The sequence below is a fragment of the Erigeron canadensis genome, chromosome 3 (assembly GCF_010389155.1).
Source record: "Erigeron canadensis isolate Cc75 chromosome 3, C_canadensis_v1, whole genome shotgun sequence".
NCBI classification, from domain to species: domain Eukaryota; kingdom Viridiplantae; phylum Streptophyta; class Magnoliopsida; order Asterales; family Asteraceae; genus Erigeron; species Erigeron canadensis.
The window spans coordinates 38,922,031-38,987,048 of NC_057763.1; the positions used below are offsets into that span (position 1 = coordinate 38,922,031).

Below are 65,018 nucleotides of genomic sequence, written 5' to 3' on the forward strand. Positions count from 1 at the left end.
GGTAATCATTAATTAGTTATAGAATGAGAAACATAATCGTTAAATTATGAAATGACCTCGATCCATATTCATATTTAACAAAGGTATCTGAACAAAGGGATAATTAATGACTTAACCGTTTAAAACTATACTTAAATGTTTTCGGGAGCATTGGCGTGTTGCTAGACGCTAACCAATGTTATTACCTTCATTCATTACGAGCTCAAGTGGGAGCTGTTGGAATATGATCACGTAAAAGAAACGTATGTCCGAAAAGTATTTAAGCCTAAGGGGTCACACCTCAACGTGAATGTAACTATAATTAATTAATATATTAAATGTAATTTATTAATTAATTTGATCACGAAAAACTAACGGTCGTCTGTTAAATGTTAATAGTTAACGGTACTTAACTGACGGACTTAACGGAGGAGACAATTGTGATTAAATGAAAAATTAAGAAACCCTCTAGAATATTCCTAGAGGGGGGGACGGCCACTTTGAGGGTTTTTTTGAAAACCCTAAACTTGTTTTTCAAGCTAAAGTTTGGCTATAAATACAAACCCTTTTCTTAAGTTTTTCACACACAATTATTAAGGTTTTCTAAAACCCTAAAATTCTCTCCTCCTCCCTCTCTCTTGGTTTCGGCCAATCCTCACAAAAACAAAGGGTTTCGGGTTTTGTTTGGTTCGTGTGAAAGGGTATTAACAAAGGGTTGTTTGTTCGTGATCAAGTACTAGCATACGTACGTTCCAACGTTGTGTGTGCAATCGTAGAGAGGTTATTTTAAACCTTGTTCTTGTTTTAATCTCTCCAATATAAGGTACATATTCTATACTTTGGTTAATTAAATAAACTGCATAGATCTTGTCTTCCGCTGCGTGCTTTGTGATTTGATTTGATAAATAGTTATATAACCCAACAACTTCCATCAAAGATTATGCTATATTTACGAAGGTAAATATGTTTTTATTTTACAACGTGGTTCTTTGTAAATGTGATTGACCATCTAGTCCATATCAGGCATATAATAAAGGAAGATTATCATTACTATCGACGTATCGTTGTTTGAGTTGATAAAATAATAATAATTCTGTGCATCAACAGTTAATTAATCGATTGTGTTTCTGAAATATATACTTATATATGCAGAATCATAATGATGATGTGATCACAAATTCATTTGAACTTCTTGATGCTACTATCGAAGATGTTATAAACAAAAAGGTACATTAATTATATACTGTGCTCATATATAGCCTTGATACGTACTACTATCGAAGATTGGGCAATACCAAGCCGGCAATTAATTAGTCTTTGAAGCACAAAATTCGTGCAATTGGTTTTGAATATTTGGAGTTTTTATGATGCGCGCAGGAAAGCTTGGCTTCAACAATGGATACGGTGTACACCTTAATGAGGGAAGTGGAGTGTAGAGAGAAAGTTGCGGAACACGCAAAACAGGAAGCTGCTAACACTAGCTTAGATATTCTTGCACAAGTCGACCAACTTAAACAGGCACGACAGCAGGCAAAGGAAACAAATGACATGGTCTTCGATCTTCAATTCCTTCTAACTGCTTTTATTTTATTTTTTGTCAATTGTTTGTTAAGCATATTTTTATGTGGAAACTTTAGAGGGATAATGTATGTGTGGCTTCTCTTTCTATTTCTTAAAAAAAGAAAATGTACGTAATGTAACACAACGTAGCATCAATTTGGTATGATACTTTTGATTTTACTTGTACTTTGGCCTCGGCAGTATGCTAGAGAAACGTATGGACAAAAGGTGGCTTTAGCTAATGATTTGAAGGACCTTGAAAGTCGTGTGTCAGGTGTGTTGAATGAAGGGGGTAAATCTATTGCAGTTCTTGATCAGGTACTACTTCTGTTATAATAAAGGAAGCTATCGATTAGTACTTCATTACAAGTTGAGTTGTGCTTTCGGGCACTATATATTGAGCTTTTCTCCTTTTCACTAGATTTGCAAAGACTTGAAGGAAAGGTTGACCATAGCTTTAATAGAAACAGAGTTTGCAGATAGAGAAAAGTTTGAGAAAAAGTCATATGCCGGAGAAGCACTTGCATATGAAGTAAGCCAAATGGGTAAAGTGGTAGAAGAGTCAGGGAGACTAACAAATGAAGCAACAAAAATTTCCAAGGTACTTAGCAGCATGATCAAATATATATTTGTGTAACGTACGGCTCTAAGTTTAATCTGCTTTTGTTGGTTTTTATTAATTTCTTTTTCCAGATGCAGGAGTCTCTCATAGACAATTGGCAAATGGTTGATAAGTTGCGGTAAGATTACCTACCAAATGTGCCATATTTTGAAATTTCAAAGTCTTTTTTGAAAAACTTTGACCATAAATATCTTGATTTGTTTTATATAATATTTGATGAAAGTTATAAGAAATGATGGAGTTTTAAATGTATTTTTTATTGGTACAGCTTTCGTTAACTATTATATAACACAAATCAAAATATATAAGGTCAAAGTTTATAAAGAATGACTTTGAAAATTCAAGATAGGACACTTTTAATGGGACGGAGTAAATATTAACTAAAGCTAGCTACACTATTCGATCTAGATTCAAAAATGATATATCTTGTTTGCACAACATTAATTACTTGATTGTGCAGTGGAGTTATATCTGATCAGTGTGAGTATGTGAAATTGATGAAGGAGTTGCTTGATCATTCAGAGGTATTATTGACACCTAGCCAAACACTATGAATCTTAACTTGTTAAAGTTACTTTATTATTAAAAACTTGAGCTAAATCTGGCATGACGAAATAGATGAAAGGTGGCCATTTCGAAGCACTCGGATATGTTTCTGAATTAAGATGCGGAACTGAAGGCTGATATCAAAAAGGCACACGGGATTGCAGACGACCAGACGTCAGAGAAGTGGGCGGCAAAAAATGTTGTGTGGGGAGGGATCAGTTGGTTTTGTTTAAGCTTCTACTTGTTGTGTTTTGTAATCTTATCCTCATTTTTAGTCTCCTATTGTGGCGATCCATATATATTAGGGAATGTAAGCTGAACAAACTGAACTAGTATACTGTCTGCATGCAACAAGCTAGGAATATCATTAGCGAGGCAGGACACGATAGAGATTGTTTAAAGCTTAACAACACGGGGACACCCCCCACCCCTCAACACACACTTTTTTTTTTTCAAATCTTGAACTGATTTCCTTAATAAGCCTTTATACGAGCAACAATTCAAATTTAACAACTAACAAACATGGTTTATCAAAAATACTCTTAATAAATTATATTATGACATCGATCCCTTCATGCATCAATAATCTACACTATTCTATATATGTCTCCGCTTTCACAATCGCCACCGCGTGGATATCCATATAGTATGTCATGAACTTTTCATTTTTCTTGTGATTTGAACTTAAATTGATATATCTACAAATCAAGAAATGATAAATAGTCAAATTAAAGAATTGTTTAAATCCTATTGATTTGAAAAAGTAAGTAACCGGGAACCTCTTAATCCCGTGCAGGAATTTTTCCTTCTAGTCTAAGAATCCTGCAATCTTCACCGCATGTGACTTTGTGAGTATATGTTGTCCTAGAACCCACTGGATAATAAGGTGCGGATTATTTGCTCGGAACAGTGGATCTAGCTTACGTTGTCTTAACCGGGTCTGCGCTAGAAGGCCCCCTCACCCTCAATACCTAGTAGGAAAGGAGAAATCTCCAACTAAACCGTCGGAAGGCACGACATTTAACTAGGATAAAACCTTGCCCCCTCTGTAGGACTCAAACATGCTTCACTGGAGGACTTTATTTGTGAAATACCTTGGAATGTCCTTCCCAATGTCTCGAACTCGAAACTTCTAACATGAAAAGTTGGTGATCAACCATTGAGCTATAAAGGGAAGTACAAGTTGACTTTTATTTGATGTTTTTTATTTACACGTTGACTTTAATTTATAGTAATTTATATCAAGTAATTGTTTTAATTAACTTCTCTTTTTGTTTTTACCATTTTAGTTTACGTTAAATTTGATTAAAATAATTTACGTAAACATTTAAATCTAAACACTTTTTAAATGTTTTATAATCTATACTACATTATAAAGTATTTATTCTCTCAATTTTCTTTTTCAACATTTAACTAAGTTTTTGAAAACCCTATAATGCCTCTATCTTTATTCACTAATTTAAATATTTTCATCTAAAATAATTATAATATCCTTTATGAAATTATTTACAACATACATTTCTCATCCCTTATAACATTACCCCATTTTACATTAATTACTTTTACATCAATAATCACATTGCCACCGCCGACGTTACGTACGACCACCACCACCTGTCGCCTCCACCGTCACCACCATCTCACCGCCGCATCGCGCGAACATTTGACTATGTAATATAAAGGTCGAAAATGGGGATGAGGATCCCTTAGGTTGTTTTCAACTTTTTACTAGTAAAGATAATTATTTTAACCATCGGATTAAAATTAAGAGTCAGGATTCAAAAATCTTTTTTAAATATTAACTTTTAATTTTAATTCGATTGTTAAAATCATCAATGTTACTAGTAAACTTGATATTAAGTTTTAAAAAAATCTCAATCCAGAAAATGATGTTTACCAACAAGTAAATAACCCTGCTTTTTCTCTCTCAATCAACCAATGATATTTCTTGAATAACCCAAAAATTATAACAAAATTAAAAAATTCCTACTTGAACGGAGAAATTTTTTGTTATATTTCTAGTGATTAGATATTTCTTGAATAACCAAGAAATTTTTTGGTTAAAATATAAATAGACTTTTAACTCGAGATTACTTTAGGTTCCATCTAAATGATCCTTTGTTTTTTTAAGAAAAGTATCTAAACGGTCCTTTACATGGTACAAATTTTTTTTCTTAAAACTAAATAAGGAAATTTGAAATGCAGACGGTTTTATATCTTTAAAATACTGCTACAGAGTCTTTTATATCATCGTCATTTCATAAAACACTTGGCGCCAAACTTGACGTTCAGAAAACTGATCGACCGGCGATCCGTACGCAATTAGGTATTCATCCGGTCCAATCCAATCTCATTTGATTGCTGCTTCTTTATTATTTGCTTGATTAATTAATTATCACTATTTATATACTTATAAATATATAAACTATATATATATACGCTGTTACTATAATTTCAAGTGATTAGATATATACTCTGTAACGGAGAAATTTATATATATATATACACACACATATATGTCTATATTCAGGTACAGATGGGAACTGCCATGACTTGTGATGAAAACTGTTTTGCTTTTGAAATGGTTCATTATCCGGATGACGATCCTTCATTGAACAATAAGATCGACGGTTTGTGTGAAATTTTCAATGTTAACGATGATAAGGTAAATAATCCTGCTTATGATTGTGAAACTTGTTGCTTTTGTTTGATTCGGAAGACTACTGATAATGATAGCTATATCTTAGTTTGATGTGCTTTTTTTTATTGTAATAGATCGATTAGGGCTTGCTTTAGGTGATTTTTCTGATAAAATTATGTAAAAAAAATTCGGCTTTAAAAACGGTATTTAGTCATTCGCTTAATGAAAGAAGTGGAAGGCAAAGAGAGAGTTACAAAGGAAACAAGTGAAACTGATGTATATCATTTTCTTCGTAAATTTTGTGTATGTTCATGTTTGACGGTTTGCACAAGTAGCCCCAAATGATACATAAGGATTGTCATTTTGACATACACTGACAAACTTTAGACCTTTAGACCATGACCTGTACAGCGTTTGATAACATTTAGGTATTTCCTTGAAAATCAATGATGTTTGGTGTACGTCAGTATGTGTGTCGAATTTCCTGAGCTGTATTATCTGTTGAGTTTAGAAGGATATACCAGATCCATGATCTTTTAAGTTTGCATGGTATGTATGTGAATTTTTTATACATATTTTTGGTCTCTGCAGCATACTGGAGAAGAGTATGCAAAGAACGCTCCAGTTTTAGCTACTGAACACAAGGAACTAGAATTTCCCGTGATGGATGTGCTGAAAGATGGAAGTAAAGCTCATGATAAGGTACTACTTTTGCTAGCAACTTATAATGATATTATCAATTCCTCCAATAAGGTGAACAGTTGTGCACTGTCAATTCAAACTTTTACTGAATACGCATATTGAGCAATTCTGTTTATGTGTTCAGATAGAAGCTGCTGAAATGACTTGTGATAATAATGATTTTGAGGTTGAAAGGGTTACTCATCCTGATGATAATTCGGCATTGAACGATACAATTATTAGGAGGTGTGAAGTCGCTGATACTACTACTGAAGATGCTACTAATAACAAGGTAAACTATGTTGTAACATTTAAATATTTTCTTGATGATTGGTGTATGTGTATGGATTTTCCTCAGTTGTGTTATCTGTTGAGTTTAGAGTAATAGACAAGATTCTTGATCTTCTTAAGTATGCGTCTGTATGTATATGATTTTATTTACATACTTTTGGTATCCACAGCTTACTGGAGAAGAGTATGCCCAGAATGCAGCTTTAGCTACTGAATATAAGGAACTTGAATTTCCTATGACAGGGGCATTGAAAAAAGGAAGTAAAGTTCTTGATAAGGTACTACTTTTGCCAGCATCTTATAATCAATACCTGCAATATGGTGAACGGTTCTGCACTGTCATATCAAACTTCTATTGAATACACAGATTATTGAGCAATTCTGTTTATGAATTCAGATAGAAACTGCTGACATGACTTGTGATAAAATTGATTTTTGAGGTTGAAACCATTACTCATTCTAAGGACAACTCGGCATTGAACGATACGATCATTAAGGGGTGTGAACTTGTTGATACTACTATTAAAGATGCTACAAATAACAAGGTAAACTATGTTGTAAACTTTTTGTGGTGTTCTGTTTATGTATCATCATAGCTTTTGTTCGATATATTATTAGAGATTAGGGATTACTTATGGTGATTACTTTATACTATTCGAGATTGTGCATGGCTGTTATTTTACGGTTTGTTAAACTGTGTCCAATGTCAGTAAGTCAGTTTAATTTGTATTGCTTAGAGTCTTTATTGATGAATGTTATGTTTCTGGATATATATTGGATGGATTTGTGCAGGCCGTGATTTTGGATCAGAATGATTTTGATTTTGAAATGGTTAATCATACTGAGGCTGAGGATGATTCTACATTTAACAATACAATCACCAGTTCATATAAACTTCTTGATACTACCATTGAAGATGCTATAGATAATAAGGTAACCTTATGCACATTTGGTTGTTTTTTTTTTTTTTTTTGATAGAATATTTTATACTAATACAGTAATACTATTGTAGCTTTTGGTCATGAGTTAGGAGCAGCATTAGGTGCTTGTTTTATAATAATCTGATTTTATGCAGAAATCCTTGGCATCTACAATAGATTTAGTTATCAGCTTAATGAGGGAAGTGGAAAGTAAAGAAAAAACTGCAGAACAAGCGAAAGAAGATTCAGCTAGGAGTGGCTTAGATATTCTTGCAAAGGTGGATGAACTTCAACAGGCGCATCAGCATGCAAAGGAAACAAATGACACGGTTGTCGATCAATCTTTCTATAATTATAGTTTTTAATCCACACTATGCTTCACATGTTGTTTAACAACCTAATAAGATACATACAAATCTCCTCGTTCTCATTGACTAAGTTTAAAAATTTAGTCTAGTGTACATGAATGCGTGATCTCTATGGAGTCCGATCACAGATAGATTTTGTCTTTCTACTTTTCCTAAAGATCCTTCAACCGGTTAATGAAAGTCCCCCGTTTCAAGTGCATTTCCAAACTGGATCCAATAATAGAGCAGGACCGTTACATCTGAAACCTGATATATCCCTGTGATTAGCAATCCAGTTAGACCACTAGAAATTTTTGGAGAACAGTGTTCAATTATTATCTATCTGTCCTCTGTATTTGGACAATGGATTTTTAGAATTGTTCGTGGGGAGGGGTTTCACAATGAAAGGGTAAATGTTTTGACTTTGTATTTGGGTATGGATATTTTCCAGTATATCGGTTTCTTTTTAAATGGGTTTTATGTAGAAGTTTAGTAGGATATAACACTATCTTTTCTTGTGGGCTGGTAACACTTATCTTTAGCTTATGCAGCTTGCTAGAAGAGTGTCTGCAAAAAAGGCTATTTTAATTACTGATGTCAAGGATCTTCAATCTTGTGTCTCGGGTCTGTTGAATGAAGGAGGTAAACTTCTTGGAGTTCTTGACGAGGTATACTTTTGTTAACAAAGTTTTATGGCTACTTGCATTGAAGCGTTTGGGGCTAATAATCACATTCAACCTTTCTTTCATTAGATTCGTAAAGCCTTGGAAATGAGATTGGCTTCAGCTATAAAAGAAAAGGAGTTAGCAGATAAGGCCAAGCTTGAAAAAGAATCATTGGCTCAGAAATCACTTTCGTATGAAGAAAGCCAAATGATAAAGGTAGTAGAAGAGTCTGAGAGACTAACTCAAGAAGCAGAGAAGATTTCTAAGGTAGTTTTATTAGTACGTTTGTTTAATGTCATTAATCTATGTTCCACCTCCATTTTGTCTTTTTCTTGTTACAGTTACAGGAATTTCTCATAGACCGTCGCCAAGTAGTTGATATGTTACGGTAAGTTGTAAAATTGGTTTGAGCTTCACCAGTTTAGACTTTAGACTCAAACATCTTACCTTATCCAACTTTACTCTATTTGTGTAGAAAAGATATATCTGATAAATGTCTGCATGTGAATTCGTTGAAAGAGTTGCTTAACCAAGAGGTCATGCAAAGTGGAGTGGATTATTTTCCTCTAGCCAACTATCATCCATCTTAGCTTCTATAATGCCAAGTTATGAGCAACAACTCAAGAAGGATGAATTAACTGAGACCCAAAAGGACTGGGTCGAGCCACCTAATTCCTCTGTGTTTTCAGATTGCGTGGATGAACATGTTCCACTTACCAATCAAAAACAAATAAAAAATGGAAAACGAGTATCTGTAGATTTTCCGGGAAATGAGATGTTACCAGAGATCCCAGTCTTGGATACGGAGAAGATGGAAGGAAATAAGAATGGCTCATCTGAGACTGACATAACTAATGAACCTGCGGCTGCAGACATCACGGTTTTCGGATGTTCTATGGCAACTAAGGATTTGGTTGTTACTGCAGAAACCAATGCCGAAAGGGTAGTTCTGAGATCCATTATGCCGAAAGATCATGGAAAGAAATCAAGAGGAAAAAAGAGGAAGTTTAGAAAAATGAGTGGCTGGGGTACTGTACCAAGAAGGATTGGATGTGCAGGAGATCCCAGAGGATACTTTTGATGACATTGACAGCTATTGGTAACATCTTTTAATCTTCTAGTACGTATGGTCATCAAACTTATCATTTTCAGATTTTGTTTATATTTTAGGTGAATGGTATTTAGTTGGTTGCTCAAGAATAGTCAAGTAGAGTGAATAAGCCAACCATACTAAATACAAATCAATGAATCTACATAAGTTTGGTTCACCGGCATGGCAAAGCTTTTGAATGCATAGTCATGCCCTTAAACATATTTGTCATCATCAATTACTTGTTAAGATGATCACTGCATACATAAGGGCATAACCGCAAAATCGCTGGTATGATTCCTTGGTATGACCATCCGCAAAATCTCTGGTTTGAGAAAAATCTGGATAAGATAATTTGTGGGTGGCATGTGTGTTTGTAAATAAGGGGCAACTCAAAACCATCTGAACTGACTTAGTATGGTCAAGGTTGACTTAGTATGGTCAAGGTTGTTGTCAGCATTATACTCGCTACTCACAAGAGGACATCCAAATGGCAACATCTAATAATCTTATTTAGTATCACTATCATTGCTGTTAATGTTTTGAGTTTTGTTTTCTTTTTCCTGATATTATATTCACTACTCTAACCCGAAACAAACAGCGACCACAAACCAAAAAGACCAAAGTGAATTGAGCCAACAAACTGAAATACAAATTGAAAGAGTGCATATCCAGAAGTCTAGATCTGCCGGTAACCCAGAGTCCAAGACTGAAGTATTCTTGATGCTTAGTTATAGACTTATACACCTTACAAAACATTTCTTTATATATAAACACTAACAACATCATCATCATCATCCAAAATATGTGTTTACAATGTCATTGAGATAATGAGATTTGTGAGGGTAATCCCAATATTTATTCTTTAAATAGTGATGCCAATAACATCATGAACGTCACAATATTACTCAAAACTTTACAACCAATATTAAAGTAGCCGAATCAAGTGTATCAAAAACAAAAGTAAGACCTTCAATTCAATTAGAGTTATAAACACTAGTATGGAATTTAAACATGAAGTCACTAAAATCACCCCACAAACTTAAGAAGAATTTTATTTCATTCACCATGGGTTTAGATTTATTTTTTCATTTATGATTTCGTTGCCTTGCAACAACTTTAATCCAAAGTACTATTTCAAAAGTGTATATAACTAAATCCCATATTTATTATTATTTATCATTTTATAAATTAATATTACCTGATTAAATTTTGTAAAATTTCATAAATTTGGGGTGTTACACAAAACATATGTATTATTTTCTAAACGTTTAAATAAAAAAAAATCTTTAGAAAAAAAAAATTAATATAAGACTGAATAATTTTGCGGTCATTTCCAATACGATTGCGATATCGAGGAAATTAACATGTTAACATTTTTTTCTCTGAAAAAAGGAAAAAAAATCAAAAAGGAACAAAATTTTAAGGATAATGATAAATAACCTAATTGGTGTGCATAAAGATATGCCTAATAGTAAGACGATGACATGTGAAAATATTAGGGGGCAATATTAAGAAAGAGATTAGTGGAATCCTTAGGTTGATTTTTAAGTATATGAGTTAATTTGATTAATCATTTTCCAAATTTTAAAAATAGTAAAATTGTCTACCTTTTGGTACCGCCAACGGTAGAAGACAATACTTTACTACGAGTAGTAAGTAAAATAACTTACTTTTACCTTTAAAAAAGCGTTTTTACTTTACGAAATATATATCAATCAAATTGCTAACCATTCTACTTCTGCAAAAAATAATACGAGTATAAATAAGAAGAAGAACATGATCATCACTTCAGACTGTACGGAACGTGTTCTAGACTCTTCCATTCAAGATGTTCAAATTAAAAAGGTATTTCGTTTTTATTCATGTTGTATCACTACTGGGTAGGAAGTGAGCGATGCTTTAATCTTAAAAAAGATGACGTCTTTCTTTCTTTGTTATGCTTTATGTATGAGTAGAATAGCATAGTGTTCGGATAAATGCCAAATGATTTTTAGGTACGTAGTTTGAAACATTAGAGGGTTTTAGCAGCATGGTGAAAAAAATGTAAATATGTGTGGATTTCTTGTCCCTCTTATTTTTTTTTTATATATAAAACAAATTAGTTTTAGATAAATCTCGCTACCAACAACTAGGGGTCACGACTCATGATGACGGCGATTGGTGTTAGAAAGGGTTAGGTGTCACTTTTTTTTATTGACTCACCGGTCCCCCTGAACGATTACTAGTTGAACCGGTTCTTAAATTATTGGATGTGGTTTTTCCCTATTAGTTTACTGAATCTTTAAATGCAGGGGTGGTACCCGTAAGAAAATTTTAGAAGTCCATTTAAATTTGCAGAAAACAGTGGACTCAGCAATGGATTCTGTGATTAGCCTAATGAGAGAAGTGGAACGTGTAGAGAAGGCAGCAGAACAAGCAAACGAAGAAGCTTCTCGGAGATGTTCAGATATTATTTCAAAGGTGCATGAACTTCAAGAAGCGCAGCAGCAAGTAAAGATGACAAATGAAATGGTACCTATCGACCTACGAAAGTTGTTTTAATGATTAAGTTGCACCTGTTGGAGGTTTTTTGAAGTTGGTAGCTAATTTATTAAAGCGTTTACCTGTTTCCGTTCTCTGCAGCTTGTGAGAGAAGCTTATGGACAAAAGGAGATTTTAGCTACTAAAATGGAGGTCTTTGAGCTTCAAGTTCAAACTTCATTGGAGACAGGAGATACATCTCTTGCACTTCTTGATGAGGTAATACTAATGTTGATAAATGTTGATCAGAACTTGCATTAAGGTCATTGTGTTCTAACTAATGATATAATTTTTCATTAGATGCGTACTTTCCTGGAGCAGCGATTGACTTCAGCTATAATGATAAGGGAGTTGGCAAACAAAAGAAAGGAAGAAAGTGAAGCAGCACTTGCTTATGAAGAATTCCAGATGAAAACGGTGGAAGAAGAGTCCAAGAGACTGAATCAAGAAGCAGTCAGAATTTCTAAGGTAGTAATGTAACATACAGGGTGTTTGGGATTGCGTATTGAAAGTATTCATCCGACTATTGTGTTTTCAAGTTGCTGATAATCAGGTTGTGTGTTTGGGTATGGTGAAATTGATAATCTAATTATCTAGGCGTCAAATAATCGATTTGATTCAACCATTGATTATCACGGGTCTAATAGCAGAAGCACATCCAATCACTTTGAAAATGCCGTGTCAAATACCTTTCTAATGCAAGTACTGGTTTCAACTTTTATCACAAGAAGAGAATTGATCCACATTCTGGATTATTTTGTATTTCTCGTTGCAGTTGCAGGAGTTCCTTATGGGTCGTGGCCATGTTGTCTCTATGTTACTGTAAGTTGTTGCATCCACATGAACGGCCAGGGTAGGCTTTAATCCCTTGTTATACATAATCTTACTTGATTTTTGCAGCGGAGAGATATCTGATAAATGTCAGCATGTGAAACTGCTAAAAGAGGAGCTGGACCAGGCGATTCTGCCAGATGGAACTAGCCAAACATCACTTATCTTAGCATCTACTAACCCATCTCTAAGATCTCCTGTGATACCTGGCCAGCCACAGCCTGAGCAAGCTAATTCTGATCTGCCTAATAAAACGAGCTCATGTTTGGGACTAGGTGGGATCACTGATGACCATGTTCCCTCTGACAAAGGTGAACAGATAAAATTTGGAGAATCAAGGTCATTGATCTCTAAGAAGGCGGTTCTCAACGCATGTGACATCAAAAGCTGTGATTTAGGTAAAAACTTAGGAAATGCAGCTACTAGGAAAGCAAAGAAACTGCAAGAAAATCAGACGCTTGCTACACGTATCAAGAAAGTAAAGATAAAATGCAAACTGCAGGGCAATGGAATGTTTGCTAAAAGTAACAAGAAAGTGAAGGTTATAAAGAAACTGCAAGAAAGCCAGATGTCTAAAACTGATAACAAAGTGAAGATAAAAGGTAAACTGCATGGAAATCGAAAGTCTACGAAACGTATCAAGAAACTGAAGATTAAAAGCAAACTGTGTGGAAATCAAGTGTCTGCTAACAGTATCAAGAAAGTGAAGATAAGAGGCAAACTGTATGGAAATCATTTCTCCTATAATAATATCAAGAACGTGAATGTAGAAGGCAATCCGCATGGAAATTAACTGTTCGCTAAATGTTCCGAGAAAACGAAGCCTGATGCGGATCATAAAAGATAGTTCTGTAAGTGACTATGATGCTTATCCTTTAGGGTTTTAAATTCTGTTTCTCTGTTTTGGAGTCAAAGAATGGTGGTGCTGACAAAATTTCAAATATTTCTTTTTGAACTAAAAAGAGCTTTTTGAAGCTTTACGGTATCATGATTATGTATAAGCTAATATGCCACTTCTGCTGTACAGTATGCCAGTATTTGGAAATCGTCTCGATGCTACACATGACTTATATGTATGTGGCTATGTGGGGATCAATATGAAAAATAAGTTTGCGCCAGGAAAAAATGAAAAGTAAATGCTCGAGACAAATCAATTTCTAATTATACAACTGCTAAAAGTTACATCTTAATATATACTAGAAAACAGTTGAACTAATGACTTATTAACCAATCAAATCGCTTAATTTTATAAAATTGACTTTCGCTTATGTCATCATTGAATTTAATTATAAATTAAAATTTCTAATAATTATTATCCAAATATATTATTATATTAGTATTTATCGAAAAAGTCTCATTAATTTACACTTTTTGGTTTTCCATCAATAATTTACACTTTTTAACCCTTAATACTTAATTTATAATTGATTTAGCCATCAACTTGAAAAGGATTTTTAAAAAAATCAATCATTTAATTAGTTAAAACAGTTTTAACATATGAAATATTATGTAAAAAAATTATTTCAAAAGATGAAATATAATATATGTGTTTAATGTTGTAAATTCTTTTAAATTTGTTTTTACTTACATTTTTACATTTAAATTTATATATTTAATAATTTATCTTATCTTTAAAATGCTATAAACAATCCGTGTAATCACATCTCTTGACTTTCTCAAGATTTCAATTTTGACTTTTCTTGACTTATTATTATATAAAATTAAAATATAGATTTACACATATAAATATCAATGTCGACTACATGACTAAAGATAAATATTTCTTATAAGAAAATATTATAAATTGATACCTATAGGAATCACAGAACATGAGACGATCACAAAACAAAACACGATTTACAATAGAGGGTTAGTTGAATGATAAATTCAAACTAATATGAACCCCATTAAAAATTCATTCTATCTCTTAATCAAAAAGGTACAAAATTTTCTTTTTTTATATATTAGTTTTGTGTATTAATGTTTAAAGTTACTATTATCACTCAAATCAAGAGTCCTAATTGTTATCAAAGAATAGGAAAACAATCCTAATTGTTATTTAAATTATCATAGAAAAAGTGATTGAAATAAACTTCTCTGTGTTATGGCCCCACATCATAATTAAAAACGTCTACTTGAATGTCAAGTACGAGATCATAAGTATGTTTATATATTAATTTTTAATTATCTATTATAATAATATTACATTATTGGTGCAACTGCTTTAAAAAAATTCTATAATAGAAAATGACTACGGCAAACAATTCCAACAATATGTCTCAACTAATAATGACAGTGACGAACTTGTGATTATTGTACTATTACTTGCAAAATATATCTTTAAAATTATAAGTTTTATGACTTAAATGTATGAAGAACTAATATTGATAATATCATAAGCTCGTGTTCAGTGTTGGACACGGGTCTATAATCTAGTATAAAGCTATTGGGTGCATTTGAAACACTTGGTATTATTTATCGTTTAAGTAAATAAGAAACATTACTCGCCTGCATATGATACATATCTGTGCTTTATGGTCCCGGATTTGTTATAAACATTTAACTAGTCTCCTGTACTAATGTGCCGATGCCCGATAGTTGATAATTATGAAGCTACAATGTAGAAGTTGATACCAGGGAAGTTGTGGAAATTAAGCATCTACAAGGTACCGAACATAGTATTTTAATGGCTTTTATGATAGTGTTTTCTAGATCTGGGAACATGATAGATTTTAGTATGTGGTTTATTTGCATAGCCCCCACCCCTTTAGAACAAGGATAAGGGCTAAACTACTGGCATGTCTCCTTAATTGGGCTGATCATGGCCAAACTCTTTCTAAAATGACATGTCAGCAAACTTTCTAATTTAGTTGTCAAAAGGGTCCATCTATGTCTTTGAGAAACAACTGGAGAAGATGTTCACAAACATCCCAATGGCACATGGACATGGTGATCTAACATGAATGATCAAATGGTTGGTCAAGCAACCAACATTGCTGTTTCTTGTTATACAACACACTTAGATGACCAGATATCAGATATGAACTCTAATTACCAGCTAATACCATCACAGCCATTCCAAAAAAAAAAAAAAAAAAGCCAGTACCATCACAACTTTAACTATGATAGGTGCATGGCGTATTAGGGATATTATTGTCAGGGTGGTTCAATCCAGGCCCTGACATATATGGGTCCATGGACTCGCGTTACATTTCAAAAAAATTCTGCGTAGTAATTTTGAATGGGGACACATGTAGTTGTTTTATATAGTCACAGACTTGGCTAAGTTGCTTCCTTTTCTATTCATTCCTATTTATATTTGATACATTAAATTACGTTATATGTGTCATTAGTACATATGTTGAATAATTTTGTTCATAATTGAATAATTGATACGAGTCTTTTGACCTTTTTTGTATTATTTGCTTTAAGTTTCAAAATGTGTTTAGGATTTTGTTGCATTTTTTTGAGTATCTTAGATATATTGCAATTGTAATCATAATTTATATTTGACATCTAATGTTTTTGCTAAATGCTTTCTATTTATACGGAGTAATATATTGTAGTTAAAAAAAAAAATCATATGCCCTCAATATACATATTAAATAGTTCTATATATTCTAGAGGTTCATCCCCTATCTTCAGATCGAAGGGATAGATAAGATGACCATTGACATTAATGACTAATGACATGCATGCATGGATGTACCAACAACAGAAATATGGTATATATGTTCACATCAATGATTGGTCAAGCATGTATATATGTGGAAATATTTACATAACCCACATAAAATACAGATCTTTGTGTATGTGTGATTTAGTTATGAACAAGGACAGATTTTTTTTGCACATTGTGGGTATGAAGTAAAGAATTTGTATTCCCTTTGTCACATGTGCCATCAATTTTGAATTAGGTACAACTCGAAACCAACATGCAAATGACCTTTGCCCCACCCTTTATATGGCCATACATGGATCATGTTTTCATGTGAATGCATTGACAATTAACATTCTAACATCAAGAGTTGCAGATCCAAATTTGTTGACTAGATATGCAGTCATTAGTACCATAAAATTGTTTCTTTTCAAAATGTCCTAAAATAACAAGCTTTTATTTTTAAAATTTTGCAATTGCAAATCACACACACACAAAAAAAAAATATACGTATGTTAGGATTATACCCATATACCTCAACACTGATGAATATAGTAAAACATGAGATATATATATTTGGGATAAGTATTTTGAAATATAACAAACTTTGAACGAATGTCTATAATAGAAATAACTAAAGTTGTGTGTATTGTATGTAAACAACTCCAAAATAATGTTTATTGTATGTAAGAAAATGTATTTAACCAATTGAGATCAGACAAGTGACACCTCTATATGGTTGTCACGTATGTTTTCTTACATACAATAAACATTTTTTAGACATTCGTCCAAAGTTTGTTACATTCCAGGATACTTATCCCTATATATTTTGGTAATTTGGTTACCCAAGATGGATAAGCCTTTTACTTAGATATACATATATGGCTAAATTGATATATATTATGACCATTTTCGAACCGTTTCCTGATGACCCAAGATTCGAGGAGTTGCAATAAGTAGTCAAAGTACGTATAGTATATGAATAATTTGGTCGTTGTGACTTTGGTTGGAAACACTTTAGCTTAGCTTGTACTTGACTTAGCATTGGAGTTCAAGTCAATCTCTTTATGCAAGTTTATGGATAATGAAGGACTTAATTAATCATCAACACTTAATGTATAGTGGGACTTGATTATACTAAAAGAAAATGTTTATCACGTTTTTGAGTCTTATTTTGAAAATATAAAGTGTGTAGTAATTAATTATGGATGGCCCGTGTGCCTTTTTTGCAGTAGTCATTCTCCACCCCACAAGGCCACAGACCAAGATCGAACCCAGGACCTGTTATTCAAAAATCATACCTTTGTGAGTCTCTTGTGCTTCGATTAATCTATGATCAGTTTTTTCTTTTCCTTTTCCAAAGGGAAATAATATATCTACGTCAAATTTTTGTCATCTACAACAAATGTACAGTGTACAACTATATAAAACGTGCATTGTTAGATGACAAAAACCTCTTGTAGATTTATCCCTCCCTTTTCTAAATTGTCAATAATTAAGTTGTGACGACTGAACAAGTAATTTCTTCAAAGTTTAGTTTCTCATCATTATAATACATAAACCATGCACTTACTTTACAAGATAGTATAATTTCTTTCTATATACATACAAAAATTAATCAGTAAAAAAAAAATCTAAAGCATACGCCTTCCTAGAACTAATTAATTACCATTACATTTTGAGCCACTTCGATCTTAACTAATCGTGGGAGCAAATAAGAAACTTGGTACACCTCCATATAATATAAAGCCGTGCCTTTTGTTCCCGAATTTGCTTCGAACATCTCACGAGTGACCGTTGCTTCAATAACTTGAAGGCTGCTGAACTTGCCATTGCCATTAGAATTCTATATATAAGAGATCGAACAACTAGCTAGCTTGTAGAAAGATTTGAATGAAAAAGAGTACTTGTATATAATGAAATTGTTGTGTTATACATATGTAGTTGAAATGTTTCTCTATATATAGGCCTAACTAAAGCAACTTCCTCCTAGAATGGAAAACAACATTCTTAAAGACATTTACAACTTTTAGTACAAAATGTACATGACATATAAGCATTGTTGTTCTAGATTGAGTCATTATTGCATTATACAAAGTGATACATATTAGTATGTGGTATATTTGCGTCCCATCTTTTCTAATTCTTCTATTTATTGGGGACCATAGGATAAGGGTAGAACTGCTTGATTGTCTCCTTGAACCAATGGCACATAGAAGAAAAAAATATATAATGACATATTGATGACATGTCATCAACCTTCCATATATCCTAACTATGCATGGTCAAATGGGGGGCCATTCATGTCTTGAAAAATGACTTGATAAGATAATCATAAACATACATGCATGTTTAGTTAGCACATGGTGTGTCAAACATGAATGATTGGTCAAAGAGTCAAACAAACCGTGTTTTATTTTACTTAATATATATATTGATTGATGTGTAAGAGGCCAAGAGGTAGGGAAGTACACTCATGTGTGTTTTTGTGAAAACCTTCTTATAAATGCAGAAATCTATCTAAAATATTGAAAATATATATGCAATGCACATTTAATTTGAAATATAAATCAAGGGGAAATGGTGTTGTGTTGTTATAGTTGTATGTATGAACCGTGCCAGATCGTGTTGTCCATGGAAAAAAAAAATTATTGGTTGTGCACCTTAAAACTCCACCTATTATCTTTTTTTAAAGGTTGTTATTTATACAATCATATTTTCTAAGCTAGCTTGCATAAGGAGTGCTATGGGCTTTTAACAAATCTATAGCCTTCGGGTCATCCCATATATATATTTTTTTTATGAAGTACTTACTTTTTATAAGTTTACACAAATATATAAACTTGAGGAAGTTTATATATACTAGGCTCCACATAATAAAATATGAGGCCGGGATGGGATCGAGTATGTGGCTATTATGTATCTAGTTTAGATATGGAACCCCTCACATGTGTTTTTTTAATCCATAAAAAACATGAGGCTCAATTATTTATTCAAAATATATATTAAAGTTCATAAGTGAGGAGTTTTATACCTAACTTAGGTACATGACAACTACATCCCCAACTTTTTCCATAGAAAATTCGATAAAATGATAACCGTTTATTCATAAATGAAAACTTGAGAAACATAATAATGACTCATTAATTTCTTTCTTTGGTTAGTTTGACATTGTAAAGCAATTTCTTTATAATTAAGCTTATATGAAGTAGACCAAATATAATGGTAATGTCCATACAATGTTTGCCAATTAAGTCACCGTATGTATATATTAAAATTCTAAGTTTTGTCTTTGTTGTTTTGTTTCTTTGTCAATTTGTAATAGATATATAAATATAAAGGTGCACAGATTGGCCGGCCAAACATGTATTAACATGTTGTTTGTTTTATACTGTTTATTTTAGGTGTACGTATCTGTGGCTCTCAGAGTTGTTGAAGTATAGTTACACGCTTTGGATATGAACATTATTAGACAATTTGTCATCATGCCCCAGCAAACATAGAGCTCAAAATTAGGTACAACTTGCAATTCACCTTGCCCTACCATATATATGTATATATATGTCTCCCCCATGTATGCATGGTATCAACTAATTATAACCTATCCCATGTAATTAAAATTAACTTATAAATGACCTTTTAACCCGTAAGTAATTATTCTTATCTAAGTTCAGTGTCGTCAACAAACAAATTTTGGAGCCAAATTCTCACGTTCTAGAATCCTTATTGACTAATTGTCACGTTCTGAAGCCAAATTCTTCCTCTTCAGAACGTGAGAATTTGTGGGACCCACTTGCTGCTCTTTTTTTTAAAAAAAATATAGCTGTCTTTTTTTTTTTAGAATTTGTGAAATTCTATAAGTGAGAAATGATGTCGCGCGCGCTGAATTGGTAGTCCATAACGTGAGAGAATGGCGAGTAAAAGCTTCCGTCGTTCATTGGGTTGGGTTCTAATTAATTAGGCCGGTAAAAGCTTATAAACTTAAACGAAATTGATGGTGATCACCGCCTTAATTCTGTAGTTTATACTAGCTACTTGATAGTCTCTTTTTTAATTCATTAAACTTAATTATAGTGTTTCAAATGTATGTATTCGAATTGAAATTAACTGGCCGGGCAAGATGTTGGTTAGTTCAAGATTCCGTGTGTCGGGTTTAGATGATCATAATGGGGTTCCATCCCACATGCCAAAACCTTGTCCTGGTGTTGTTAGTGAAGCATGGCCTTACAAATATCATCATAACCTTATCGACAATAGATGTTAGAAAATGACAATTATTTTTATTTGTCCAACAAGCTATATAGTTCCTTTTGGTTTTGGTTTGTGTTTTATTTTTATTTTTACAAATAATGTATGTACGTAGATGATTGATATATATGATGCACGTACAGTTACATGAGCATTCGTCCTTTTCTTTTTGTGGTAAGGAATTGGTGCAGTCTTTTTACAAGGCAGAGTTTATGAGCTGGTTTTTCTCGATAGAAGAATTGAAGCAACCTGCTTTGACCGATTTTCCTTGAATTTCTATATCTATCTTTTAGGACAAAGGTTGTCGTTTACATGGAATTTTTTTTTAAAATAGACATATTTTAGGAGTGTTTGTCAAAGTAGTTTTTGGAATAAAAATAAATAAATTATGAAACTAGTAATTTCGGGTTTCTCGACCCGGACTCAATATATTTGGTCCAACCCAGGTTTTGCATCCCAGGGACTAACAATTTGAATTTTAAGGGTGTTTGTCAAAATAGTTTTTAGAGGGTATCCTTCTATATATATATATATATATATATGACATGACGCCACATGACATAATACGTTTTTATAGAAGGCCTCACCCCGGGTTAACCTAATTAAATGCTCCATGAAGCACTTCAATTTCAAGGATCGATAAGAGCACTTAATTACACATATATAATTATTTGGAACCATATAATCGTGAGTATTGACCTTTAAAACCTACTTATTGTATTTTTCACGGGTACTTTTACTAGTATGAAAACTTATATGGGTGTCATGTTTTTTTTTTTTTAAAGGTGAATTTCGTTTTGGAACTTCGTGTCGTGATTCGACAACGGAAGATCTAACATATGTTGTCTTAACCGGGTACCCTTCCCTCGAAGTAGAAATGTTTATTTCAAATACCTGATGGGGAAAACTCCCTACTAATCCGCCCGAAGGCACGACAATCAATAGGGATAAACCCTGCCTCCTCAGACTTGAACCTGGGTATACCCAAGCCAAGCCTTCATAGAAAGACTTCTTATGTACTTCCCAAGTCTTGAACCCAAGACCTCCTGCTTGTAAGGCAGGTACTCAACCACTTATATGGGTGTCATGTGACAACTAATTATATAAATTAAATGTCACTGTAAATTAGCAAAAAACACCACAAAATACAAATATTTGTTAACTAGGTACATCCGTACATACAATAGAATCTATTTAAGTTAAATATACATGCTACAAACTTTGGATATCATAGCTGAATACATTTTCACACACTTGACTCCAGTCTTTATATAATCTAGACCTTCACTCACTCATTACATGTTTCAAACTTGGTTGTTCTACATGAACTACCTTAAGTACGTTTGATCCTACTATCCTAGGCAGTTTAAATTATTTGATATAGTCTCGACTTGTATGCAAATTAACCTAAGCAAAATATACAAGCAAACTTAAAGACACGCTTTAATCAAATAATAGAACAAAGAGTTTAACAATTGCGTAATGTATTGTTTTATTGTCCAGTATACCTATTCAATTTTCAAATTCTGTATATGTATGCTCATTTTGACCGGATCGACATCTGTTTGTTTTTCAAACGATATCTTTTTAATTTCCAGTGAAATGTTTTTCACTTTTTTTCTTCTTTCTTTTTGGCCTTACAAAACCTAAGAATGGTATATTTTAAAAGGTTTGCCTTACACGAACACGAACACGATTTATTTTTTCCATTCACTAAATTAATGAACGAACATGTAAAAACATCTAAGAATAATAAAATGGGTACCTAATAAAGTAATATGGATAGAGGGAATGTAGTTTTGCCATGAGTCCATGACAGCCACTAGCCGGGCCTTTATTGTCCACTAGAAACTTGATGAAATTTCAGTGGTCACTTGTATAATTCTTACTTACTTTAAGAAACTTGTAGACTGGTTATGCTTTTAGCCTATTGACAAATTGGCACGAACCTACATAGCCCAATATGTGGTCCAGTTAGTTTGGCCCGTGGATAATTGTTTAGGTTGTCAGACTAATCGTACCATAAGTACATAACCATGTCCAAGGGTGACATGAATCACATGACCACAAACATTACAAGCACAAAATAGCATGATATATTGACTAATGATTGATGTCTAAATTATCAAGCTGAAGAAAACTATATTGTAGGTGTCATGATTTAGTTGTCAGCCAAATAACATAATCTTGTTATCCATTTTATCTAAACTTATTTTGTCACTTATTCAGTTATTTGTACTAATTTTGTTAATGTCATTATTTTATTGTTAGACAAATAATTAAGAAAAATGAGTGAAATTTATGTCATAAATAATTTTACAAAGTCTAAACAATTCAAGAAAGGATATATATGAGTGTTTTAAACAATAGATGTGCAGTATGCCAGTATATTGTGTATTTGGTAGGTGTGAAGAGTATAAAATATATTAAGAATATACTCAGTATATATTAAAGGTGTCCTCTATTTTGACATGGAAGAGATTAGGTGAAACCCATAAATATTTTCAAGCTCAATGTTAACCTAACTAGCATGATATTACTTGGTACCTCAAAAAATTATTAAAAACAAGAAGAAGAAAAAAACAAAACAAAACAAAAAACGTTACGTTATATCATAAACTTGTACTATGATGACAAACATCAATAGTGTGATGTCAAAATAGCTATTTTTTGTCGTTTGAGTATTCTGTCTTGACAATTATATACACTAGTAATTAATTTTAATCTTAATATGCTAAGAGGTTTGTTAAATACAGCCCAGGTGTATAAATTATTTGTACATTTATCATGAAAATCAGGGGATGGGCTTTTAATATGGAAGATACAAGTGTTTTTATGCATGTTAAATACAGCCCTTAGGGTTGTATTTAGCATTTCCCGTATACTAAACAAGTACGTGATTGATTTTCCCTTCACATGAAAACAAGTGAGTAATACGTAGTAATTAATACAATCCACAAGAGCAGAATAAGTTGAATTAAAAACAAAAGTATTGTCAATGATGACTAGTCTAACTGGTCATAGGCATCCCATGTTTTATCTAAGGTCTTGAGTTCGATCTTTAGGGTTAACAAGTTTTGGGGTTTTTTCCTCCGAATACTTGTAAATCGTAATGGTCCATGGTCAAAATCTCGTTGTCTAGGGTACGTGTAAAGCTTCACCATTATATGGTGAGGTTTCCCTAATGTCGAATACCAACCGAATGTTCGAAAAAAAACAAAAGTATTGGGTGTTTATTTAAACGTGTGGGAAACGCGTAACCAAACAGCCATAGTGACGTTACAGGGCCCTTTTGTCTTTTGGAATGCCATGCGTTAGGATATTATTGGGCCCATCTTTGGATTTCATAACTATTTTTAGCTACGTCGGTATGTTGCCAAGATTAATTTGGTCATCAAAGCAATTAAACTTTATTTAAATAGCACGTTACCTGCGCAATATGACGGTGGTCGTTACAATGCCGTTGTAGTGGGGGGCCGAGTGTTGGTGGTGGAGACGACATCGAGTGGTGTGGATAATTGATGTAAATGGTTAACGAAAATATATTAAAGAATAAAGGATTGGTAGTGTAAATTAATCATTAATGTTATGGGGTAGTGTATGTTGAAATATTTTAAGGGGTGCTAAGTAAAAATATTACATATTTTCAACACTTCCATAAATAAAAGAGGCTATTTTTTTATAATATAGTATAGATTATCTTAAACATCTGGAAAAGAATTATTTAAGGTGACATGATACAAGTAGATTGTCATTATGGAGTTCTTAAATTATGGTCGACTTTATATGTAGATCAGCAAACCAAAAAAAAAGTATTACTTTTAATTCAATCATTACTTTGAATTTCAACAACTATAATGAAACTTCAAATAAGAAAAAAAAGAACTGATAAGTATAACCCAATAATTCAGTAAACTTTCTGTAACATGTTTTATGTTAGTTGTTTTAATAAATCATTTTTATGACAAAATTTGAAAATATTAATAGTAGATTCAAGTATACTGTATAAATTTTGTATTCAAAAATTTTAGAGAATGTTTACTCATTCTTTAGTTTTTTTAAAAAATATATAAAGAAGAATGGTTCTATGTATATTTTAATACAAATATAAAACTTTGTTTTTTAATGAGGTAGCGTGTGTTATTAATGAGCAACATGTATGAGGATATGGAGGTGTAGCCTCGGTGAGAGAGTCATTAATGTAGAATGTTGTTTTGAATATTTTCATGGTACAATATAATGAAAAACCTGATTAGTATTAGTACTAATCTGGATTACCATTTATTTAAGTCAATTACCGAGTTTCAAAAGGTTATATATGGTTTTGACCTATGATATGGACTTGTGTTAATTGTTTAAGACTCGGATTTATTAGGACACTCCAAATGTTGTAATCAAGGATTCAAGGGGATGCAATTTTGTGAATGAAATCCTTAACGTAAAAGTTAAGAGTCTTTAAATATGATCAAAGGTCAGCATAAAACTTTGATTTTGCTCATCTTGCAATTTATAACTCGGAAGAATATGAGAGAATATTGAACTACAATTCTACAAAGACTCTTACTTTCGATCTTTTCTTGTCCATGTAAACACGCATCTTAATTGTCTGGAGTATAATCATGACTTCTATCATATCTCTATTATCTCTATCTCTACTATATTATAAAGAGATCTGATATTCCTACAACACATTTTAGTCATCTACAACAATACTTGCATCATGCAATTGTATTCTGTGCATAAAAATCTATACATTCGTTGTAGATGACAAAATTCTGTTGTAGAAATATCACTTTCTCATTATAAAGCATTTGTTTTTTCCATTTTTTCAACTTTACACAAGTGAAAACCTCAAAATACCACTATCATTTATTCATAATTCCTTTAAAATAAATCTCAACCACTCATTTTTTTCTCTCCTTAAAATCTCAACCACTCATTTTTCTCTTTCCTTCATAAATTTCTCTAATTCATTCAAAATCTTTTATCTCAAAAACTGTAAATCGATAAATTATAAAAATTATATAGGTGTTTTTAAAATTTCATGCTCTTTCATTAAAGATGTCATTCAATATACTTTCAACGAATTTTTAAATCTGAGGTGGAACCCGTGCGGGTAAGGCATTTGACTATCACACTCTATGACATATCACAACCTGTCACCTATCACCCTACCATCTTACCGCCGCAACGAGGAGTACTTACTTTCATTAATATAAGTGTAAATGAATAGGAACTCCTTTATCTCATATATTATTTTGGTACCGAAAATGCATACGGTATAGAATTTTTCAGTGACTCACATATAAAGCACAAAATGTATTTTATCCACTTGTCTTTAAACAATTGAAACATGCGACCTTACAATTTTAATCTTATGTGTTCATGTGGACAGATGGTAAAGCTACCAATTGATCAATAATCAATTGTTTTTTTCTCTATTTACCATTGCTCCTAACGTATTACATTTAAGCTTCGGGTAATTATCTTTATCTAACAGCTAAAATACATGGTCTACCAAAAATACACTTAATGATTTAAATACTAAAACGTGTATCCTTTAATTCTTAAACTAACTTCATCATCATCTTTTATATTAGTAACCTAAATCTCTCGTCGCAACACCACCACCGCATTGTGCGAACATATACCTGTTTCAAATAAAATAGCTTCAGTCATGTATGTCATGTTTTATTACATAAATTCTGGTTTTATTTAACATAGATTTATCGAGAACTTTTATAATATATCTATTTTTAATCATTCGATAACTCTAACATCGGAAAAGACATCAAGGTTTGGTTGATCGACATGATACAATATACCTTAAAAGGATGATGCAACAAGAAATGGATTCTCTAATGACTTACACTTAAATTGTCGAACACTATGCAACTCAGGCCACTGAATCATTATATTCACTATTATAAAAATGTCATGTCATTTGGTTCTTTTCTTATATTCAAAAGAAATTAATATGTCATTTCTTGTTACAAATTGTATCACTAGTTGTGGCTGGATGGAGCATATAGTGTTTTTTGTCGTTTGATATTGATGGGGTATTATCTCGCCAATATTTTTGTCGTATATTAATGTGGTGATATATTTTATTTTATTTTTAACAGCGGTTTAGCATTTCATGATTAGTAGTCAGCATTCGAGACATCACAGTGATATTCAATTGGACAGTACGTGAATCTCGAACCACGTATTGTAACAATCGTGACTTTTGACTATTTGACTATATGTACATTTTGACTAAGCATTAGTAATCAATAAATGTTCTAGTGCAATTTAAGGTTCAATTGGGTGCAATGTGTTCATATGAGTCAATTTATTATTCAAGTTGAGAATTATGTGCTAGTCAAGATAATTAATAGGTGCTAATCGATTTTTTTTTACTTAAATGACATTCAAGCTAACTAGTAAAATGTAAATAGATCCTACCCATGGGTTGTGCCCAAACCATGACCTACCCAAGTTAACCCAACCTTATCTCTTTCTCCCCCACCCATTTCTCCATCTCTTTCTCTTTCTTATTTACTTACAAACACACACACACACTCAAGCTCTCAATCTCTCTCTAATTTAATTCACAAATTTAATGGGGTTCAAGTAGAATCATAACAAAATCATCATCCTCATCATCATTCTAGCATCATATCAAAAATTCAAGGTTTCAAGTGCAAGAAAAAGCTCCATTTAAGTCAAATTCGGGTTTGGTTACTTGTGGAAGTTTTGGTAAGTGATTTCTAGCCCAAATTCCTTATTTCAAGTTGTTAAGCATGTCTCTTAATTAAATCTAAGTGTCCTTGGTCGAATTCGGGTCAAAAATCGATTTGGGTTCAAAGCTAGGGTTTCATTAGGGTTTGTGATGGTCAAGAACTATTTTGAGCAAAGATGGGTGTTAATAAGTGTGTTTTTGATGTGGGTTTTGTCTATTTATGTTCAAAAATCGATTTAAAAGTATCCTTAATCAACAAGAAGTCAAAAATCGAAATGTGGGTGTTCTTGGGTTGTTTATGGCCGAATTTAAGCAAAGATTTGTGTTAATGGATCAAGTTTTGAAATGGATTATGTTGGTTGAAGTTAAAACATGTTATGTATGTCAAAAATTTAGTTTATGAACTGCTAATTAGAGCCTTGTGTCAAGATTTTGAGTTGAAATGGGTTTTGGATCGATCTTGGAAAAATCTGCAGGCCATCATGCCCGTTAGGGATCTTAATGGTCGTTAGTCATTTGCTCCCCTCGTAACGGCTGCCCCTGTAACGGCTGTTAGTCTTGTTAATGGCCGTTAGTATCTGAAGGGCGTGTAATGGCCTTTAGTCTTGGTAATGGCCGTTAGATCTGAAGGGCATGATGGCCGTTACTTTTGGTAACTCCCGTTAAGGACTGGTTTTTATAACATTTTGAAAGGTTTATAACTTTTGATCCGTAAGTCCAATCAAGCCATATGACCTATCGTTAGAATCGTATGAGAGTCTAGTTTCTTGTGGTAACAATCATTTTGGTCGAATCTTCCTTCATTTTTAAAAATGTTAAGGTTAAAAATGTCGAGCCAAAGTGTCTTGTTCTTACTCGGGAAGATTATTGTAGTGTCTGTGGGTTAGCGACTTGACTTGAACCACTAGACCAACTTGTCCTAGGGATTAGGGATGACATTGATGACATTATGTTATACATTGATAGGTCGGGAACGTTTGGTGATCAATTGACGTTGTAGCTCATTCTAACCTTAACATTTGCAAGGCAAAACTGAGTTTTCGTAGCTTCCCTTACTCATTTAAGAGTCGGGCTGAAAAGTGTACTTCGTGCATGATGACAATTTGTAAATTACATGTTGTGTGAAGGTTTTGATGACGTGCAATTATGTGTTTTCGTTGTATGGTTACTTGTTTATGTATGATGAGTTTGTTTAGGATAGTTGGGTATATATGGAGGATGATAATGCCTTTGAAAGGTTGGAGATGTGGTGGAAAGGCTGCGTGTGACCCTATATATAAACATCAAAGGCCTTTCAAAAAGTAGTATCATACGAAGTATATACACACAGCGTTTGGTTATGTGTGGACAATGATGATCATGGATGATCAATTTATGTGCAATGAATGCAAATGAGGGTCATGATAACAATACAAACGGGCACTTTTAGTGCTTGATGACATTATACGGGTACGATACGTACTTGATGACAATTATGGATGACATGAGAACAATTGAGGGGCATTGTGTGCAAGTGTGAGATCATTGGTCATGTTAGATACTTAATTGATGTCTAAACTCTTGTTCTTTATGTTTGCGTATGTGATGGATGACATTGGTACGTGTTCTTGTTCCTTCTTTCCTATGAACTCACCAACCTAGTGTTGACATTGTTTAGTACACTTTTTAGGTAACCAAGATAACCCAAGAGCTTGATTGCATTGCTAGAAGTTGGACTATGACCATGGATCCGTGATCATTTCCCATTGATGGGACTCGCTTAGGATCATGAGCCATCTTTTAATATCATTTTTGTAAAACTCTTGATGGTTGTATGCTCCTTGTGCTTTTGTAACTTGTAAACTAAATGTTGGGTTCACGGAATCCTTTTATTTTTTAGATAGTCTCGTTCTACGATAATTTCATCTTATGTCATGCTTTTCGGTGCATTTCGAGCCTAGCTCGGGGTGTTACACGTATACTCGGGATGAAACCCAAAACTTAAAAAAAAAAAAAAAACCCCTAATAATCGACTCCTATATATGTAGGAAGTGAGATTCAAACGTTAATGAATTTCACTTAAGTCTAATACATTTACCAATGCATACACTAGCTAATGTGGTAATATTACCTTAAAACTATAACGAAGGGCCTGCTAATCCCCGTTAATTCATACTCCATAATTGTCCACGTCAATGTTATAGTAGGTGATATTAACTGACACGATCTATACATACATGACTAAATATGTCTCTAAGTACATAATACGATAAAACACATTTGATAGTATACGACGGAAAAGATATGAGTAATATACAAATCATCGAACATTGTTATTGTTATAACCTCAATTACCATTGTTTTCGTTTTTTTTTACTAACCAAAAAGAAGCATATATAACATATAATTGTTATTGTATATATTTTTTATAGAGTTTATTATGCAGTTAAAAGTTACCAAAACATATACTTTATACCAAGTTATCAATCCAAATGCTTTTTCTTAGCCAGATATAGGCTATATTCTTGTTATCGTCACTAGTCATGACTAACTTATAAATTTGAAGTCCACCATATAAAGACTGACGAATTGAACTTGACAAATGACAAACATGTTTGATGTTGCTGGCGGTATCGAAAATTCTATAAAAAAAAAAAAACTTGGACATATTCCATTCACAAATTTAACTCAACAATAGCTTAGCTTTTTTTTGTAATTATTAGAAATAATAATAAAATTAAAAATGCAGCGGTAGCATTTTTCTTAAGAGAATACTTTAATACTATATAATAATACTCGTGTAATGCGGTTTAAAAGTATTTAAACTCTTATGTGAATCACATTTAAAAGAAAGGGAAGTGATTTGTACACCACCCGATTTTGACCATACGCCACCAAACATGCTATATACTATTGTACTATACAACACTCTAAAACATATTTGGTGATGTACGGTCAAAAACAGGTGGTGTAAAGATCATTACCCTTAAAGAAAGTTCACGGCCGGCGGCGGTTTGCAATTATCTGTCACACTGACATATTTAAATCGTATTTTTTTTTATCTGTTGGTAAATAGCTAATTGATAAAAATAGTTATAATTTAATAAAGAGAACAATATAGTACAGATAATTAGAATTGGACTTTGATATAAGCTCCATAGATATTGCCGTTGGCATGGGACTTTGCCATTGCCAAATGCCAACTATCAAGTTGACCTCCTCAAAGAAAGCTACAACATATTACCGCACAATGCGACACATGGGTGCATAATACAAGCAATTAAAAAAATAAACCTTTTCTTAAAGAAAGACTTAAAACAGCATTAAGAATTACAATAAACTTTTGTTGGAAAACTAAAATGAATACATCTACTCTTATTTTGTTGTTCTACATTTTCAAAGAAATGATACGTTAGCATTCTTCTCTTTTTTTTTTTTAAATATATATATATATATATATATATGAATTACTCATGGATATTGAAAGGTTCAACATATATGTTATTTTTTTTTGAACGGCAACATATATGTTATTTTTATCGACTTTGTACTAAAGAGCCCTATTGCCGAAAAAATCTCCAATTTAAACGTCTCGATAAAAAAGTCTATCATCCAGAGATCTAAATAAGAAAACGAAACAACCATAGGGATAAATTAAATACATGTAATACTGAACTTGAGACATTTTATAAGGAAACAAACCTCTTTATTGCTAGACTATCTGGTGATAGTTGGATGATATGTTATTATCGCCAAGGGCTAGCGTACAACCTACTATTTCTTGCTCATTCAATCATTTGTAAAATACAATCGACAAAATGTAAAGATTAAATTAAAGAGTTAGGACACTAAATCTTAAAGGACATGTAACATGTTTGTGTGATATCATGTAACGCACTTTTTTTATTTATCAAAAACCCGTTCTTTGTGTATATTTAAACCACTTTGATAAATATACAAATGTATTATATTTATATGTCAGTAAATAAGTTTTTTTAATAAGACTTTCTTTATTTTACTTTTATGTTAGATAGTACGGTGTATTAGGTTTTATAAAATCGACATATATGTGCTAAGGCTTATTTGATATTTGAAAAGTTAATTGTATTCAACGGACTTAGTACAATGGTTAGGAAACCCGTTTGTGATGGTGAGGTCTTCAGATCGAATTCTGAAAGGGCGATGATTTATTTATAATTAATGTCGTGTCTTTGGGCGACTATTTAGGAGTTTTTTTCCTCCTATTTAAAAAATGATAAATAAATTGTAATTATTATTGGGTATTATCCAATTAATATGTTATTATCTCTCCTTTTTTTTTTCTTCTTTATGTTATTCCATACGATAATGATAACTCTTTTAGTTTGATCAAGAATGGCCACTATTCCCATACATCTTATATGTAGATGTGGTTTTCGATGTGGTCCTTTCTTGCATGATTCAACTTATATTCTTTTTTCATGTTCTTGTTTCCGTTTTTTGTTATCAAATGTTGGTGTAGTGTTATGAAATTTTCATTGCACCGTTTTTAAGTAATTCTATTAAATTATTAGTAATGCACAAATTGCAATCATTGATAAATTTAGGTCTAACTACAAAGACCGTTAATTAGAAATTTTGCAGAGTAAATATGAAAGTAAAAAAAGCAATAAAATTTGAAAGGATGTAACTTAGTTATAACTTTGCTTAAATTACTTGAAATTAAAGACGGACAATGGAATTTCAAAGAATCACTTAAGAATTTGTTATAAATATAAACTAAAAAAAACAAACTCTCTTAGGGACGTTGTTTTTTTTAGTTATTAGGTATTGAATGTATTAGGTGATTTAATGTATAAATAATATCTAGTGAAAAACAAAAAATATGGCTTAACCTGGTTTAAAATTAGATTATCATTAAGTTACTTACAAAGTTGAGTTACTTTAAATGTAATCGTTTTTGAAACTCTTGTTTTCACTTAAATCTATTTTTTAAAAAAAGTAGTGAATGATATACAGTATCCAATTGGAAATTTGGAGGTGTCCCCAATATTAATAGTTTCCTTAATAAAAATAAGATTGGAATATCATGTCGACCCACAACATAAAATCTAAAAGAACAAAAATAAAATAAAAGCCTTGGCCCTTGAGTCAAACCGACCTCTGGTTACTACCATTTGTACCTTTTTTACTTTTTTAGTTCAATTCATAAACCCATAAATAGATAAAATATAAAATAAGTAATTATTAAATAATATATATAAGGAATTTGAAAAAAATAATTCTATGTGTGTATATATATATATCTGTATCTGTATAACCCACGCAACGGTTTAACAGCCTAAACATTGTTGGTGGCGGGCACATATTCACTCTTTGTTTGCCGCCCTTCCTCCGCCGTCCTCCAAGAAACAACAACCACAACTCTGTATTCTTGACAAAAAAAAAAAAAAAAAAAAGGTTAAATTTTCAGTCTTTATCTTTTATTTTTCCAAGATTTTTGAAACCCATAAATCTTAATCATGTTACTGATAAGCCCAGAAATTTTTTGATGAATGTAACACATGATTTTAGTGTTTATTTTTTTTTTTCAGACTATTGCTTCTTGTCTCTCTGTGTGTGTGATAGATGGGCTTTTAAACTTTATATTTGAGTTTTTTTTTCTTTTTTCTTTTTGGGTGTGATTTGATTGATGGGCATGGTGTAATAATATGAGATTGAAATAATTTGTTATGTATATCTGGTTATTTTAATGAAATTTGATGAATAAATGTGTAGTTTGTAAAAAAGACGTTATTTTGTGACCATTGGTTTAGGGGTATGAAATAAGAATCTTATGTTTGGTTAGTGGTTGTAATTCAATGTAATAGAAAAGTTAATATTATAAGGTTATGATTAAACCCAGTAAAATTCTTGATCATTAAACCAATAAAGGTTCAATTTTTTTGATAAGCTTTTAGGAATGAAATACTCTGCCCTCATACCCTGCCCCTTTCGGAATTTCGTATCGTTATTGTGGTGGGATGAACTATGAAGTACGTATGCTTTTAGGTCTGCTTTGGAGTAATACTATTCAGGAGTACGAGTGAATTTGAGTTTTTTTGTTTCTCGAGATTTGATACATGGCTGTGTTATAATCTAAGTAACAGTGAAGTTATTTTTTTTAGTTTTCATGGTTTTTGATTTGTTTATCTGATCTCCCACTTGCACTTTATCGATGAACATGCATCTTAAGGAACTGTTTTGACTCTTAATCTGATTTCAAGAACAAGATGTTGATCTCTTCTTGGTGTTTGTCATTGACATGTGTGGGCTTATTGGACTATGCTATAGTTTTCAAAGTTACTACCTATTTTAGCCGTTGTTCACATCTCATTCATCGCCAGCTAACCATATTTCTTCTAAAATGCTAGAAAATGACACTTTATTTTGCCTGAGTGAACTCTTTTGGGAAATTTTCTGATAAAAGATGCAGAAAAACCAGTTTTTTTGGGGACAACCCCTTCTTGGGCTTCCAGAACCATGTTTCATCTTTTCAGGTAGTGATTGATTTTCTGAACTACGTGGCTTTTCATTGCAAACCAATTATTGTTCTTGCAAAATGTTGAGAATTGTGTAGTTTGTAAGGATAAGCGATTTTAGGTTAACTGTAGAGATGAAATCGGAGAAAAAAAACTTTCTCGTACTTGTATCTTTTGTCCATAACCTCCCATCCTTTACAAACTGTAGTGTGTTCTTTCTTTTCTTGGTAAAAGCCAGTGATCTATATGAAAAGAATGGCAAGTACAATGGTATGTCACTCATTTTTCAGGAGATCAGAGTTTGATTTTAGTTTGGCTTCTAGTTGGCTGTCATTCTTTAAGCCAGGCTACACAAGGCCTAAATTTCCCGGTAGAAGTGGCAAAATGAGCAAGTCAGTGTGTTGGGTAAAAGGTCAAGACAGGCAATATGGGTCGAAATCCATGGGCTCGACTTGCTAACATGCCTTCAATTAAATATTTATTAATATTAAGAATACAGAAGTGTGCTAAATATGATTATCTAGTTCATCTGATTTGTTAAAGATAAACCATAGCCCATATCAGTTTATTAATAATCTGTAAGTAAGTGGGTTGAAATTGCCATCTCCCTTCTCTGGTGGTTTGACATTATTATTACCATTTACTTGTAGTGCGCTGCAAAAACAATTGTACTTGCTAAAAAAAGAGGGAAACAATAGAATATATCAGATTACTTGTTTCAATAAATTTATAATTAGTAGTTTGCAGTGAACCTAATTACAAAAATCTCATTATACATACTTCATGCTACTTCCTGGTGTTCTAGCTAATACGATGGCTAGTTAGTACATTGGCTATTAGTCTCGCTCACTCTAATCTAAAGGCCAAATCTCACGTTTTAATTGGCAACTTATTTGTAGGCAGCATTTGATCATCAAAAAAGAAAATGGCTACTATATCAGATATTACAGTGTCTGCTGCCATTAACAGTCTATCTGCGTTACTATTTCTTGTGGCATTTGCTGTTTTTCGTCTACAACCCATGAATGATCGAGTTTATTTCCCAAAATGGTATCTCAAAGGCATACGGGAAAATCCAAGCACTACGGGACCTTTTGTGAAGAAATTTGTAAATCTAGATTGTAGAATGTATCTAAGATTCTTGAATTGGGTGCCTGCTGCATTAAAAATGCCTCAACTTGAGCTTATAGATCATGCAGGCCTTGATTCTGCTGTGTATATTCGAATCTATCTTCTCGGGTGAGTACTTTTCTCGACTCGCTTAGCCAGCTAATGTTTTACTCGTATAATTTTATTTCTTGTTTTCTCTTATCAAAATTGATAATTCTATGCAGCTTGAAAATATTTGTTCCTATTGCTATACTTGCTTTTGCTGTGCTGTTACCTGTCAATTATACTGGGGAGAATTTCAAGATAATGAGCCTTAATATGAAAGATTTAACATTCGGTGAGATAGACAAGTTCTCGATATCTAATGTCCCACCTGGATCAAAAAGGTCTGAATTTTTTCACAAGTAGTAAATTGATTGATTTTTTTTTATTGAGGAAGTCTAATTTACGGTTTACGAAAGTTGCAAGAGGAGGGGGGATATGTTAGCCTTTATTTGGCCCTGTCATTGAAATATGCATTTGATCATCTGAAGCATCGTCAATATATTATCAGGTTAATTGCACATATAGCAATGGCGTATGTCTTCACATTTTGGACATGTTATTCTCTTTATAAGGAATACAAAATTGTAACCGACATGAGGCTACACTTTTTGGCTTCTCAAAGCCGTCGTCCGGATCAATTTACTGTAAGTTTCGTGTGTTGATACATGTTTTCTGGAAGAAAAAGTTGTGGGGTTTTAGTTATTCCTCTTTCTTGTGTAGGTTCTTGTGAGGAATGTCCCAGCAGATCCTGATGAATCTGTTAGTGAACATGTTGAACATTTCTTTTGTGTTAATCACCCAGATCAATATCTTGTACATAAGGTTTGTTTTCTTTTGAGGAATTCAGAGTACATATTTACCTCCATTTTGATCTGGCCACTGGACTTTTTACCTCATTATACTATGTAAATCTTGCCAGAAATCTTGTAACTTAGTGATAAAATTTAATGTTTTTTTCTTGTTAGGGCCAATTGCACTAACTAAGTTTGGTCTAATTTTCTTTTATAACAACCAGAATATTTTTACCAGAGATCTTTTAAAGATTCAAAAACTTGATTTGAGGAAATCGACATCTAAGTATTTTGATTTGAAGGTTACTTGAACTGTAGCTGGCAAAAGGATGACACAGAAGCTGACTTGTCAGTAACTTTTGACAATGTTGATGTTCTTCTTATGTGGCGCTTAAAAACTGGTTATCTCAAGTGATCACTTAAAATCAGACAGTTTGAAACATTGATGGTGTTTTCTGGTCCAAAGGTCTTATTAATGATCCTTGAAGTCCAGTGATTATACTGGAAAGAAGTGAAAATGAGTTGCAAATTTGCAATATTTAGTGTAGTTTCCCAGTTATGAACTTTTATCTTAATTCATATCTTAGTTTGACCTATGTATCTATCTTGCGATAATAGGTGGTCTACAATGCAAATAAGCTTGCGAAAATGGTGGACCAGAAGAAAGATTTACATAACTGGCTTATTTACTACACAAATAAGTTTGAGAGAAAACCCAATAAGAGGCCAACCACAAAGGTTTGGGGATAGAATATATTCATTTACTGCATGTTTTCCAATTCTTTTGCTGTCCATATATTTTCAAGTTTATAATTTCAAGTTAGTTTGTCTGTATAGACAGGTTTTTGGGGTCTCTGGGGAAAAAAGATTGATGCAATAAATTACTACACGGAAGAAATTGAGAAGTTGAGCAAAGAAGTAAGTTTGCATCATCAAAGATTTAATCATTGTTGCGTTGCACCAAAAGTTGATTGTCAAGCATCTATTTTAGTTAACACTTTCAATCCATTTACCTAGATGTGGCTGGTTTGAATGGGTTGATCTAGGTTGTGTTTTTTGTCAAGCGAGTCTACTAACTTTTATCAAGTGTGCTGAAGGTGGTGTAAAGTCATTTCAAATGCTTACGACCTTTTTAATCTTTTCTGTACAAAGATTTACATGTTGATCATAATAATCTTGATTTTGCAATCATCAAGTTGCATCAGTTAGGTATATCAAAAAAAACTTGGACAATAAAGTGTGTGTGTTTAACGCAACCAGAGTTCCTTCTGCCTGGGTTTTATATAATTTTGAAGGGTCAATTGGGTCAAAACTTGTGAAAACTGTATGTGATCCCCTGCAACGCTTATTCAGAAAGAAGATCCCATGCAACCTTAGGAATTGGTTTATTTGGAAACCTAATTATCATTAAAATAGTATACTTTACATGATCATTCTTAATATATCAGATACTTTTAGAATAATTTGAAAATAAGACATAAAGGTGAGCACTTCAGTTAAACCCGGCATGACCGAGTTTGAACCTTATTAAGAATTTACCTGTTTTCACTTGAACCCTCTTATTTCACCATATCTAACCCTTGTTACATCAAATGATTTTGTAAACTAGGAAGTAGCAGAACGAGAAAGAGTCATTGATGACCCGAAAGCTGTCGTCCCAGCTGCGTTTGTTTCATTCAGATCACGATGGGGTGCAGCTGTTTGTGCTCAAACACAACAAACAAAGAACCCAACTCGCTGGCTTACAGATTGGGCTCCTGAGCCACGCGATGTTTACTGGAACAACCTAGCAATACCTTTCTTGGAACTCAATGTGCGGAAATTGATCATGGGTGCTGCTTTTTTTGGTCTTACGTTCTGTTTCATGTTCCCTATTGCCTTTGTTCAAACTTTGGCCAACATCGAATCAATTGGAAAAGTACTTCCCTTTTTGAAACCTGTTATCAATAAGTAAGTAAAACCTTCTATATATCATAACAATGTATATGAAAATCAAGTTATATTTTGTAAATATCTTTTTCATGATTATGCTGCAGAGGATCTGCCAAGTCTTTCATTCAAGGATTTCTTCCTGGGATTGTGTTAAAGATTTTTCTTTTGGTTCTTCCGATGATTCTGATGGAAATGTCTAAAATAGAGGGGTACACCGCAGTCTCGGCTTTGGAAGCAAGATCAGCTGGAAAATATCATCTCTTTTTACTCGTGAACGTGTTTCTTGGAAGCATTGTCACCGGAACAGCTCTGCAGCAACTCAAAGAGTTCCTGAGCCAGTCAGCATCCGAGTATGTCGTTACAATCTTCAATTTTCTAAGCTTCATATGTAGAAGTGGTGGAGCGGATTGGGTAACGGGTCAACAGGGGCACGTTACTATAAAACCTTTCTTTTAAGATTTAACTAATAGTCAATATTTAAATATTATGACATGAACCATGTTACATTATTAGTTTATTACCAAGAATATATATAGTTTTTTTTTTTTTCAATTTAGTTTTTATTTATTACAAATAATTGGTGAACAAGTCTGTCCTGTTTTGTTTTTAACTAAGTTTTTCAAATTTGGACCATTTGACTTGTTTTTGAGTTAAAACGTAATCCATATCAGTAATTGGGTTGAAATTGTGTCCTTTAGTACTCAGCTTGATTTGTTATCTGAAGTTATTTTCTCTATGGTGTAGGATTCCAAAAACCGTGGGCGTGTCGATTCCAATGAAAGCAACGTTTTTTATTACATATATTATGGTAGATGGTTGGGCTGGTGTTGCTGCTGAGATCTTTAGAATGGTTCCGTTGATTCTGTATCACTTGAAGAATGTTTTCTTGGTGAAAACCGAAAAGGACAGAGAGGAGGCGATGGATCCTGGTTCATTGGCTTGGCCAATAACCGAGCCCCGTTTACAGTTGTACTTCTTGCTTGGGCTTGTCTACTCTACTGTCACTCCTATACTTCTCCCATTCATAATCACATTCTTTGCTTTCGCCTATCTTGTTTTCCGTCACCAGGTAGGTTTTCTTTTTACCCCTCTTTAGATGTTATCATTTCTACCCATTTCTTTAAAAATTTGATCACTTAGGGGTCTGTTATATCTTTCATGGCCAAATCTGGTTAAAAAACAAATTATTAAAACTGAGTTGGATAATATGGGATAAATGGCTCAAACGGGTCAAAAGTTGACCAAAGAGTCAAAGACCAAAGTGTATTTTAATAACATAAAACTTTCTTATCCATTAAATTTTAGAGATTTAGATCATCTTTGAAACAAAATAATTTTTGTCATCTGAATTGTTCATAATATTAAAAATTTATATTCCTGGACAAAAAGTATCCCTGGTCAACCCTGGCCCATTTCACCCCAAACGACGTTCTTTACTTCTGTCTAAAAGCTCAAGGGTGTAAAATTTGAGACTAACTTTTGGTTTTATTAATTTCTTTTTGTGGCATCAGGTAATTAATGTCTACAACCAGAAGTACGAGAGTGCGGCATCCTTTTGGCCAGATGTTCATCGGCGTATTATTATTGGTCTAATAATTTCACAAATTACGCTGTTAGGATTACTGAGCACTAAACAGGCGGCAAACTCGACACCTTTTCTAATCGTACTTCCGGTCTTAACCATTTGGTTTCATCGGTTTTGCAAGAACCGGTTTGAATCCGCATTCCGTAAATTCCCATTACAGGTTAGAAATAATCAACCATTAGGTCGTAACTGGACTGTGTCAGAAATATCCAAACCCGTAAACTACAAAAAAAAAATAGGCATAAATAAGAATGGACTGATCTTAACCAGTTTTGTCCCAATTGGAATCATAAAACGAATATATGCTTGCCATTTCGGATTTTGAGAAGTATAAATATAAAATGATGTCGTGTCAAATTGGAAAAGTCAGTATTGACAAAAGAGAACCAAATCGAGGACCAAATTAAACGAAGAGCATATAAATGTGATCTGAACTATGTAGCTGGATTCGGTCCCCTCTTGTTCGTTTTCTGGGTTTTCTTGTTCCATACTGATATTTACACACCGAGCCCGTTAGCCTATACCTAGGGGCAGAGGTGACAATTTCGGCCCGCATGGTGTAAATATTACTAGTCTATTAATCCAATAGTTTGTCCTAAGATTGTTGTCTACCTTGAAAAATTAGACGAATACAAAGTTATGCATACGTTTTGGCTCATTTCTGAAGACAAAATAGCCTGTGTTAACGTCTAACATTCTAACCACGATTACAGGATGCAATGATCAAAGATACATTAGAAAGGGCAACAGAACCGCAATTGGATCTGAAGGCATATCTGAAGGATGCTTATATACATCCAGTTTTCAAAGGCGGGGAGGTTGAATTGACAGATATTGATGAGGATGATGATTTTCATCTAGTTGCAACAAAGCGGAGTTCGCGTAAAGGGAGTCAAGTTGGAAGTCAAGTCGGAACTCGAGAAGGTAGTCCTGATGACAGGACGGGTATTTTTGCTGTTTAAAATTTGTACATTTGAACCATTATTTTTCTCTATTCTTTGTATAAAAGTTAGATTTTTGAGTGCTAAATGAGTCAAGTTCGTGATAGCTGAGCATTAAAGAATTATGTTCAAAGTATTAACCCAAGTTATATCAAAGTTATTAGAGCTTAAATCAAGCGCATTAGAGTCACACTTTATCAAGTTTGAGCTAGTCCCTAGAGGTCGAGTTCAAAAAAACAAGCTTGGAACGTATAACAAGTTGAGTTCGAATTTTCAAGGACTTGATTTGAATTTTTAGTTGTTATTTTTGAATAATTACTTGAGTTATTTTAGCGTTTTGTAATATGTATAATTGTCTGTATATGCATAAAGCTAGTTCGAGTCGACATCATTGAGCTTCTAGGTGCAAAATTTCAAATCGAACTTGATAAGTTAAAAATGTTGCCTACTGAATAGTCTTTCTTGAGTTGAGCACAAGGTTACATTATGGCGACTTGTCTCCCTGCTTAATCAAGGTAAAGACATGTTATCGACCTATTAGATATTTGGATGTATGTGTTAGTCACAAAGAACACAACAATGATTATAAGTTGGACTTTGCTAATTACGGCCGAGATTCCATAGACCAATGTTTTTTAAGAATCTTATTATGGATAACACTAAATCCTTCTACAGTTAATTTTACTTTATATTTTTATTTACACGTAAAGATAAAAGATAGCATCTGTTAAATCTATTTCTCTTCATTCTTTCTTCTCTTTTCATCTTGTCATATAGCACATGAATAAAAGGATACGTAAACATAGAGTATATCTCTTATAATATACAAAGTGACACATCGTATTTATAAATAACCACCAGAAAGAGTCTTATTTTCTTAAAAATACGCCCAGGTTTGAAACTTAGTAAGTGAAGGTGAGAAAACAGTGAAAGATCATGCAAATTATGTCGCATGGGCCGATAATGTAGTGGTGACGGCGGCGATAGGTGGTGTTGATGACGAGTAGTGCATGCTATTAAAGTAATGTAACTGATATAATGATTAGTGTAGTTATTTTAATAATTAAGGGACTGGTGGTATAATTTATTTCGTTAAGAGTATTTTAAATATATTAATAGAGATAATTAAATTAATGATGAAGAAGAGAAAAAAAAAAAAAAGGTGGGGATTTTTGTAATAATGCATATTGTAACATTCAATATATTTAAAGTTAAAAAAGTTAGTATTTTTTATAGGTAGTATAGAAGATTATGATTTACGAATAATTGAATATGAAATGAAAAAGAAAAATGTGTATGAAATTATGAATCATGAAAATGATAGAGCCCATTTTGAAGCCCAGCCCAACGAAAGTCAAAGGAGAGTGGCGCCATCAAAGTCAAAACCCCAACAAAACCCCCCCTTTTTCTACATCCATTTTGATCCACACATCACAGACTGACATGGCTTCGGTTGCATTTAGAAACCCTAATTCCCGACGTTTGATTTCACTCTCTCCACAATTACACTCTTTTTGTCGTCCATACGCCGTCGTTTCACCTCCATCCTCATCATTCGTTTCCGGAAATGACAATCAATGGTGGAGATCCATGGCTACTTTTACACGAACGTACGATACTTCTCCATTACACGTCATCATTTTTTATTTTTTATTTCACTAATTATTATTATTATTATACGAGTAATTGAATTTCACATTGTCATTTAATTTGTCACCTTATATGTGATAAAATATATTATAATTATTATTTGAAATGATCATTTTTGTATTACTTTGATAGTTTATGTTTAATCCTGCCTCGATAGATATAGATGTATATATATGTAATAATAATGTAAATAATGTTTAGTTCAGTGTTACATAGTGATTATAATATAAATGATCTATCTTTTATTTCCAGCAATAGTGTCATTAATGGTCTAATTCGTTACGATGCAGAAAACCTCATGTTAATGTTGGAACAATCGGACACGTTGATCACGGGAAAACGACGCTCACGGCTGCGATAACGAAGGTTGGATCCTTTTCGTGTTATCGATCCGGTCATGTCTTATCTTTTGCACTTTAGTATAGCTAATGAAGTAATGATGCGTGTTATGTAGGTTCTGGCAGATGAAGGGAAAGCAAAGGCTATTGCTTTTGATGAAATTGACAAGGCTCCTGAAGAGAAAAAAAGAGGAATCACCATCGCAACGGTTAACTATCGTTTCTTTTTATTTCATCCATCGATGTAACAAAATCTTGATCTGTAATATAAGTTTTCTATGTATCTGGTTATGCAGGCTCACGTTGAGTATGAAACGGCCCAAAGGCATTATGCTCATGTTGACTGTCCCGGACATGCTGACTATGTTAAGGTAGGATATTTATGTATTGCTGCTTTATGCAAAGGTTGATATGTACGTACTTATCTATATGATGCAGGATGTTAATACATGTAGTGAAGTTTTTTTTGGTTCGATATACTTTCTTGGGCTCTTTCTATTTGCTAACTATGGGAGTGTGAGTGTGCTATAACCTGCAAGTCACAGTTTGGTGCATGTTTTTCTGACCACATAATTTTTTGCTTCGGACAATTTAATTTCTCATTGGTAATGGTCTATATATGTGTTATTATATCATCAAATTAAACCCCTTAAAGAATGAAAAGAGCGTGTTTTGGGGTGTGTTCTGAGTTATTAGCATGTTCTTTACTGCTGTCACCTTGTTTGTGATCAAGCTTTCATGACTTTGAACTCATGTTATAGTGAAGTGTTTTTACAAATGCAAAGCGGGTTGGATTCCTAACCAAAATAATAAGTGTTCTTTAATATGGAGTATGACATTTTATGGCAATGATGTTTTGTCTTGTGACGTGATTCTTTATACGAGACTTTGTTTTATTTGTAAAATTTACATCTTCCAGGCAATTGCATTACAATGATAGATAGATAATAGACATGGTTATGCTTTGTCCAACACATAATCATTGGAAACCAGACCTTCGTTTAAAAGTTTTTATGGGATCTGTTGGCACCAGAACAATCTCAGGTGGTGCTCTGTATCTTTTAGTAAAGAATCGTTATCTGCAAGTGGAACACTGGCCAATTTGTAAACTCGCAAATTAGTTCAGAAAAACATTTTGAAACAAAGTCACTTCTATGCCTGTTTAAATTGTCCATACAGAGTTGACTTTTCTATCTTTGTTATGTACATTTCCTCTATGGCGCATTTGTGCACTGCAGTTTCTAATGAGTTTTCCTAAAATGTAGAACATGATCACTGGAGCTGCTCAAATGGATGGGGGAATTCTGGTTGTTTCTGCCCCTGATGGGCCTATGCCACAAACAAAGGAACATATCCTGCTTGCCCGACAGGTTTGTTATCGATTTCTGCTGGTTGTGCTTGTAATTTAAACGCTGATAAGTGATGGCTTTGAAACACAATGCTGGAAGTCAGAACTGACCCAAAAGAAGTTAACTTCCGAAAACACATTATGACAATATTGAGGATGGAACTAATAACATTGTCAATTCTCCTGACAGGTGGGTGTCCCTTCGCTCGTCTGTTTTCTAAATAAAGTCGATGCCGTCGATGATCCCGAGTTACTTGAACTGGTGGAACTAGAGCTTCGAGGTAAGTTTGATATTAATTTATTGTTCATGTGTAGCTACTCATACAGCGATGGCTCTACAATGGGGGCAGTGTGGGCAACTGCCCCCATTTCAATTTTGGTACAATGTAATTTTTTAGAGGTATATTTATAGTTTTATTCCTAAATAATACTCGTAACAATAAACAGAAAATACATTATACATACAAATGTCACCATCGTTGTCATAAGCCTCTTCTTTGGAAGTATGTTACTTATGTTGGGAGCATTAGTTTTGAGATAAAATCTTCTATTGGTAAAGTAAAAATCTTCAGTTATTTTGATTTTTAACGAAGTTGAAAAAGAGAAGTTGAAGAAAGTGTTTTATTTGTTTGGGTAATTTATCAAAATTTATCACATGCTCTAAAATTGCAAAGAACAATTTTCAAGTTAAAGATAGATGTTCTCATAACTGGCACCCAGACGAAATTATTTTAAGGGTCCATTTTTTCTAAATTCTCCGTTGAGAGTTAATTTTTGTTTAAAATTTTTTTTCCCCTCAAAGATGACTCTAATAAATATAATAAGAGACTTTTAAATTTGCCCCCTCACAAAAAAAGTTCTGGCTCCGTCCCTGAACTCATATGTTATCAACTCATGACAACTTCATAGTGTTTTACTTCAACCTATGATTGTGACAGAGCTGCTCAGTTTCTACAAGTTTCCTGGCGATGAAATTCCAATTGTAAGAGGTTCTGCCTTGTCAGCTTTACAAGGAAATAATGATGAAATTGGAAAGCAAGCCATTTTAAAGCTGATGGAAGCTGTAGATAGCTACATTCCTACACCTGAGCGCCAAAAGGCGAAGCCATTCTTAATGCCAATTGAAGATGTCTTCTCAATTGCGGTATCTATATTAGATTTCTTATTATTTTACATTGACCTTTTTCTTTCTTATCACTTGAAAGTTATGCATTATTCAAATTTTTCATATATTTTATCTAGGCCTGGCAATCCAAACCCGTAACATGATAAGCGGGTCAAATTGGGTAAGTTTTATAACTTGTTGGGTTTGTTTGGGTACCAAGCAGAATAAGGAAACGTGTTTCACATACAACCCCTAAAATTCCAATCAGTGGTATGCGGGTCGAGCGGGTCTAGACTACCACTCTACCCGCTCAAACGGTATAGCAAGATAAACAAAGATATAATCATAAACTCTGACCGACTTCTTTTGAACTTTTTATGAATATATATCTATACTCCATTAATAAGCAAACTACCCCACCCCCTTTTAACACCTCTACCTTTAAAATGTCTTTTATGCCCTCCTAATTTACACTACCCTATTTTTTCTCCATCACGCTCATTACACACACATACGTTCATCCGATTTCCGATTTTCTCTCTCTCCCCCTTGTCTGATTTTCTCCCCCCATAAACACCATCCACCACCGCCCCAAATACCACCATCCACCGCCGCAATCCACCTTCTATGTACGCTATCCCCCATAAACACCATCCACCACCGCCCCAAAAACTACCATCAAACAACCATCCACTGCCGCCGGCTTATTTTTTTTTCTTTTTCATCGCCGCCGCCCCACAAACCACCATCAAACCACCGGCGTTTTTTTCTTATTCCCCGCTGCATCGCGCGGGTACAACGCTAGTATATATATATATTTATAAATTTTTATATATATTTAAAAAGTATATATTGATCTATACATATATAAAGATATTGATACATAGATCTATACATATATTGTACACTTAACAATGGAGAGTCACCATCGTCGCAGTCACCCTAACACCACCAAGATCCGCTGTCAGCTATCGATCCAACAAGGATTGTTGTGGGTATATATATACATATATGTGTGTGTGTACACGTGCGTGTGTGTGTGTGTGAGAGAGAGAGAGAGAGAGAGAAGAATAACAAGTTGGGGCTCTGGAAGGTTTTTGTTTTCATCTTTTTTCTCGGTGTCTTGTGAGAAAAAATCACAGAGAGAGATTGACAAAGTTCTGTAAATGGGTAATAAATAAAGTCTAACATAGAGTAGTATCTTATTCTTTTATCAAGGGGTAATACCCAAAGGCCGAGGGCAATAAAGTTTTGTAAATGGGTAATAAAGTCTAACATAAAGAGTTTTATGGTGATCTAATATTTGTACTCGTAAAAGTCTACTGTATGAAACATTTTTTGTAATTTTTTTTTTAAAAACGCGGGTCTCTTCCGCACCCAACCCGCTTTGACCTGCAACCGTTTAACCCGCATTCCTAAAATGACCCGCTTGGACCCGCACCCGTTTTGACCCGTTACTCAAACCCGCCCGCCCCGCCCGCCCCGCCCATTTTGCCAGGTCTAATTTTATCTTACAATGATCTCTTCTTTTCTTATCTTTTGAATGTTATGCATTCAGATATGTTTTGTTATTAAAAGTTTTTTCAATTTTTTCTTTGATAGCATGGGTTTTGATAAAATATGATTGGATTTTAATAGCAAAAGAGTGTAAAAGCTTTTATTTGAGGATTTACCATGTCATATTAATGATCGGTCTATTTAATGAGGTTCTTTTTGAACTTTATGTTTGAAGGGACGTGGAACTGTTGCGACTGGCCGTGTTGAACAAGGGATGATCAAAGTTGGGGAAGAAGTCGAGATCTTAGGGCTGGGCCAGGTGACATATGCGGCCTTTCTCTGTCCACTGTTTGTGTGGACAATAAGCTTTCTTTAGATTACCCTGTCTAAAATATATTTATGTTGCAGACCAAAAAAACAACTGTAACCGGTGTTGAGATGTTCAAAAAAAGTTTGGATCATGGTGAAGTAAGCAATCGGTCTTTTACAAAGTTTTACCCTATCAGATCTTTATGATATTGACTGTACATTTTTATTTTTTTCTCTGTTAGGCTGGTGATAATGTCGGTCTTCTTCTACGTGGTATAAGTCGTACTGATATACAGAGAGGACAGGTACCGAATGTTATCACATCGTAAATTGTATTTCTATTAAAAATGACATCATATCCTGATGTCTTATTTAATATGAGTTCTTTACCTGCCTACCTGGATATTAAAGCATTTGGCCGACGTGGGTTAGTCATTAGACATATAAACTTGATGAATAACCTTTTCTACTCCTTTCTTGCACAGGTTATTGCAAAGCCTAATAGCGTGAAAACATATACTAAGTTTGAGGCGGAGATATATGTTCTTACGAAGGATGAAGGTGGGCGTCATACAGCCTTCTTCTCTAATTACCGACCTCAGTTTTACTTGAGGACAGCAGACGTTACTGGGAAGGTGGAATTGCCTGAAAACGTCAAGATGGTTATGCCCGGTGATAATGTCACTGCAGCGTTCGAACTTATTACACCAGTTGTTCTTGAGCAAGGTGTGTATACGTCCACGCTATTAAAGATCTTTTTTTCTTATCTTTTTCATTTATTATATCTTTGTGAAAGTGCTTTAAGATAAATGATTAATATTTTGTACCAATCTTTGTTGCTTACACAGGACAACGTTTTGCCCTAAGAGAGGGAGGCCGAACGGTCGGAGCAGGAGTCGTTTCGAAAGTGATAAGCTGAGATTCAGCACTAGGTTACGCTCTAATTTTCTGCAACTTACGTTGCAATTTTTGATTGGTAGAAGCAAATTCCAGAATCCAATTCTACCTGGACGTTAAAGAATGGTGGGTTCCTTTTTATCTATATTTTTTATAATAAGCAGCACGGGAAAAAGAGAAACGTAATCACAAAAACATGTGAGTAATTATTCTCACGCTGTGTCTGTGCTTTTCGTTTGATAGAATTATGCTTACAAATAGGATTGTTGCATATTAGGGATTACCAATTTACCACCCTCCGACAACATCTGAACATCTAGAAATGTTAGTAATCTTTCTTAGATACTGAGCTTGGCAGGAATTTCATTTGAGGCTTTTCTTTCAGACATGTTTTTTGTTATTAGTTCCTAGTTAGTACAGTTGATGAGTTACCACCATCTTGTAACTGGTTACACATGCTGTACGTTAGTAACCATCATCTTATCCCACTGCTCTCTTGGCATCAGTTTTGTTTTGGGTTTAAGGTTTATGGCTGTTTTTGAGGCAATGGAAGCTGTAAGTTTTTAATTAGAAGTGTCTAGTTATGCATTTTCAAGTCTAGAGAGAGAAATAAAAGATGGTAAAATGATAATTATATCTGTTTTGTGTGTTTTTGAACCGAAAAAGAAATCAAGATGTTACGGAATAGATATATGACAATACACAAGCAATGGGTAAATGAGGGCTCTAATTTTTATTTTTCGACCTAAGTACATATAGATGTACTTATAGAACAACGAAGGTAAAAAAAACTGTTTTCAGAAGTATCCGATTTCTGATGTGTATGTATCTGTGAGGGTTACAGATGTACATATTTGGTAAAATAAGAGGTTGTGTGTGTATTCCCTGTTAATTGACACCTTTTGGATGGATAGCTTAGAGCTCCAAAAACTTCTAGGTGGGTCTAGTTACAATGATGGGTTTTGTAAATCTAAAGTTTCTCGAAGAACAACTAAAATTTAGATGCCAAGTATTCTTAGAATTTGAAAAGAACTATAATGGAGTCAAAGTTGGTGGATTGACTTAAGAAATGTATAGGAGTCTTTTCAAAGGTCATGGGAAGTTGGTGATTAAAAGCGCCGCCAACTCATCCATCTCCCGTGCTCTAATCCAAACTTCTACAGTATACTATTGATTTATGTTTCATATTATTGTACAACACAACATCTTCAAAAATGTATACAATTAAAAAAACATGGTGTAAAGGTTAAAATCTGTCTAAACCAATATCGCGAACTACTTGGCAGCCTTCTTAGTTACTTCCAAACAATAGTTTGATAAAATTACTCAAAGTTCATATAAAGACCACTTATAAATACATATTACATAATAGTTAGAAAAACTTGATACAAAATATGTTTTTATATATTTAAGCCTGTTTTGTACCGAGCTTGGATAAATCACGGAAAGCTTGATGGGTTAATCTAAAATTAAAGCGGATAAAGTAGATTTAAATATAATGGGTCTGAGTTCAAGAACACGCAGGAATGCAGGATGGTGGAATTACTCGTATAATGATATGCTTCAAATGTATTCATAACACACAAATGTTTGCAAAAATGTCCCTTGTACATCCTTTGTCCCATAGTAAACTTATTAACCTAAACTTTTGGGAGGTGATAAATTTATCACACTTTTGATTAATATATATCATATTGTACAGTTTTTTATAGTAGATTGTACAAATGAATGATGTGATAGTGATAGATTTATTAAGTTATATGATACTAATATCATATCTCTAAACTTTTTGTTATTTTTAAAATCTGTAGAAGAAATTAAATTCTAACTTTTTAAAATTGGCAAACCTAAAAGTGATTTCGTTGCTATACCAATTACAGTTACTACTAATATGCGTCTATATGTACATACGGTAGTAAATTGAAGTGTTACCAAGAAAAGGCTTTCTTTTGCAAGTACGCTATTTTATTGCGTATATAATACTGCAATGTCACGTAACGTTGAAAATTTTAAGAATATTATATTATTATTCAAACGTTGTTCCGAGAAATGACTCGTGGAAATTGAATATAATTTCTAATGGATTGTCAAATATGTGTGTTCACATCTTATCATAAACATAAAAACCCTTATATACCTTGCTTTTCTTGTTCTTTATAATCGTAACACACTTTTATCTACCTTTTATTACCCTCTGTCGCCGCCTCCCTTCTATATTTAGATTGTCATCACCTTTTAACCGTCGCACGTGCAGGCACTTTGCTCGTTTGTTTCAAAGACATAATAGTTAACTATACGGTTTTACAATTTTGTTTGGGCTAAAAGTACCTCGCATTAACTTCGACGCAAAATTCAAATTGAATAGCTTTTACACATGCAACCTTTGAAAAAATTGTAAAGGAAAATAAAAAAACTTACTCATAATGGCTAATTCCATGCATGATTTATTGTCACCGAACATGATGAATAACGAATTTTTGTTAAGTGATAATGATTTTTTATTCGTTATACTTCAATAGATATTTTACTTAAATCTAATCCTATATATTTAATTTCTTTTTAAAAGCGTATCATGATCTTGGTTGAGGGGAAAAAAAACATAGATATCTTTGATCGGAAAACATCATAGCAGTAAGATGAGTCGATATATATTCAAACTACCGAGCAAAAATGCTTGTCATTATTGTATTAAATATTTTCCAAGTAAAATTGAAATCTTTAATATCGAGATACAATTTAATATTGCTCATATTTTTTCTATTTTTTATTTTTGTTTTTTACTGATCTATTAATGATCTTCACTTGGCAAATGTACTTTTCCAATATACATAGGACGACTACTACCCTAGTACCCTTTGCCAATATGGCAATATATATATATAATATGTATATGTATATGTATGCATATCGAGTGGGCGAGTAAGGAGTATATTTGTTGGATACTTGGATGGTCCATATATATTTGCATTTGCATGTGTTGTGTACGTTGCCATCCATACAAAATGTTCCATTCGTATTTTACGTTTATCCGAACAATTCTTATCACCTTTTGGACCACCTAAAGAACACTTTTAATTTACTATACTATTGCTCCTTTTTCTCTTTTACATACAATTGACTTTTTTTTAGCTTTTGTTTTATTTTTTACAGAAATATAATATTATAGAATATCAAATCAATATAAATATGATGATTTCTACAATCTATTATTATTGCCATAAGTGAAAGGTTTTTTTAGTTGGAGTTTAGGATTTAGAGTTTAAGATTTGGTCGCTAAACTCCAAACCCTGAATGTCATACGGTTTGAGATTAGACACAGTTTAGCGTCGGACGTAATTGGTGTTCAGGGTTTAGCGACATGCGGTCCAATTTTCTTTTCATTTCAAAACCCTAAGGGTGTGTTTGGTATGATCAATTGAAAAAAAGGAAATGGAATGAATTAATTAATTAATTTCCAATGTTTGATAGCATAAACGAATAAATCAAATTGGCTCGACTTCATTCCTTTCATTTTAGTGTGGAAATATGAGGAAATGCGTAAAACTTAGTCCATTAGGCTATCTCCAATGTTAATGACGTCTTTAGGCGTCTTTGAGCTGTCACGTTATATCCTTACAAATCCTTATATATCATTATAAATCCTTTAAATCCTATAATTTTAATTATCTCCAACCATATAAACATCCTTACATATCATTTAACTTCATCTAAAAACAAAAATATATTAGGTAAGGACAAATAAGGGCATGCCCTTAGGTAAGGACGTTCTTAAAAAAATCTTTAATTTTGGACAAGCTTCAACGACAAAGAATATTCAAGGGAACCTAAGGACACCTAAGGGAACCCAAAGGCACCCCATTGAAGTTAGCCTTACATATTTACATGTTTGCTATATATTTGCCATTTGTATTTTTTTATTTCCATATGCTATATATAGTTATATTTTAATTTTAATTTCTTTATCGATATCAAACAAAAAAATTTATTACATTTCTCGGTCAATTTCATTTATCTGTTTCATTTCATATTTGTAAATTTCTCTCTATCACACATACCTTAAAGGATAAACCTTATAAAGAAAATGAAAAGCTAAATCCTATAAAAAAATTTATAAAAAGAGGACTTTTTAGCCTTTTACATTAATCATTTTCAAATTTGATCTCTCACATATATATTTGTATATGGTTTTTGCCTAAGTTTTTTAATATGTTCATAATAATTAACATATAGGTTTGAAATGCACAACAAAGTTTTTTTTTTTTTTGAAAAGTCACAACAAAGCTAATCATGACATAATAATAGTTAGTTATTAATCATACCCAAAGTAACTTTAAAACAAAAACTAGCTTTTTCCCATACGTTTATGATAACAAGAAATATCATATTTTATAACAATGTATATAAAGTGAAATTATAAAAATCAAAATCTATATAAGAAGCTTGAAATACAAGCATTTAAGGATGTTTGTAACATGGAAGGCACATTCCAAGGGAATATGAGAGTGAGCTTGAAATGTTCTTTCTTCTTTCTACACAAAAAGTGACTTAATTTTGATGACAAAAGTAAAAGTTTTCTAGTCGAGTACATTTGAAGGGCCACCCTTCACTTTGTGCACTTGGGGTAACCCCTGGCTTCCAACAAGAGGGCTCTCTCATGTACACCATTGACTTTTTTTTTTCTTTCTCTTTTGATGTAGATGTAGATTTTCTGATTTTTGTATTTTTAAACATACTGGACTTAAGAATCGAGCTAGGAAGATGGAATAATGTTATATATGGGTTTTGTTAAATAAAGTTTTGAAGGCTTTTGTTAAGGGGGATTTTGATGCCCTAAACACTACTACAAATTTGAGGCAATAAAGACCGGTTAGGAAGATAGAGACCTATTATTTTATAAAGAGGTGGTCTCTAAGCCTAAACAACCGGTCTCTATAGGTACCGGGTATAGAAACCTGTTAAGTAAAGAATAGAGAGCTGTGAATTAAAAATACACCGGTCTCTATTCTTCAAAAACTTTAGAGACCATCTCTTTTCTACCTATCAGGTCTCTATAATATTTCTATTCTATATAGCATTTTCATTCTAAGACATTTTCATTCTGATGAAGTGATGATTAAATACTTCAAACATTATTTCCTTCAACTTTTCTCTACAATTAACTCTCACCCACCAGTCCACCACCACCTCCCTAACCTCCTGCCGGATTTTTTTTCCGGTAGAGCGGAGGGTCTCTTTGGTTTTCATTCCCTCTTTTTCATATCTACAAACCGTGGATCTTGGATTCTCAGATAAGATCTTGTACTAGTTGTTGAAGTTTTGGGCAAGATCTAAGATCTAAGATCTATGATTTGGTACTAATTTTTCAGATCCATCCACAGCCGTAGGGCATCCAGTCAGCGTATGAGCGAAAGAGAGGTATTGATCTTATTATCAAGTTATTATCATAACTTTAACTGTATATAATGGCATGATTCGTCATATAATTTTGGTCAACTTGATGGAAGTTTTTTCAACTTTTCTTGCTGCAGGTTACTTCGGATTTCAACTTTGCACCACGCTTGGCAGGCTTATGTATGTTGTAGTATTATTATTTGTGTAGGTGCAACAACGATAAATATATGCAAACATTTTTTCCTGTTGTAAATATATGCAGGTTACTTCGGATTTCAACCAAATAATATTTTTGTTTACATATGTAGTATATTTTGCTAAGTGTTCATAGATTGTATAATTTGGATTTAATAAAGATTTGGTTCAGATTTGAAATTGTTTGGTTCTTTTTGAATTGGGTTAATCTAGGATTGGTTGAAATATGAATTATTTTTTATTTTTATAAATTGATGAATGTTCTTGTATTGTTTGGATTGAATGAAGATTGGTTGTAAATTCAAACTTTTTAGATCTATGAATTGGTAATTTTTAGATCTATGAATTGGTTTATATGAAATTGATTAAAATATTAATTATTTTTTTTAAATAAAAAAATAGAATAGAGACCGGTTTGTATATATATAACCAGTCTCTATACTAAGTATAGAGACCGGCTCTATTTGCACAACCACTAGTTATAGAGACCGGTTGTACAACAGGTCTCTATACCCGTTATAACCGGTCTCTATGTGTGTTTTTTGTACTAGTGAAAAGTTTTAATTAACATTTTTTTAATTTATACGTGGTTTCGTTTATATTTTCACTTATGAATGCATTTGGATATTATTTTGCTAATCATAATTGTTAGATTCTTATAGTTAATACAAGATACCTAGTTGATTTTGTTTGTTGGTCGTTAAACAAAACAATAATAAAATGTTGTAATATAAATAGCCACTCCTTAACAATAATCTTTAACCATTATGTATAATATGTTAATTACAACATTTTAACTGAAAACTTCAATACCTATGTTTAACAAAAGACTTTGGGTATTTCACTTAGGCAAAACGAATGTATATTATTATTATTATTACAAAAAAATATGATCATATAGATAACAAATGAGGGTTAAATGGTCGAACGCCTTTGTATGGTGTAGAAATCAATAGATTTTGATGTATAATTTGAGAGAAAACCCATTCGAAGAAGCTGAAAGATTAATATTTATGATAATGATCATGATTACAACTTAAAGAAAAATAGACTTAAGATTTTACATATAAAATAGAACAAACTCTGTTGCTGCTACAAACGATTACATTGCAAAAGAGGATGAAAATTAAATAACGGTAATAATGTGTAGAGAATGTTAAAATCCCTAGATGGATATCTCTTCGATTATATAGGCCAGTTATCTTCATTTAGCACCCTCCATCTTCTGCTTCTTCCACAAATGGTCCTTAACTTTATCTTTCCATCTTGACAGCTTTAATCCTTCTACTTGTTCCTGTATCTAAACCAAGTAATAAGAAAATAGAATAGGAACAAAATAAAGGTTTATAAACAACATATGGTCGGATTGGTTGACTATCACAGTACTAAACTACTACATGATAAATATTTGAGAGACAACTAAATTTAAACTAATAAGGATTACTAACTCATGCGAACCAATAAAATAAAGAGAAATAATGAATAAAAGAAAAGGTAAATAACTTCATTAGTGTTCATTGATCATTGATGGCACATAAATTAGTAAACCTTATTAGTAAAAATTTATTTGTAACTCAAGCATTGTTAACTATATTAAAGTAATGTTTGTTTAAGGTTTTAATAAATAAGTTGTGATTGGTCAAAAATAATTAATTTTTAAGTTATCAAAAGTATTTGTTTTTTAACTTAATAAAAACAAAAAATAACTGTGACATAAATTTATACAAGCATTATATATTACTTCAGTCACTTTATCAAATCAATTATTTAATGGTTAAAAAAGCAAATACCCTAACTAATACTCGTAAATCATAAAAATAAAGATATAAAATTAACTATTTCAGATAAATAATGCCTTTTTATTATTTATTTTTGACACTTTGATGGTAGAATATATATTATAAGGCTTATGTCAACCCCGACGCCATTTCTTTTCCTCCCTCGTCTTCATTCTTCCCACGTTAGCACCACTCCTCTTCCTTGATTCCTACTTCCTCCCGGCGCCAAGCATAGACGAGAGTGGGTGGGCTCCAAGTGGGCCATTTCTAACGTAAACTAAAAATAAATAAAAAAAACATTTTATTTATGAATTTAAAAAAAAAACGTTTGTTTTGGTTATTTTTTTTCTTTTCCATCTTTTATTTAAACAACACATTACTCATTCTTTCAAACACACACACACACACACACACATTACTCTTTCAAAAAACACACGCATATACTCATTCTTTCATCCACTCCATTTCAGTCATACAAAAAAAAAACACACATTCTTAGGTACACAATGTCAAATTCTGATGAAGATTCAACATCATACATTCGTAGGTACACAATTGATCCAAAAATTTTGAACACATTTGTTACGTTTTTGGAAGATGAAGAAACAGAAGCCGAAAGTTCTACACAGGTGAACATACCAAGGGGACCAAGAAGGTACATAGCCAGAAACCATGTCAAAGCCACAAACCGTTTATTTAATCATTACTTCGCCCCGGAACCCGTGTATCCTCCTGATTATTTTCGAAGGCGTTTTCGAATGCCTAAAGAAATGTTTATTCGTATAGTTAAAGACATACAAACCTTTAACGCCATACAACCATTACCAAAACACTTTCAATACTTTCACAATCCTCTTTTCGATGTCGTGGGTACTCCCACTTTAAACATTTTTCAAAAATGCACATCCGTTGTACGCCAACGCATACCAATTAGATGAGTACTCGGAAATAGGTCGACAAACGTCATACGTTGCTTTGAACAACTTTTGTAAGTGTATTCAGTTGTATCACGCAGAGTACATGAGAAAACCGACACAAGAAGACGTTGATCGAGTGACTGCGAAACATTTTGAGGTGCATGGTTTCCCGGGTATGCTCAGAAGCATTGATTGTATGCACTGGCCATGGAGAAACTGCCCCACTGCATGGCAAGGCTGATATGTCCATTTATATGCATATTCCCATATCGTTTATAAGACGTTTTAAGCTTAATTATGTGTAAATTATATGTATATTCGATGCTTTGATGGTGTTGCTAGTGATTTCAGGCTTAGAACAAGTAAAATGGTTAGAAATAGCTGTTGGAAGACTTTGAGATGCATTGGGATGGTTCGTGGACGCATACGAGTGAAGATGGAATGGAAACTACAAGTTTTGGCTGAAAACAAGGTTGGTGCGTCGCACATATAAGGAGGTGCGGAGCATTTTCTATTCAGAAACTTGGAAGAAGTTGGAAAGTAGGGAGGTGCGACGCACCAACCCTGTAGTGCGTCGCATATCGGGCAGCTTCAAATTTGGTAACAAGGCCAGATGCGCCGCACCTGAAGCTTGGTGCGTCGCACCTGTAGGTCGGTTTGTGAAGACCTCTTGCAAACTCTATAAATACAAGACCATAACCCTCCCATTCGACACAATCACTTCTAGTCGACTTTAGGGTTCTTTGGGGGTATTCTCAACAACTTTTTCGTCCATCAAGGTCTAAGGGTTGTTTGTGATCTCCAAGGCATTCGGTTGTCGATTTTCTTAGCGTTTACTTGTTTTCTACACATTGGTACAATATGTTCTTCTATAGTTTTACTCTTTGTGCTTTGTTTTTGATTATGAGTAGCTAAATAACTCGTCATCCACTGAGATGAAGTGATACATTGAATAATGGTTGCATAAATCTTTTGAATTCAAGTTGATTTGATTTAACGTTGTGTCGTAATCTTAGCTTATTAACTCTTTGTTATTTAACTCTCAATTGCGGATAGTTTTTGCATAACTTTAGTGGTAACTAGGTTGTGTCGAAGTTATTTTGATTGCTTGGTTAGAAGCAATTGTTTCTATGACGGGTACGGTAGGAAGTAATTGATAGTTAATAAGGGTTAACGGGTTAATGGTTGGGTACAATCAATAGACACAATTGTTATCTAAATAACCAAAACAACTAATTGGCTAGGAAAGTTATGAAAGGCGTCTTGGGGTACCGGTCTTAGTAATGGAATTAGTTAATTAAGAGAATTTAATAAAGTAACGAACTTGACGGGTATGGGGTAAGTCTATGTTAGTTCTCGGTTATAAAATCAACATATTTGAATTGGTACTTTAAATATATGCAACCTAAATAATGTGTATCATGGAGTCGAAGTGCATGATCTTCTCATCCTATTTGATTTAAAACAAATCTCTTTTCGATAAATTCTACGGAATTTTTAACTCTTTCAATCTAACTAACTTTCAATTTAAAATCAAGATGACGTGGTGTCTTTAAAAACCAAACTCTTTCTAAATTACTTAAAACTCACTAACTCTTATTAGTCTCCGTGGAACGAACCTTTACTTACTTTAATCTATATTACATACGAACGGGTCCACTGCCCGATTGTGTGTGGTAAACGATTCGGAGTATTTATAGGATTTTAATTTAACTAGATTTTCACACATCAAAGGCCAATACACTCGTGGCGACAAAGGACACCCAACAATTATGCTTTAAACGGTTGCTTCATATGATTTGTGGATTTGGCATTCTTACTTTGGACCCACCGGTTCAAACAACGGCATCAACGTACTCAATGAATCTGACTTGTTCGACCAGCTCCTCGAAGATAGAGCTCCTGTGGTCAACTTTACTGCTAACGGCGAGAAATTTACAAAGGGGTATTATCTAGCCGACGGTATTTATCCTGAATGGTTGACACTTGTGAAGTCTTTTAAGTGTCTCATGGACCCCAAAACCACAAAGTTCAAGCGCTATCAAGAAGCTGCAAGGAAAGACGTAGAGTGTGCATTCGGGGTGCTTTAAGGTCGTTTTCAAATCCTCAGTCATGGAGCGCGTCCATTGAGCATCAACAAAATTAAACGTACGATGTACACCTGTGTGATTATGTACAACATGGTCGTTGATTATAACGGTCGTGCAATTAGTCCGCTGGATTTTGAGTTAATTTCACCCGAGAGGCCAGTTCGTACTTGGGACGAACGAGTTGGAACACAGTTACGTATGATGGAGGAGTTACGTGATCGAGCGACTCACAACCGTCTTAGAGGCGCTCTAGTCAAACACATTTGGAACTTGCCGGAACACCATCGTCAACGTTGAAGTTTGTTTTTTTAATAGGGTTAAAAATCTGTGAGTATATGTAACTTGTCTTTTTTTTTTTTCTATTGTATGTAAACATAAAAATTTCTGAACGTTTGATGTAAGTATACATGCTAAATTGAATGAATCGTGTAATTACCGGTTAGGTCAAAATTTTAGCCGGTCATTGTAAAGCCACATCATGTTTATATATTAATGGATCTGGGAAAGTAGAAAACTCAAAAAAGATCTCTCTCTCTCTCTCTCTCTGTGTGTCATAATATCAAAAACATTTCTTTCTTTCTTATCTTACTTCTATCAAATTTACATATTAAACTTATATAAACATCAAACATAGTATTATCTATATCTCTATCATAATATAACATGATCTTCACGATTTAGAAACCTTGAAGTCCGGTCAAGTATCGCCGCTGCCGTCGCCATCCTCCTTCATGAAGCCACCATCAGATCTGAACTATATATGTATTTACATTGATCTTTATCTACTTCTGCCGTCCTCCTCCGTGAAACCGCCGTGGGGAGTGACCGGAGAATCGACAGTGGAGTGTCGACAGTTGGTTGCAGGGAGTGGAGGTTGTCGATGGTGATGGATTTTGATGTGTAAAATCGAGTTATAAAATTTATAAACAAGAACTACCTAATTAACGACAACTACACATTTGCGGGCAGTGGACCCGTTCATATATAGTATAGCTAAAAGGCAAGTCCAGGATCGAACACACGGACTGATCTAAAGCAAGCGAGTTTTAAGTAGTTAAGAAAAGGTTGGATTTTTGGACTCCCGTCACTTGAACTTTTGAAAAGTTAGCTTGATTGAAAAAGAGTTAGAAATTCTGTAGAATTTATTGAGAAGAAAATTGTCTTATATCAAGAAGAATTAAAAGATCATCCACTTCGACTTCATGACACAACTTATTTAGGTTGCATTTAAATTAAACCCAATTCAACTATGTTGATTTTATAACGAGGTAGAACAAAGAACTCACTAGTTGCGCACCTAGCCTATTACCCTATCCGACCCATTAACCAACCTTTCGATCCCTAAGTTCCGGTGACCACCTTCCCTATCAAGACCTACTAAATTGACAAATTGGTATTTGTTATTGTAAACAATCTTGTCTATCGATTTTACCGAATCGTTAACACTTTGAATTCTATTATCTATTATTGTTTATTATCTTGTTACCACAAGTTAACACCTATCAATTGTACCCAATCGACTAGAACAATGTACTCCTAAACTTAGATACCTCTAAATCATTCATACATTATCAACAAATCAATAGATAAGAGCACAAGAACTCAAAACATTAAGATCTCAACAAAACGTTTAACAATCAACTTGAATTCAAAAAATATGCAACCATTGTTTATCGTGTCACTTTATCTCAGTGGATGATGAAGTTATTTAGCTAGACATAATCATAAATAAGTCACAAATAGTAAAAGAAAGAGTTAAAATCTTGTACCAAAGTGTGAAAGACAATGAAAAACTAAGAAAATCAATGTTTAAATGCCTTGAATCATTCGAGCAACCCTTCGAACTTGGCAAACGTAAAAGCTGCTGAAAAGTGCCTCAAGAAACCCTAAAATCAACTGGAGGTGAATGTGTATCGAATGGGAGGGTTTTGGTCTTGCATTTATAGTGAAAATCAAAAAGGGTTTCAGCCGACCTTGTTTGTGCACCGCACACCTCATCCTTGCGCCGCACAAACTTAAACTTGCCAAAAATCGGGCGCCTGTTATGCAACGTACGAGCCCTGTGTGCGCCGCAAAGGGACTTTTTCCAAATTCCCTGATCAAATCTCATAATTGTTGTGCGCCGCATACACCATCTGTGCGCCGCACAAAGCTCTAGATCTCGCGAAATTTGTATTTTTCAACTCGTCTTCAATCGTATACATCCATGAACCATCCTAATGCATCTTTTAACCTCCCAAATGCCATTTCTAACCATTGTACATGTTCTAAGCCTGAAGTCACTAACAATACCATCAAAGCATCAAATATACATGTAATTGACACATAATTAAGTTCAAAATGACTTAGAAACGATATGGGAATGTATATATAAATGGACATATCAGGTTTCCAGTGGTTGGTTCGAATTAGCGGCGGCGTGGGTTGGCGATGGTGTAGGTGGTGTCCGGCGTTTGGTTGTTCCGGTGATACCCAAATGGATCCGCACCATGGGAAACCTCCATGAACAGTTTCTTGATTGATTTCGGTTGTTCTTCGATTGCGGTCAAGACCCCATTTTATGTGTGGGATTTTGTGATTGACTGATTGTGTTTCTTGATTAAATCAGTTTGGGATTTATGATTGTGTAAAGAATTATAGATTTATGTGTTGGATTCTATTGATTTTGTATATAAGGATTGTGGTTTTTGTTTCAAAGGGATGTTGATTTGAAATCTGCAAAACATGTTTATGATGGTGTTTGGCTGGATTGTTATTAGTCGTAGATGGTTGACCTTTTTTTCTATAAATAAAATGAAGTATAATTTTTTTCCACATAAGCAATTGTTACCGGCTAAGCATCAAGCAAGTCAACTTTTACACGATTTATTCAATTTGGAGACATACTTCTATCAAACGTTCAAAAAAATTTATGTTTACATACAATAGAAAAAAAAAAGACAAGTTACATTCACTCTCAGATTTTTAACCCTTTTTAATAATAATGTAAAACTTTCTTTTTTTATTTATTTATGTATTGTGTTGCTTTTGTGTTTTTTAGATGTAATGTGTTTTAATTTTATTAATGTAAATTTTTTTAATAAAATTAAGTTTATTTTGTTTTATTAATGTAATTTTTTTTTTTATAATAAAAGTAAGTTCATTTTATTTTAAGATAAATATAGAATAAGAATAAACAAAAGTTATGGAAGAGATGAGAAAGAGGTAGGGTTGGTAGTGTGTAAGAAGAGATGATTTAAGGAGAGAGAAAAGTTGATGTGACAATGAGGAAGAGCTGCGGGATTGGCTAAGACCTAATATAGATAGTGGTTTTTATCACCTGCATAAGCACAACAAGCTCATTCCATTTTTCCAATATAAAGATGACTCTGTCGCCTTTAATTTTGCATGAAACGATTCTATCATTTCTCTATGTACCTTTTAAAACATACGAAATTAAGAACACTAGCTATATCACATTTATGGGCTTTAAGAAAATCATAGCTAGTTAAAAGATAATTTAAATCTGCATATGATTGTGATCATCAAGAATTAATAGTGATATAATTAAATAAATCTCATTTTTTATGAAACAAATTATTGGGATTGAAATATTTGAATGCACCTAAAAAACCAGGGCTCGTTACTAAAGCTTACACCAAGAAAGCAAAACCAATGTATATATGTTGCGTGACATCCTGTACGTGATAATCATTCGACGAAAAACTATTGCCACAATCTATTTCATAATTAATTCGGTTCAACTAGTATAAAGTATTAAATACTGTATCCGAAAGACTGAAATTTTGATCGAGATCACTTGATATTATAACATAATATGAATTCGGAAACATGTCAAAAATGCTACAAATTATTGTGGAACCCACAATATAAAATTGAAATTACCACTATTCTAATGTCTGTATGGAAAAAATATTTCCACGCTGAATTGAAACCTCAACTCACTCGATCGAGACCTATGTTTGAGTTTGAATTGTCGTCGAATTAAAAATATATTTATTCTATGTATATGTATGTGCATTTGATGTGAAAGGTAATCAATAACTTATGTAACACGGTCGTCTATAATCAAAATTAATTTAATTTACATATGGATTGAGATACTTTATAGTAACTTAATTTTACTAGTAAAGATCCTTTATAGTTAAAACTTAACTTTACTAGTAAAGTTCACATATTGATCATTGGATTAAAATTAAATGTCAAAATTCAAAAATTATATTTAAATATTGACCTTTAATTTTAATCTAAATATTAAAATGTTCTCAACTTTACCTATAAAGTTGAAAACAACTTGAAAGAATTTCTATCATAATATGACTCTTCAGTTACATACTTACATTTGAAGTTTTTTACTTGCATTATTTTATTTTATATGGGTATTTGAACTTTGAACTATTTGTAATAACATATTTTATGTTACGAGAGAAAGTACCTTTTACCCGAAAAAAAGAGAAAATACCAGCACGTTGTGGTGGTGAGATGGTGGGATGATAAGTCATAGGAGGTGATAAGTCATAAAGTGTGATAGTCAAATGCGTTAGCCGTACGGGCTCCTCCCTTGGATTTAAAAATTCGTTGAAAATATATCGAATGACATCTCTAATGAAAGAACATAAAATTTTAAGAACACCCATATAATTTTTATAATTTACCAATGTACGGTTTTTGAGATAAAAGATTTTAAATGAATTAGATAAATAAAATGATTTATGGAGGAGAAAAAAAAATGAGTGGTTGAGATTTGAATAAAAAGATGAAAATGAGTGGTTGAGATTTAAATCTATTATAGATATATTAGGTAAAAATGTTTAAATTATTAAATAAATAAAAAAGTATTTTGGATATTTTAAAATTATAATTTGAAAAAATGGAGAGAGATTGATACTTTATACTCGTATATTGTATAGAAGTAAGTATAGATTAGCTTCTTACAAGATCGTTATTTATTACGTCACAGACAAATTAAACGATATATCAAATAGAGAGAATTTAAATAATTGAGAATTTATTTTTTAACTATTATAATCATTGATCAACAGTTCACTTTTATAAAATAAAAGTTTATTTAACATAACTTGAAATGAAAGCGAAGAGCATCGCATGTTACATGATGTGTCTCCCAATTATTGGCATTGGCACACGAGGTTGGCCAAGAAGTTTCATTTTTATTCTTTATGTGGATTAATCAACATTTATTTTACTAAATAAATATTACTTTACAAATATAGTGTTACGTTTGTGGAGTTACTGAATTTCTATATTTAAATATGAATAGAAAAAATAAATTAACTAAAATAGCTAAGATTAGCACGACATAATAACTGCGATAGCTTAATCTTTAAATATTTGGATCATATTTGGTATCTCAAGGTTTTGGGTTCAAGTCTTGAGTTTATCATCTCAAGGTATATTTTATGAAGAGGGTTTGGAGGTCCAGTAAATCGCTGGTTAAAATTGTCTCCAACACATCTGAATCGAAATTAATTTAAAAAAAAAAAAAAAAAAGTTAAGGTAGCTCAAAATATAATCGATATATATTAACTTTGTAAAATACCATAAGAAATGTTTAGGGAACCCCAAATTAGGGAAGGCATCGTGTAGGCATGTGGGGGGTGTGGCTGCGTTTTGGTTGCATGGTCCATGCATTAGCAGCCGTGGCCCGATGGGACCCTCTTCCATTATATATTTACAGTTAATTATATAATAATTATAATTGTTTTAACGTCTACATGATTAGTTAAAAACACACTATTAAGAATTGGTATGTCAATTCATGTTTTTTAAAAGATGGATTTGAATGTGAAAGTTTTTGTTAGAAGATAATTTTTATTCTGTATTGACTAAACTCTACACATTGTTGGTTTATAAATTTGAACTTATGTTTAGTAAATAAATGAAAAGGAAATAAAAATTAAATATTCTACTCAGTGACGGCGGAGACGACAATCTGGTCAGGGTCGGCCCTGAAGATTTATAGGTGTTGGTCGAGCGTTAAAAAAGGGCCCATAGGCTAAGCGCAACAAATTATGTCTATATATTTTTTGAACAACGAGTTTATATCATATAAACTAATCTTTAAAAACGACGATAAATATCAATAAACATAGCAAAAGTTATTCTTCAAGAAACTAAAAAAAAACAAAATCATAAAATAAAAGTTTGCAATTAATTGCTATCTACATAAAATAAAAACAAAGAGAAGAGTATCACCTGTAAATTAAAAGAAAGGTGGGGACAAGGACAATTTGTGATCACATTGACAGAATGAGAGCACCGCTTGACTTCAATTATTATGACTGCTTAGACTTTTTTCCCCCTTTATAAGACGGTAAAAGTTTTAATTTTATATTATATAGGCTATTATATATAGGGTTTATGTATTGTAAAATAAAAAAAAAACAAGATCTTGACCTTTAAATCATGATTAAATTGATGTACTAAGATTCACGAAACAATTGATGCACAGTGATTTTCATTATTCACGGTGATTTTGAGTGAAGAGAAACATATTGTTTTATCTGTTTTACGTTAATACTTGTTTTATTCTACCTAAAACCTATATATATAACATTAAAAAAATAAAATCGGGCCCCCTAAAAAAACGGGTCTCGGCCTGTCGCCCACTTTGGCCACCCTTAAGACCGACCTTGAGTCTAGTGGTGATTGTAACACCCCAAATATTTCAAGGTAAAATAAATTAACCCCTTTTTATAGTTTTGACATTAAATTAATTTCCTAGTATTTTATTTTTGGATATGAGGTTAATTTAGTTGAAACTTTAGCGGATAGCGGATAAAATACCCATCAAATTGAGAATTGGGTCGTGGCACCCATAGGAAGTGCCAGACATCTTCTTTTAAGTATGAATCATACTTCCACTCTTATTTTCTTCTTCCCTTCATGCATTCCTTCTCATATTCTTTCAAAATCAAAGAGTAGTTCATCAAAGAGCAAATCATTAATCATCTCCATCTATATTAGAAATTTACAAGCTAGGGTTTTGGTGATTTTGGGTGGTGGCTGAAAGTCAAGAGGAAAAAAGGGAGAAAAAGAAATTGTAGCCTATAGTCTTGATTTAGCTCATTGAATCTTGAGGTATTGAATTCCCTTAATTTAGTTTTTATCTTTCTTTTGAAATTAGGGTTCATGAATGAACCAAATTGGGGGTCTTTGCTAGAAAATGAATTATGGTTAATTTTCTCTAATTCCTTAGTTAACCTAGTTGTCATTGAGTTATAAGATGTGTTTGATTATGAAATTGATAAATTCATGTGATGAATTGAGTTTGTAA

General features: G+C 33.0%; 5 protein-coding genes across 5 annotated transcripts; 4 read left to right on the forward strand and 1 right to left on the reverse strand.

Moving 5' to 3' along the window:
- Positions 1-4,901: 4,901 nt before the first annotated feature.
- LOC122593889 (ERC protein 2-like) lies at positions 4,902-9,497 on the forward strand. Its single transcript, XM_043766341.1, has 12 exons — positions 4,902-5,033; positions 5,238-5,372; positions 5,940-6,050; positions 6,175-6,321; positions 6,491-6,598; positions 6,761-6,865; positions 7,113-7,253; positions 7,396-7,569; positions 8,139-8,255; positions 8,340-8,519; positions 8,594-8,640; positions 8,728-9,497. Exons 2-12 carry the CDS (start codon positions 5,244-5,246, stop codon positions 8,840-8,842), a joined length of 1,374 nt encoding a protein of 457 aa, XP_043622276.1. The 5' UTR covers positions 4,902-5,033; positions 5,238-5,243; the 3' UTR covers positions 8,843-9,497.
- Positions 9,498-11,114: 1,617 nt separating this feature from the next.
- Positions 11,115-13,741, forward strand: LOC122593713. The gene is made up of 6 exons (XM_043766160.1): positions 11,115-11,190; positions 11,683-11,856; positions 11,968-12,084; positions 12,166-12,333; positions 12,641-12,687; positions 12,766-13,741. Exons 1-6 carry the CDS (start codon positions 11,122-11,124, stop codon positions 13,487-13,489), a joined length of 1,299 nt encoding a protein of 432 aa, XP_043622095.1. The 5' UTR covers positions 11,115-11,121; the 3' UTR covers positions 13,490-13,741.
- Positions 13,742-17,875: 4,134 nt separating this feature from the next.
- Positions 17,876-18,301, reverse strand: LOC122593592 (small polypeptide DEVIL 14). The gene has a single exon (XM_043766022.1). It carries the CDS (start codon positions 18,191-18,193, stop codon positions 18,053-18,055), a length of 141 nt encoding a protein of 46 aa, XP_043621957.1. The 5' UTR covers positions 18,194-18,301; the 3' UTR covers positions 17,876-18,052.
- Positions 18,302-33,671: 15,370 nt separating this feature from the next.
- Positions 33,672-40,297, forward strand: LOC122594527 (CSC1-like protein At4g02900). Its single transcript, XM_043766972.1, has 12 exons — positions 33,672-33,823; positions 34,705-35,044; positions 35,140-35,301; positions 35,469-35,604; positions 35,681-35,782; positions 36,370-36,489; positions 36,589-36,669; positions 37,361-37,701; positions 37,788-38,033; positions 38,428-38,752; positions 39,195-39,428; positions 39,982-40,297. The coding sequence occupies exons 2-12, from the start codon at positions 34,731-34,733 to the stop codon at positions 40,228-40,230; spliced, it is 2,310 nt and encodes a 769-aa protein (XP_043622907.1). The 5' UTR covers positions 33,672-33,823; positions 34,705-34,730; the 3' UTR covers positions 40,231-40,297.
- A 1,342-nt stretch (positions 40,298-41,639) lies between these two features.
- LOC122591275 (elongation factor Tu, mitochondrial-like) lies at positions 41,640-47,858 on the forward strand. Its single transcript, XM_043763516.1, has 12 exons — positions 41,640-41,819; positions 42,150-42,225; positions 42,314-42,406; positions 42,494-42,568; positions 43,463-43,567; positions 43,736-43,826; positions 44,484-44,689; positions 46,383-46,466; positions 46,556-46,615; positions 46,699-46,761; positions 46,942-47,182; positions 47,305-47,858. Exons 1-12 carry the CDS (start codon positions 41,653-41,655, stop codon positions 47,373-47,375), a joined length of 1,332 nt encoding a protein of 443 aa, XP_043619451.1. The 5' UTR covers positions 41,640-41,652; the 3' UTR covers positions 47,376-47,858.
- The last annotated feature ends 17,160 nt before the right edge of the window (positions 47,859-65,018 follow it).

Coding starts and splice junctions, on each gene's coding strand:
- LOC122593592 (XM_043766022.1), bottom strand. CDS start 18,193: ATGGCAATGGCAAGTTCAGCAGCCTTCAAGTTATTGAAGCAACGGTCA.
- LOC122593889 (XM_043766341.1), top strand. CDS start 5,244: ATGGGAACTGCCATGACTTGTGATGAAAACTGTTTTGCTTTTGAAATG. Junction 6,051..6,174: donor GAAGTAAAGCTCATGATAAG/GTACTACTTTTG, acceptor TTATGTGTTCAG/ATAGAAGCTGCTGAAATGAC. Junction 6,599..6,760: donor GAAGTAAAGTTCTTGATAAG/GTACTACTTTTG, acceptor TTGATTTTTGAG/GTTGAAACCATTACTCATTC.
- LOC122591275 (XM_043763516.1), top strand. CDS start 41,653: ATGGCTTCGGTTGCATTTAGAAACCCTAATTCCCGACGTTTGATTTCA. Junction 41,820..42,149: donor ATGGCTACTTTTACACGAAC/GTACGATACTTC, acceptor GTTACGATGCAG/AAAACCTCATGTTAATGTTG. Junction 47,183..47,304: donor ACCAGTTGTTCTTGAGCAAG/GTGTGTATACGT, acceptor TTGCTTACACAG/GACAACGTTTTGCCCTAAGA.
- LOC122594527 (XM_043766972.1), top strand. CDS start 34,731: ATGGCTACTATATCAGATATTACAGTGTCTGCTGCCATTAACAGTCTA. Junction 36,670..37,360: donor TTGAGAAGTTGAGCAAAGAA/GTAAGTTTGCAT, acceptor TTTGTAAACTAG/GAAGTAGCAGAACGAGAAAG. Junction 37,702..37,787: donor TTGAAACCTGTTATCAATAA/GTAAGTAAAACC, acceptor ATTATGCTGCAG/AGGATCTGCCAAGTCTTTCA.
- LOC122593713 (XM_043766160.1), top strand. CDS start 11,122: ATGATCATCACTTCAGACTGTACGGAACGTGTTCTAGACTCTTCCATT. Junction 11,191..11,682: donor AAGATGTTCAAATTAAAAAG/GTATTTCGTTTT, acceptor TTAAATTTGCAG/AAAACAGTGGACTCAGCAAT. Junction 12,688..12,765: donor CATGTTGTCTCTATGTTACT/GTAAGTTGTTGC, acceptor TGATTTTTGCAG/CGGAGAGATATCTGATAAAT.